At 42.0% G+C, this 72,089-nt stretch overlaps 1 protein-coding gene across 2 annotated transcripts; it reads right to left on the bottom strand.

Annotated features, from left to right (window-relative positions):
- Positions 1 to 13,134: 13,134 nt before the first annotated feature.
- Positions 13,135 to 53,062, bottom strand: LOC132829638 (uncharacterized). Of its 2 annotated transcripts, none has more exons than XM_060846957.1 (8): positions 52,873 to 53,062; positions 32,320 to 32,468; positions 28,874 to 29,072; positions 24,223 to 24,282; positions 23,922 to 23,984; positions 21,407 to 21,533; positions 18,867 to 18,918; positions 13,135 to 14,177 (listed from the first exon to the last, which is right to left on the bottom strand). In XM_060846957.1, exons 1-8 carry the CDS (start codon positions 52,922 to 52,924, stop codon positions 13,956 to 13,958), a joined length of 924 nt encoding a protein of 307 aa, XP_060702940.1. In that variant the 5' UTR covers positions 52,925 to 53,062; the 3' UTR covers positions 13,135 to 13,955. The 2 variants fall into 2 exon arrangements, with proteins under 2 accessions (XP_060702940.1, XP_060702941.1); XM_060846958.1 differs by having other exon boundaries at positions 28,913 to 29,072.
- Positions 53,063 to 72,089: the final 19,027 nt, after the last annotated feature.

Below are 72,089 nucleotides of genomic sequence, written 5' to 3'. Positions count from 1 at the left end.
TGTAGTACGGTGGAATTGACTGCTTTAAATGTCCATGAGTACTTTGGGGTCCTGATCTGTCATCACAACACCTTTGACAGCATTTCTGACTTCATGACCTCTGCCATCTAGAAAACCAAGGGCAGCTAATGCATGGAACAGAACCAACTGCATGTTCCCCATCCAAGGGGTAACCTTATAGAAGTTTATAAAATCATGAGAGGCATGAATAGGGTAAGTAAACAAGGTATTTTCCCTGGGGTGGGGAGGTCCAGATCTAAAGGTGAGAGGGGAAAGATTGAAAAGGGACCTAAGGGGCAACTTTTTCACGCTGAGGGTGGTGTGTGTATGGAATGAGCTGCCAGAGGAAGTGGTGGAGTTTGGTAAAATTACATTTAAAAGGCATCTGGGTGAGTATATGTATAGGAAGGGTTTAGAGGGATATGAGCCAAGTGCTGGCAAATAGGACTAGATTAATTTAGGATATCTGTTCAGCATGGATGAGTTGGACTGAAAGGTCTCATTCCATGCTGTGCATCTCTATGACTATGACTCTAAGTCACACAGCATGGTGTCTTGGAGCCAGTTTGCTATTCCTTCACTATTAGTGTTCAAAATCTTGGAATTTTCTTCCTCACAGTGCTGAGGTTATACTTGCATCCTAAAGACTACAGCAGTTCACAAGGTTGGCTCACTACCACATTCTGAAAGGTAACTAGTGGCAGGCAACAAATGTTTATCCAGCTAGCAATACCTACATCCCATAAAATAATTTTTAAAATACCATTTTTCAGATGATTTATTTAAAAAGTTGTGAGAACCTTTCAAAGAATCAATAATTTGTTGTGCACTGGTTGAGCTGTAAGTTCTCAGCTTTATTATCTTTTTATTATTTTTCTTTGGAATACTGTTTGGCCATTGATTAATATACATCACAAGTAATATAACTTGAGGAATTAATATTCCTCAGCCACAGATTAAAGAAATAATGCAAATCATGATCTTTATACCAAATGTTTCAAAAGAGATCTCTCTTGAAATACATCTTCTTGGTGATTCATAGATTTATACAGTGCAGAAAAGGCCTTTCAGCCATTGAATCTGCACCGACATATCTACCCAGTTAATCCCAGTTTCCTGCACATCCAATATCCTTGAACGTTAAGATATCTGAAGTGCTCATCTCAACATTTTTTAAAGGTTGTAAGGTTTTCGGTCTCCACCATCTTCCCAGGCAGTGTATTCCAGATTCTGGATTAGTGGTGCTGGAAGAGCACAGCAGTTCAGGCAGCATCCAAAGTGCAGCGAAATTGACGTTTTGGGCAAAAGCCCTTCATCAGGATGAAGGGCTTTTGCCCAAAATGTCGATATCGCTGCACTTTGGATGCTGCCTGAACTGCTGTGCTCTTCCAGCACCACTAATCCAGAATCTGGTTTCCAGCATCTGCAGTCATTGTTTTTACCTAGTGTATTCCGGATTCCCACCATCAGCTGAGTAAAAACATTTATTCCCCAAGTCCCCTCCGAATCTCCTGCCTTTAAGATTAAAACTATGCCCCTCGTGATTGACCCCTCAACCAAGGGGAACAGCTGCTCTCTACTCACCCTGTCCATGCCCCTCATCACTTTATACACCTCAATTATGTCCCCCCTCAGTCTTCTCTGCTCTAAAGAAAACAATCCAAGCCTATCTAGCCTCTTCTTCTAGCTCAGTTGATTTGATGTACAGTTTTCATAGAATCCATAGCATGTAAATCATGATCTTTATACCAAATGTTTCAAAAGAGATTTCTCTTGAAATACATAATCTTGGTGATACGTAGATTTATACTGTGCAGAAAAGGCCTTTTGGCCCAACAAGTCCACACTGACTCTCCGAAGAGTATCCCACCCAACCCCATATCCTATTACTCTATGTTTACCCCTGATTAATGCACCCAACCGACTCATCCCTGAACATTATGAGCAATTTAGCATGGTCAATTCACCTGGCCATGCTAAATTGCTCATAATGTTCAGGGATGTGTCGGTTGGGTGCACATCTTTGAATTGTGGGAGGGAACCCACATAAATATAGGGAGAATGTGCAAACTCCACACAGAGAGTTGCTCGAGACTGGAATCAAACCCAGGTCCTTAGCGCTGTGAGGCTTCAGTGTTAACCACTGAGCCACTGTGCCACCTTTTGTGCGTATATATTTTTAATCAACCTGTTCAGACATGTTATTACACATTCCATGGCATGTGGGACTTGGAACTTTGGCCTTCTTGGCTGGAGGCAGGAGTATACATTGCAGGTCAGAAATCCACAGTCATCTAGCCAATGATTGAACTGATTCATTATCCAAGTGAGGATAACAGAGAAACAAAGATGTGCACTGAATAGCATGAACTCACATTTTGGATGCAATTTTTTTTTTAAATTATGATTTATTTTGGGTCACAAAAGGCCCTTGCAACTTTGCATATGCAAGGTACACCACCATAGGTAAATGATCATTCTTAATCACTTGAACCAGCTTTCCATCTGCTGTCTCATTTACAGTTTCTGCTGTCTCGAGAAAGCAACCAACATAATCAAAGACCCTTCCCACCCCGGATATACTCTCTTCTGATTCAAAAACTGCTTCTTCCCTGCTGTTATCAGACTTTTGAACGGACCTCTCAAACATTTATTCTGATCTCTCTTTCTGCATCTTCTCAGTGGCTGTAACACTGTATTCTACATTCTGTTCTGCTGCCCTGATGCACTTTGAATGGTATGATTTACATTTCTAGCATGAAAAACAACAGTTGTCACTGTAACTTGGAGAAAGTGAGGACTGCAGATGCTGGAGATCTGAGCTGAAAAATGTGTTGCTGGAAAAGCGCAGGAGGTCAGGCAGCATCCAAGGAGCTGGAGAATCGACATTTCGGGCAAAAGCACTGTAACGTGGTACATGCGACAACAATAAATCAATCAACCACTCAATTAGCTGCAATCTTGATTCTTTTCTCTTTGTTGTTTCACGGGACGTGGGCATTGCTGGCATGGTCAATGCTCATTGTCTGTCCTTAATTGGTTATGAACTAAATAAGTTGCTCAGATCTTTCAGAAGGCAATTATTCATCAGGCACATTACTGTGTGTCTGGCCTCTCATGTAGGCCAGACTGTATAAAGGTCTTTAATTTCCTTCCCCAAACGTCAATAGAGAGGCTAATCACAGAAAAAGCATTTAAAGCATCCCTTTTCGTTAGTAACCTGTAATTTGTCTAAGCATTGATCAAAAATTTCTGGTATCTGGGGCAGACTTACCTTTTGGGGCATCCATCTTTGCTATTGTATTGTGAAAAAACATGCCTTGCATAGTTCAGGTTGAAAGCTGTCATTTGTTTATGACAACTTTTATTGTTGACCAAAACATTCTCCTTCTCTGTGAGTACTGCCTTAGGACCATGAACTTACACATAACCTGATAGATACGGCCTATTGTGATATGGGCAAGATGGTCTGGACGTCCTTCCAGTTTACAGCTAGGGTCATCAGTGAGCACACTAAGAGATCCAGTGGCACTATGTGAAGATAAGGAAGGGGAATTTTCTAGAATCTTACTGAACATGTATCTTTGACTAATATCAGTGAGACAGATTAAGTGTCCAATGTTCTCATTGGTCTTGGTAGCGTCTTGCAGTGTGTACTTTGGCTGCTCGACCTTCTTTCAGGATAACAATCACATGTAAAGATGTTAAAAGCACTTTCTCAGATCCTGAGGCTGTGGAAAGTGAAATGCATTTTTCAAAATGTTTCTTAATTAGACCATAAAACATAGGAGCAGAATAAGGCCATTCAGCCCATTGCGTCTGCTCCAGCCTTCGATCATGGTTAGTATGTTCCTCACTATTGCTTTCTCCACATAACCCTTGATCACCTTACCAATCAAGAACCTATCTTTCTCTGACTTAAATACACTCAATGACTTGGCTTCAACAGTCCTCTGTGGCAATGAGTTCCACAGTCACCACCCCCTGGCTGAAGAAATTCCCCCTCATCTCAGTTCTAAGGGTTGTCCCTTCACCCTGAGATTATACCCCAAGTCCTAGTCTCTCGTGGAAACATCTTCTCCACATCCCCTGTATCCAGGCCTCTCAGTATTCAATCAGATTCCTTCTCATCCTTCTAACCTGCATTATTACAGAGGTGTATAAATACATACTCTCTTTACATATTCATTGTCTAAGATTATTCTTATTAAATGAATATATTTGATGGTAAGATAGCAAGCTAATTAATGTTTAAAATAATATTTCAATGACTTTTCATTTAAAATTTGAAGGAAATCAAACAAGAGTTAAGAATATATTATAGGGAAGAAAACCTTTATGAATTTTAACTTAATTTTACATTTGCATCAATGTACATTTGTATGCTGATGGTTTTGAAGTGAATAAAATTTATATTATGTCATTTGCAAGAACATAAGAAAAAGCAGGTAGGAGCTGGCTGTTTGACCCCCATGAAATCTGCTTCAGATTTGACAAGATCAAAGTCTAACCTCAACCCTATGTCCCTTGACACCTTTAGTGTCTGAAGAAAGTTTGATCTTAATCTTGAAAGGATTTACACAACACCAGGTTATAGTCCAACAGGTTTATTTGAAATCACAAGCTTTCAGAGCAACGCTCCTTTGTCAGGTAAAATGCTGATATAGGGACTGTGCTCCGAAAGCTTGTGAATTCAAATAAACCAGTTGGACTATAACCTGCTCTCATGTGACTTCTGACCTTGCCCACCCCAGTTCAATACTGGCATCTTCACATCTTGAATGTATTTAAAAACTGAATGTCTGTGGGTATCTGAAATGTGGAATTCCAAAGTTTCACAACACCAAGAGTGAAGAAATTTTTCTTGTCCCAGCTCTACATGTCTGTGCCTTTATTTTGGGTCTGGGTGACATTACAATAAACATTTTCACACTCCACTAAAAGAACATGGTAATTTTGTACAAAATCGGTAATATGAATAAATATGTCTCTGCATTGTAGCTACACATAAAATATAACTGTTAGAACAATGCACTGAAGACAATTATTCTCCATTTCAACAGTAACATTCAACCAGGTTTAGGATGAGAGGGAAAAGATATAAAAGAGACCTAAGGGGCAACTTTTTCACACAGAGGGTGGTATGTGTATGGAATGAACTGCCAGAGACAGTGGTGGAGGCTGGTACAATTGCAACATTTAAAAGGCATCTGGATGGGTATATGAATAGGAAGGGTTTGGAGGGATATTGGCCGGGTGCTGGCAGGTGGGACTAGATTTGGTTGAGATATCTGGTCAGCATGGGCGGGTTGGACCAAAGGGTCTGTTTCCATGCTGTACATCTCTATGACTCTAAGTCAGTTCTGACAGCACAAGTTCTTTTATCTGTATAGGATTATAATTCACCTCAATGGTTGTGAACAACAAACAAGGAATAAGAACAGTCTACTCAATCCTTTTAACCCGCCCCGTCCTTCAATACGATCACGGCTGATCTGATTTTAACCTCAACTCCACATTGCTGAATGTCCCCCAATGTATGTTCATCCTCTTGATAATCAACAATCGATCTACATCAGCCTTAAAATTATAGAGGGTTTGTTATCCACTGGCTTTTGAGGAAAGGAATTCCAAAGCTCTGAGAGAAACTTAAAATTAAGTCTAGTCAGCATTGTGAAAAAAATGTGAAGATAGGATCGTGGCCCCAGATGAACATATAAAAACATGAAAGATGAGTTTAATCAGCAACCAGTTGACAATACGTGTTTTGTTTGTTCTGTTCGTGGTTTGGGTTTCACCTATTCTCAGTTTTGCACAATTCACATCAGGGCTCACAAAATGTTCATTGCCTACATGATTTAAATATTTTGTTAGCTGTGGAGAAAATGTACAATCAACATTGGGGTAAACGTGCCAGAATAGAAAAGTTTACCATCAATTCCTCCACCAAACTTCAAGTTGCAAGTGTGGAGTGCCATGTGATAACTGGTGCTATTTAAACAATCTATCAGACAACAATGTATTGATTTGAAGTATATTGAGAAAACTGACCCAAGTAAACAAAAACTGCACAAACTGTGGAATTGATATGGATAAATATATTTTCCTAATCACTGCTTTTAAGATGAGTGAACCAACTTCTTCTGTGCTTTTAGGCCAGCATTAACTCGGTAATTTTAAAACGAAGACACAGGTTGACTGTATAAATGTGTTGAGTGTCCACATGGGTTGACTGGTTGGAAGAATGCTTCTCCTCATATTCCCCCTGAAGACATTGAGGAAAAAGGTCTTGAGTCAATCTTCTTTCTCTCCAAACAGAATTTCAAATTATTTGAACTTTCCACAAGTGCATATCTCTTGGTCAATTGTTGGACAACGTGGGCTGGTATCCATTGGAGTTTAGAAGAATGAGAGGTGATCTTACTGAAGGGTAAACTGTCCTCAGAGTGTTAGCAGGATGGATACTGAAAAGATGTTTCTCCTTGTGGGACAGACTTGAACCAGAGCAGTTTTAAAACAAAGAATCTCCCATTTAGGATGAAAACTAGGAGAATTTCTTTACCTAAGAAGGTCGTGAGTCTTTGGAGTTCTCTTACCCAGAGAGCAGTGGATGCAGGGCCACTAAATATTTTTAAGGTGGAAGTAGTCTGGATTCTTAAATACCAACAGATTTAAAGGTTATCAGGAATAGGCCAAAAAATGGAGTTGAGACCGTAGTCAGATGAGTGTGATCCTATTGAACAGCAGAACCACGAATGGCCTACTCCTGCTACTAATTTCTATGTTAATAAATCATTGACTTGTTTAGTCATCATACTGTCAGAAATTAGCAAAAAAAAAGAATTACCATGATAAAAAAAAGTCCACTGTCCTTAATTTTAATAAAAACATTTGTCTAGAGATTTTGTAAATGGAGCCACCTTGGGCACAGTGCTAATACAGGCTATAAGCCCGACGTCAGAGTTCATTAGCGAGAGCCATGTGAAGGAGTTGGAATGGTGTCTAACTGATGAGGCAATAGTCTGTCATTATCTGCTCTTTCAGATGGATGTAAAAAAGAAACCAACAACATTAGCTAAAGAGTGAGGAAGTTATGGTGGGCACATCAACATTTCTCCCACAAACTGCATAAGTAAAACAGATAATGTCATTATCTTCAGCGGAAGATGATTGCTACATTTCTCTGTGTAGTAATATTGTTTCATTGTCCACAAAAGATGCTAATTACATGTAAACCCTCATCTTCCGAAAGCAGACCAGCAGGTTATGAAATTGATATTAATACCACACGTTAATCTCATTTTCTAACATATCCTTTAAAACAATTACAAATCTTAAATGACAAAAGAAGTAATAAAACAATGCAAAAGAATTTACCTGTTGTAAAAAACAAGAACATTAGCAGCAAAACAAATATCCTGAGCATCATGTAGCTTTAACTCCAAATTATTTCTCCAGATAAAAATCTTGGAATTGAATATTTTCACACATCATATGTTTCCTTGACATCTTCTTCAATGCAAAAAACTTATTGAAGCTGGTTAAAAAACAATATTGAGACGCGATTCGGTGCATCACACCCATCAACTGCTCATTGGACAGTTGTCATGACACATCTACTGCATCCTTATCAATTCTATAATTGGTTGCATGATCATTTATTCGCACAATTTGTACCTCACCTATACTCTTGTCATGAGGCCAATAATCTGGTGTTGGGACTGGCTCTAATGCAACGAGGGGTATGTCGACTTCCAAAAGATCAATTGTGTTAGGGGATTCTGTAGTCAGAGGTACAGACAGATGTTTCTGTGGCCAGCAGAGAAAAAGCAGAATGGTGTGTTGTTTCCCTGGTGCCAGGATTAAGGATGTCTCAGAGAGGGTGCAGAATGTTCTCATGGGGGAGGGGGGACAGCAGGAGGTCATTGTCCACATTGGAACCAACGACATTGGGAGGGAAAAGGTTGAGACTCTGAAGGGAGATTACTGAGAGTTAGGCAGAAATTTAAAAAGGAGGTCCTCAAGGGTGGTAATATCTGGATTACTCCCAGTGCTACGAGCTAGTGAGGGCAGGAATAGAAGGATAGAGCAGATGAATGCATGGCTGAGGAGCTGTTGTATGGGAGAAGGATTCACATTTTTGGATCATTGGAATCTCTTTTGAGGTAGAAGTGACCTGTACAAGAAGGATGGATTGCACCTAAATTGGAAGGGGACTAATATACTGGCAGGGAAATTTGCTAGAACTGCTTGGGAGGATTTAAACTAGTAAGGTGGGGGGGGATGTGACCCAGGGAGATAGTGAGGAAATAAATCGATCTGAGATGGGTACAGCTGAGAACACAACTGAGTCAAACAGTCAGGGCAGGCAGGGACAAGGTAGGACTAATAAATTAAACTGCATTTATTTCAATGCAAGGGGCCTAACAGGGAAGGCAGATGAACTCAGGGCATGGGTAGGAACACGAGACTGGGATATCATAGCAATTACAGAAACATGGCTCAGGGATGGGCAGGACTGGCAGCTTAATGTTCCAGGATACAAATGCTACAGGAAGGATAGAAAGGGAGGCAAGAGAGGAGGGGGAGTGGCATTTTTGATAAGCGATAGCATTACAGCTGTGCTGAGGGAGGATATTCCTGGAAATACATCCAGGGAGGTTATTTGGGTGGAACTGAGAAATAAGAATGGGATGATCACCTTATTGGGATTGTATTATAGTTCCCCCAATAGTCAGAGGGAAATTGAGAAACAAACTTGTAAGGAGATCTCAGCTATCTGTAAGAATAATAGGGTAGTTATGTTAGGGGATTTTAACTTTCCAAACATCGACTGGGACTGCCATAGTGTTAAAGGTTTAGATGGAGAGGAATTTCTTAAGTGTGTACAAGACAAATTTCTGACTCAGTACGTGGATGTACCTACTAGAGAAGGTGCAAAACTTGAAGGTGTCAGTGGGGGAGCACTTTGGGGCCAGCAACCATAATTCTATTCATTTTAAAATAGTGATGGAATGCTGGATGACTAAAGAAATTGAGGGTTTTGAGAAGAAAAAGAAGGAAGCATATGTCAGATACAGACAGGATAAATCGAGTGAATCCTTAGAAGAGTATAAAGAAAGTAGGAGTATACTTAAGAGGGAAATCAGGAGGGCAAAACGGGGACAGGAGATAGCATTGGCAAATAGAATTAAGGAGAATCCAAAGGGTTTTTACAAATATATTAAGGACAAAAGGGTAACTAGGGAGAGAATAGGGCCCCTCAAAGATCAGCAAGGCGGCCTTTGTGTGGAGCCACAGAAAATGAGGGAGATACTAAATGAATATTTTGCATCAGTATTTACTGTGTAAAAGGATACGGAAGATATAGACTGTAGGGATGGTGACATCTTGCAAAATGTCCAGATTACAGAGGAGGAAATGCTGGATGCCTTGAAATGGTTAAAGGTGGATAAATCCCCAGGGCTGAAAATGTGTTACTGGAAAAGCGCAGCAGGTCAGGCAGCATCCAAGGAACAGGAGATTCGACGTGTCGGGCATAAGCCCTTCTTCAGGAATCCTGAAGAAGGGCTTATGCCCGACACGTCAAATCTCCTGTTCCTTGGATGCTGCCTGACCTGCTGCGCTTTTCCAGCAACACATTTTCAGCTCTAATCTCCAGCATCTGCAGTCCTCATTTTCTCCTCTTATGCTCGAAACGTCGAATTCTCTATTCCTGAGATGCTGCCTAACCTGCTGTGCTTTGACCAGCAACACATTTGCAGCTGTGATCTCCAGCATCTGCAGACCTCATTTTTTACTCCTCGATAAATTCCCAGGGCCTGATCAGGTGTACCTGAGAACTCTGTGGGAAGCTAGAGAAGTGATTGCTGGGCCTCTTGCTGAGAAATTTGCATCATCGATAGTCACAGGTGAGGTGCCGGAAGACTGGAGGTTGGCAAACGTGGTGCCACTGTTTAAGAAGGGTGGTAAAGACAAGCCAGGGAACTATAGACCGGTGAGCCTGACCTCGGTGGTGGGCAAGTTGTTGGAGGGAATCCTGAGGGACAGGATGTACATGTATTTGGAAAGGCAAGGACTGATTCGGGATAGTCAACATGGCTTTGTGCGTGGGAAATCATGTTTTCCAAACTTGATTGAGTTTTTTGAAGAAGCAACAAAGAAGATTGATGCGGGCAGAGCAGTAGAAGTGATCTATATGGACTTCAGTAAGGCATTCGACATGGTTCCCCATGGGAGACTGATTAGCAAGGTTATATCTCATGTAATACAGGGAGAAATAGCCACTTGGATACAGAACTGGCTCAACGGTAGAAGACAGAGGGTGGTGGTGGAGGGTTGTTTTTCAGACTGGAGGCCTGTGACCAGTGGAGTGCCACAAGGATCGATGCTGGGCCCTCTACTTTTTGTCATTTACATAAATGATTTGGATGCAAGCATAAGAGGTACAGTTAGTAAGTTTGCAGATGACACCAAAATTGGAGGTGTAGTGGACAGCAAAGATGGTTACCTCAGATTACAACAGGATCTGAACCAGATGGGCCAATGGGCTGAGAAGTGGCAGATGAAGTTTAATTCAGATAAATGCGAGATGCTGCATTTGGGAAAGCAAATCTTAGCAGGACTTATACACTTAATGGTAAGGTCCTTGGGAGTGTTGCTGAACAAAGAGACCTTGGAGTGCAGGTTCATAGCTCCTTGAAAGTGGAGTTGCAGGTAGATAGGATAGTGAAGAAGGCATTTGGTATGCTCTCCTTTATTGGTCAGAGTATTGTGTACAGGAGTTGGGAGGTCATGTTGCGGCTGTACAGGACATTGGTTAGGCCACTGCTGGAATATTGCATGCAATTCTGGTCTCCTTCCTATCGGAAAAATGTTGTGAAACTTGAAAGGATTCAGAAAAGATTTACAAGGATGTTGCCAGGGTGGGAGGATCTGATCTACAGGGAGAGGCTGAACAGGCTGGGGCTGTTTTAAAAAATATAAAAGAAACCTAAGGGACAACGTTTTCATGCAGAGGGTGGTAGGTGTATGGAGTGAGCTGCCAGAGGATGTGGTGGAGGCTGGTACAATTGCAACATTTAAGAGGCATTTGGGTGGGTATATGAATAGGAAGGGTTTGGAGGGATATGGGCCGGGTGCTGGCAGGTGGGACTAGATTGGGTTGGGATGTCTGGTCGGCATGGACGGGTTGGACCAAAGGGTCTGTTTCCGTGCTGTACATCTCTATGACTCTATGATTCTAAACCAGCCACCCGTGTGAAGATTCATCAAGTAAATCTTTCTGTGCTTTTGCTTCATTGCCTTTAATCACTGCCCCATGGAGTTCTTACTTTTGAAACCAATTGTGAACTGAGACTTGGCTGTGATGATGCTAAAAAATGTTTATGTGGTCATACCCACCACTTTGGTGAAGCTGTCACACATTTAAGGCTTGAATCCTTGATACTTCAGTGTTAAGACGTTTATCACTAGCACTATTGTACTGTATTGGGCAACAAAAAACATATCTCAACACATGTGCTAAACAACTCACATACTACTATCTTGTTCTGTATTTCATTGTTGTTCCAAAATAGGCTGCTATGATTTCAGCAACAGTAACTGCACTCCAAAGTTATGGAGACAAGTTTTCATTTTTAAAATTTGTTTTCTAACACCTGAGTCCTTTGTAAGTGAATCATTGGGATTTGGAAAGAGGGTATTGAAGTGAGTGTGTTTCATGCCCTTATTAAATTTGCTTAACCTTACCTTGCTCAACTCCAGGGACTTCTTTCCCAACAGCATTGTGCCTCTTACAGCACGTGGACTGCAGCAGTTTAAGAGGTAGTTCTCCACAACAAATTGGGATGGTCAATAAATGTTGGCTTAGCCAGTGACATCTATATCCCATTAATAATACTTTTAACATGAGAGGACCATGTCTTGCCATTGCTCCTGTTATATTCTTGAAGCTGGGAAGCTGAGACAATGGTGGAATCAATCCAAACAGGTACCCTCCAGCAGTTCAAAACATACATTTATGGTGCTAGAGAAAGAAGAGGAAAATTTCTTGGGCCCTAAGAATTAAGGGTCGGCTTGTCTCCAACTGCTCCAAACTCGACACCTTTCCTGCTGGTGTTACTGCACCACAACTTTCCCCGAAACTCACCAGCACACCATCTCTTGATGTCTTCCGTTGCTGCCTAACTGTCTGGGCTGCCTGACATTTGCAGCAACTGTTAAGCCACATCTGAAGATTTATAAATCAGCTCTCAATGTTAAAAGGAACTGAGACTCCTTGATGTGTTTGAACTTACAGCTTAAGATTTCGATTGCCCCCATAGGTTCAAAGGTCTGAGGTTGGCAAATCTGGCATCTACTGAAAGTGCACTTCACTGTTGAACTGCCAATCGAAGACATTCAGAGCCAACAGAACTTAGAATGAAGAGTTGCATCAGAGAAAGGTTCAGTGGATTTATAGTTAGTGAGCAAGTGGTCAGTGTGATATTTTCAACTAGCTTTTAATTGAATGAGTGGGTGAGAGAGAATTGCCCAAACTCTTTTTCCCTCATCAGCTCTGTTTTGTTTGTCTCTCACAGGACATTTCATGATTAGGGAGGACAAGGAGGGTAAGATGTAATGTTTCAGTATATCATGGGGATGGGGCAAGTCCAAAGCCAGTCCAAGGCAGAAGTAGATATTGCAGATGCTGGAGATTAGAGCGGTACTGGAAAAGCACAGCAGGTCAGGCAGCATTCGAGGAGCAGGAAAGACGAAGGGCTTTTGCCCGAAATGTCAATGTTCTTGCTCCTCAGATGCTGCCTGACCTGCTGTGCTTTTCCAGCAACACTCTAATCTTGACCCAAAGCCAGTCCTGCCTGTCCACCAATTTCAGGTGCTTATGTGAAAAATGTCAAATGTTGTCCTATTATGTATTTTTCCTTTCTAAACTTAATAAGATGTAATATGTACTTTTACCACATTTAATAATATTTATTTGAAATTCCATGATTAATTAAGTCTACAATACAATTAACAGACAGTAATCTCTTGAACAAATCAGTGCAAAGTACTTTGTTTGTTATTTTAATAGATTATCAGGATATTTTACAAGATGATCCCAAATTCACATTAAATTTAAGATAGTAGAATTTAATTTTTATGGACTTTTTGACAGTATTTTCTTGGAGAAACTTTCAATCCATTAAGTTTATTTTGCACGCGTTATTGACTGAAAATGGTAAGAAATTCTTATATGTATACAGTATATGATAAAGGCTAATACACTCAAGTCAATCCCACTGCAACGATTCATCGAGGTGCCATAGTTCGATTAATGTAGTTTGAGGCATTATGTGTTCATTCAAACTTGCATTCAGTTGAGTAAATTTTGCAAATTTGTATTTTTAATGTGGCACCTCATTCAACTGAAGCACAAATCTATCCACAATGTCTGAATAACAATTTTCCAGCTGATGACAGCTCCTGACAGAGCACTGTATGGGCAGAATCAAATATTGGGAAACTTTATTCAGGCTCACCCAATGATTGCAAAACATGTTGTGAAAAACTCACACTCTGCCCTTCTGTGGGGCAATGTTTCTGCAAATCAGCTTTGGTCAACATGGAATGATATAACACAAAAGGAGGCCATTCGGCCCATTGTGGCAGTGTACGTCGTTTGAAAGAGCTATCCCACATTTCCCTCTGTTGCCTCGCAAATCTACACTTGGCTGTGAGTTCATAATTATGACTCTAATTACAAACGTCACCAAGTTAAATTATCTGCAGATCATTCTCATTTCGCAAATGGATGAATTTTATCATGAGACATTTTGTTGAAATTGGTTATTTTGCTCTGCAACAGTCAATCGTGTTGTTACGAAGTCTGGATTGTGCTTCCTTGCTGTGTCACACTGAAGCCACATTGGATTTTTTGAATTTGGCATAGACAGCGTCTGGATTCTGTTGCATTACTGTGTCAACCGAGATGCTGTTTCCTTATTCAGTACTGGAGCATAGATAATATTTTCATTACAGTTCTGTACTTCATTGAGTATCTGGATTTTGGAATGTACAATATCCTGATCTTGAGCATGTGCTGTAGACGTTGAATTGTTTTTTCTGGTTTGCTGTACAATGGAGTAAACAATATCTTCAACAGATACCCGGACAGTGCTGTTCTGCAGGTTTCCCTAGGGTATAGGTAAAGTAGAAATATTTGTGTTATCTCTTTTATTAAAGTACAATTAACTTATTAGAATGGTGTACACATTAAGTTTCCAATTCCTTTCCCCACAATCCCACTACCACCCACAATTCCACTACCACCCACAATTGTATCCTTCCTTGCCTGAATACATCCCTTCATACGGCACTATTACTCAATTAATACAGAACAAATCTGGGATAATCCATGACCCCTAAGGCTTAAAATCACATACAGTTGCCATCAAAACTACAATAGAATTAATAATAAATATTTATTATGATGGTAATATTGGACAAGTGTGGCTTGCTAGACCATTAGTTTTGCTTTCTGTAGGTCATAAGAATTATACTTCCTAAATAATACACAGCAATTATTTTACCAAGTAGCTTGCTAGTCATTTAACTTAGAGTTATAGAGATGTACAGCACAGTGACAGACTCGTCAGTCAAACTCACCCACGCCAATCAGATATCCCAATCTAATCTAGCCCCACTTGCCAGCACCCGACCTATGTCCATCCAAACCCTTTCCATTCATATACATATCCAGGTACCTTTTAAATGATGTAATTGTACTAGCCTCCACCACTTCCTCTCGCAGCTTATTCCACACATACACCACCCTCTGCGTGAAAAGTTGCCCCTTAGGTCTCTTTTATATCTTTCTTCTCTCACACTAAACCTACGCCCTCCAGCTCAAGACACCTCCACCCCGGGAACAGACCTTGTCTACTTATCCTATCCATGCCCTTCATGATTTTATAATCCTCTATAAGTTCTCCTGTAATAGAATCCCTACAGTGTGGAATCAAGCCCTTAGGCCCAGCATGTCCAGACCGACCCTTCAAAGAGTAACCCACCCAGACCCCTTCCCCTACCCTATATTGACCCCTGACTAATGCACCTACCCTACAATCTTTGAACACTATGGGCAATTTAGCATGGCCAATTCACCTAACCTGCACATCTTTGGACTGTGGGAGGAAACTGGAGCACCCGGAGGAACTGGACCACGCAGACACTGGGAGAATGTGCAAACTCCACACAGACAGTTGTCTGGGGCTGGAATCGAACCTGGTTTTGAACCCGGCATTGTGAGGCAGCAGTGCTAACCACTGAGCCACCGCGCCACAAAAAATAGGAGCAGACGGACATTCGGTCCCTCAAGCTTTTCCTGCCATTCAACAAGATCAGGGCTGATCTCCCTTTCAAGCCAGCTCAGCATAGCCACCAACTGCCCGATATTTCAAAACAGTGTCTGCTTTAAATATTTGTAATGATCAAGTCTCCACAACTCTCTGGGGTAGAGAATGCCAGACAACCATTACCCTCTGGAAGAAGACATTCCTTCTCATTTTCATCTCAGTTGTAAAAGATATATTCCCATAACCTGTGAATATATCCTGTAGTTTGAGATTTCCCCACCAGTGGAAACATCTTTTAAACATCTACCTGTCAAGCTCCATTGATGGGGCTAGATAGAACATAGAACATAGAAGGATACAGCGCAGTACAGGCCCTTCGGCCCTCGATGTTGCGCCGACCGAATCCTACTTAACCTATACTAGCCCAATAACTTCCAAATGCCTATCCAATGCCCGCTTAAATGACCATAAAGAAGGAGAGTTCACCACTGATACGGGCAGGGCATTCCATGAACTCACAACCCGCTGTGTGAAGAATCTACCCCTAACATCTGTCCTATACCTACCACCCCTTAATTTAAAGCTATGTCCCCTAGTAACACCTGACTCCATTAGCGGTAAAAGGTTCTTAGTATCTACCCTATCTAAACCCCTAATCATCTTATACACTTCTATCAGATCTCCCCTAAACCTTCTCTTCTCCAATGAGAACAGCCCCAAGTGCCTCAGCCTTTCCTCATAAGATTTTCCTACCATTCCAGGCAACATCCTGGTAAACCTCCTCTGCACTCGTTCTAATCGAAGATCTGATAAGCTTTTCCAGCAATTTCTGTTTTTGTATCCCATCAGAATCTTGTATTTTTCAATAAAATTGCCCCTCATTCTTTTAAATGCTAATGTATAAAGGCTTAACTTGTTTCGCTGTTCTTGATAATTTAATCCCTTCACCATAGAAGGCCACTAATGCCAGTACACCTTTTCTTAAATACAGGGATCAAAACTGTATGCAGTACTCTGGGTATGGCCTCACCATCACGTGTAGAGTTAAGTGACATGATTTCTTAGAAAGAATGGCTTTATCTCACTATTCCAAATTATTTTTGTACTTTTTTTAATAGAATAAATCAGGAATCCACAGCACTGAATCCAAAATCTTTTTTAACTCTGCTTCGGAACCTACTTCCCAAATAATATTAACAAATATAAACTTTCATGACCTGTTAAAGAGGTGACAAAGTTCAATTTTTAATTTTCCAAAGACCAATTTTGACTAAATCGATGGAAATTAGAGTCGAAGATATTGCCTGTCTGAATTGAGACCAAGGTGAGACACTGGCAGTACGACCCTCCTGTAGTTTATCAGTGAATCTTACCCCTACAATTACAAACTCACAAGATATTATACTGTTATTCTGGATGTAGGTTTGCTTGCTGAGCTGAGACACATCCAAGCTGAGACACTTTCGTCAGGATATTTTCTTAATGAGGGAAACGTTTGGTGAAAATCCAATGTATGACTCATTTATCAAGTGAAAATGAGCCTTTCAGCTCAGTGAGCAAACCTACATCCAGAACCTCAGCCAGAGCTACAAATCTTCGCAAAACTCGCTAATTATACAGTATTTTATCTGATAGCCAATATATTTTAGGTTCTTATTTTCTATGGAATTTTGTTGAATGGTCTGAGTTTAATCACACATGTGAAATGCTTTGTCATTCCTGAACAAAATCATAAGAAATGTACACAGGCTTGAGCTATGCGATCCCTTTAATTTGCTCTATTATTCAATACGTTTATTACAAATTCTACATTAATTTAATTTTCCCACCCATTACAGTACCATTCCATGAATACCCAATATGTCCACACTGACTAAACTTGACAATGTAGCACCCACAGTCCTCTAGGGTAAAAAATTCTAAAGATTCACAACCCCTTGTGAGAAGAATGACCATTTTGCAGTGACTCTGGACTGTGTACCAGTTGGATCTCTGTGCTCATACAAGCTAATGGAGTGGTGGCCTTAGAATCATAGAATCCCCATAGTGCTATCTGGCCTATTGAATCTGTACCGACCCTTTGGAAGCATCCCACCCAGACTCAGGCCCCAACCTATACTGTAACCCTGCATTCAGCATAGTTAACCCACCTAGCCTATACATCCTGAGATACTACAGAAAATTTAGCACCTAATCTGCACACCTTTGGAATCTGGGACAGATCCCAAGCAGACACAAGAAGAATATGCAAACTCCACACATCCCCCAAGGCTGGACTTGAAACCGGGTCCCTGCTGCTGTGAGGCAACAGTGCTAACCATTGAGCCACCATCCCACCTTTGTATCTAAACTGGACTAGATTCCAATGGATAGGAGTAATTCTTCAATGAAACAAATGGTTTAATCACAACTAGAGTGCAGAGTTCTGGGCATCACACCTCAGGAAGAATATATTCACCTTGGAGGAAACATTTACTGGAATGATACCTATTCTCCTAAATTAGTTTCAACTACAAGGAGAGATAATGTGAACTGGACTTTTACTGCCTGGAATTTAAATGGTTAAGGTATGCTTTGAATGAGATTTCCATGATATTAAAGTAAATAGATCATGAAGGGAAAGAAAAACTATTTTTGATGGGTGGGATCTTGGATGTTTGGCCATAGTGTAAAAATTAGAACTAGAACTTTCACAAGGGAACACTTCTCCACTCCTTGGAAGATAAGTATTGGGAAAGGTTTTCCACCAGTGCAACAAAAGAATAAATTTAAACATATCGGACTGTTGTTATCCAAAGGTATTGAGGAATGTGAGGAATTGGTAGGAATTTGGCATTATGTTACAGACCAGTCACTGTCTCATTGTATGGCTGACAAGACTCAAGGTTTAGAGCTGAAAATGTGTTGCTGGAAAAGTGCAGCAGGTCAGGCAGCATCCAAGGAACAGGAGATTCGACGTTTCGAGCATAAGCCCTTCTTCAGGAATGAGGGCTGAAGAAGGGCTTATGCCCGAAACGTTGAATCTCCTGTTGCTTGGATGCTGCCTGACCTGCTGCGCTTTTCCAGCAACACATTTTCAGCTCTGATCTCCAGCATCTGTAGACCTCACTTTCTCCTCGAAGACTCAAGGTTTAAACAGCTTTTGGTTCTGGTGGTGAGATTGGAGTGAAACATGAGATGGGAGATTTGGAAAAGGTGGTTTTTGTTTTTCAGCAGAGTTTGGCAGTCATAGCATGCATTTTGATTTCACAACATCTCCAAATTTCATGATGAATACTTGAAGCTTTAGATTTTTCAATTGCTCTGGCTTTGCAAGAAGCCAGTGGCCTACTGAGTTTGAAAGTCAAGTTTCAAAGATAAAAATGGGGACACATTTTAATCCATGCTCGTAATTCTTATCCCACCATTCAGTTAAAATCCCTTGTAAAAACAAGTCTCAGAACATATATGGAGAAAAACCTATTGAGTATGCAAGTAGGAATGTTTTATCATTTCATAAAAATGTATTAAAGGACTCTTTTTTTTTACCTGAAATGAGAATTCTTCTGATTGTTGTGCAGTATTCATCACTGCCCTAGATCTGCAGCAAAAAAATGTCAAAATGATAGGGTGAGAACTTTATCTTTTTTACCATACATTCTATATACTATCAAGAAATACTGGTGAGCAGGAGGAAGTTTTGAGAGATTATAAAATCAGCAAATTGTTCCCATATTTTCTCTCTCTGCAGAGTGCTGTAATATTTCACAGTGTGGGATGATTTGACTGTATGATTTTTCTTGGTACTTTTATCATTATAACTTATGACTTTAACTGTAATGAAACCAGCTGTACTGAATTTAACATTTATTTATACTCTTGTGACTTCTCAGAGAAAAGATAGTCATCTAATCTCAAATCTCAAACATTGCAGTTGAAGTCCAAAGCTAAAAAGGTAATTGAAGTTAAGACTGAGAAATGTTTAGGAGATCCAGTTTACATGAAATGAGCACTCTACATTAGTTCTGTATCTAATGTTTAGATTTGTAGAGTACAAAAAGAAAAAAAGTATTACAACTGGAAAAAGTAATAACAATATTTTCTACACCCACAATATGCATCTTTTAACACAGTAAAACATGTCATGCTGCTTCTCAAAAGTAGTAGCAAACAAAATTTGACACCAGTCAAAAGTGAGGTGCTGAAAAAGTACAGCAGGTCAGGCAGCATCCAAGGAGCAGGAATTTCTTTCCTGATTGAAGGCTTATGCCCGAAATGTCGATTCTCCTGCTCCTTGGTGCTGCCTGACCAGCTGTGCTTTTCCAACACCCCACTCTCGACTCTGATCTCCAGCATATGCAGTCCTCGCTTTTTCCCAAATTTGACATGGAGGTATATAATGAAAAAGGAGGTATGATATTTTTCCACATGACCACTACTGGCACCTCCTGTTTGCCACCTCAACCAGTTTGTGGCACTGGGTAAGGGCTGTTTGGAGCAATTCACTGCCACATTCCACCTTTGGCATTGGTCTGTCTTATGTCTCATCTATCCAGTGATCAGTGGTAGAGGATACTTCACTGTAGAGTATTTGCAGAAGAGGGACTATTCTTTGATAATAGAAGGACTATTGCCTGGTAGCAAGTACAACTACATTTGGTCAGGAATAATTATTAGGGAGCTGATACAAATACATCTGCTCCCTCTGAAAACTAGAGTAGGACTCTTTTCCTTTATTCATACACTGTATATGACTTCAATTGAATGGGTGAAGCCACCATAGCACAAACATTAATCCTCTCAAAACATTAATTTGTACAACAGTGGATTTCAAGGAATGTCTTGTGAAGAAAGAGAGGTAGGTAGAGAGATTGCTACACAAGGAGTGAACTGCAGAGCCTGTCCAGCTGAAGGTGATTGGTCGAGTGATTAAAATCAGGTTAGAATTGGACATCAGCTACTGAGATCCTGTTGGCCTAAAGAAGTTACAAAAATGAGGAGTAGTGAAGCCTTGGAGGGATTTGAAAATTTCAGAGTTTTGCGAACCCGTGTCGGTCAGCAAGCATATGGAACTTAGTGGGAGATGGGAGAGTACAATAAGGTTTTGGTATTGTTTCCAAGGTGAGACACTTTCATCAATGAGGGAAACGCTTGGTGAAAATCCAACATTTAACTCATTTACTGACTGAGTTAAAAATCACACAACATGGGTTTATAGTCCAACAGGTTTATTCAGAAGTACAAGGTTTTGAGGCGCTCCCTCTTCATCAGGTGGTTGCGGAGCAGGACCATAAAACACAGAATTTATAGCAAAAGGTTACAGTGTCATGTTGGCTGGAGTATATTAAACAAACTTAAATTAAATCTTTTTTCTTTTAGAATGGGTTTCCTAGTTTCGGTTCATTAATATGTAAATTCCAGAACTCCTTTTAAGTCACATTCTCAAGATAACTTCAGATTTTCTAACAAAAGGTGTCAACTCAGTTCAGACAATGCATTGTAGGTGTGAGGTTAAAGTCTATCTGTGTCCCCATCTTGAGTCAGACTGGTTCTATTTTTAAAGTGGGATTTACAGAATCTGTAAATTTGTTACAAAATCTGAAGTTATCTTGAGAATGTGATGTAAAAGCAATTCTGGGATTTACATATTGATGAACTGAAACTAGGAAAGCCATTCTAAAAGATGAAAGCTTAATTTAAGTTTGTTTCATATATTTCAGCCACATGACACTGTAACTCGTTTGCTATAAATTCTGTGTCTTACGGTCCTACTCCACAACCACCTGATGAAGAGTCAGGGCCTCAAAAGCCAGTGCTTCCAAAAACAACCCGTTGGACTATAACCTGGTGTTGTGTGATTTTTAACTTTGTCCACCCTAGTCCAACACTGGCTCCTCCAAATCATTTACTGAGGGCATCTTATTTGAGAAATATGCCGAATGAGCCCAGTGCATCACATTTGATAAGCAGTTGGACGAATGAATTTTCAAGTCAGAAAGAATATCGAGCCTCCTGTAGATATATTTTAATTAGAAAAAAAACATGAACAACAAAATATCATACATCATTAAATGCTATTTGAAGCTTACCTGTGTAGACATGCAGCACTTGGTTTGTGTTTTAAACATGTAATTATTACGATGAGCATAATGATGAATCCAGAAATGCCAAACCCAATTCCAACATATATTATGTGGAAGGATGTATTTGTGTCACCTGTGTACAGAGTGAGATGTTACTGCATGATGCACTGATGAATTCAGTTGTTTCAAGGTCTAATGAAAGAGATTGAAGGATGCCTTATATTTTTGTTCATGAAAATTGTATTAGTCTGAACAAGCCAAATTTTCTTCACCATTTTTCCATCTCTCTCATGCAACTTTAACAGCTTGTATTTATGGTCTTATCTTTAGTTTTCTAACAGGTCTTAAAGTCCTCCATAGCAACATTATCAGAGAAAATTTGGGACTGAGCATGGTCAGCAGACCAATAGCTTTGTAACACAAATTATTTTAACAAGCAGATTAATGGAGGTGTGTGTGTGTGTGTGTGTGTGTGTGTGTCTGTGTGTGTGTGTGAGAGAGAGAGAGACAGACAGACAGACAGACAGAGACAGAGACAGAGAGAGCTTTGGAAAATGAATTCAAGGACTTAGGATCTAGGCAGCTGAAAGCACACTTGCTGATGGTGCTGTGAAGGGGTCCAGCAGTTACCCATGAGATTGACAGATTCAGCCATTCATATTCATCCTGGTCTTTCTCAAATACCAGAATAAAAATGAGGACAAAACATTTAAAGAATAAAGATGAAAAGACCACGATTGGAGCATGAGGTGGGGGAAGAGAAAGTATTGAAGATAACTCATTGATGTCAGGTATGGAATAAAGCAAAAGAGATTTAACCAGATCTGGTTACCAGCTCTGGGAGGACATATTCCTTCATGAACTCCCAACTCCTATCAGCTCATTGCAGTCTTTGACTCATGTCTGATAGTTTTAAGTCTACTTAAATAAATAACAATGGAAGTGTAAAAATGTTGAAAATCTGTCTTTTGTATCTTCTTACTCCATAGCTGTTCTTGTGAAAGACACCACGAACTGTCGTGGTTGTGGGTGTGTTCATAATCTTCTGAAATTCCAGAAGACACAGTACAGCAGGAGGTTCCACAGCACTGAGGATGTCACCCAGACAGGGCATGAAACTTGTGCAAATCAATTTCCCAGCTCAGCGACCATACCCACAACCACAGCAACCAGTACTTGAGCTACAAGCCTTGACACAAACCTTGATACAGTGAACTGGTTTGCAAAGGTTCAACGTACATGCATTGTCTTGTGAAGCTGTGTTAAGTCTTTTTTAACCAATAGGTTTTATCTATGTGTGAAAAATGATCTGGTAACCAGTTCAGTAACATTTCACAGACCCTTTCATCACATCGAATGGTATGGTTTTAGCATATTGGTCCTTAAGTGTGATAATTCTCAAATGCTGTAAAGCTTAGAGCGTGCCCATGTTTTCTACAGAAGCAATTTACAAACCAAACAGATAACAACCAGATGAAAACCCTTTTGAAGGCCTTTTTGCAACTAGATGTTTCCATGGTTTTATTTAACTTTTTTTTAATGCTGCTGTAATATGGAAAATGAAAAAACTTAGATCTGTATTAACACTTTTCATAACCTTATGTAGTTGCTGTGGAAACACAGCAGATAATTTGCGCACATCAAGTTCCACAAACTGCAACACCAGATAGTTGGTGGTAATGAGGGATTGAGGGATAGATATTTCATCATGATACAAATATAAGAATTGAATTTCAGTTATCCCTAACTGTGTCTCTGTTTGCAGTTCTGTCATTGCAAAATCCACTTCTGTGCTGGCTATGTTTCAATTGCTGGTCCTCATGTTGCTGAGTGCCAGAACTCAGGGTTCAAGTCCCACTCCAGAACTCAGTGCAAAATTCCACGCCTATGTTTAGGGAATAGTGCACTGTCAGAGATACATCTTTCTGGATGCATTGTCAAAACTATGACTCAGTATAAGCTGCTGAGGTGAGTCTGATAGAACACACGATACTGCTTTAAAGAAGAGCAGGCAAATTATCTCCAGTTTCCTGACCAACATCTTCCTTGATCAATATCACAAGAACAGATTATCATGGTCACATTGTTTCTTCGTAGCAGCTTACTGTGCCCATGTCAGTGATTACATTTCCTACATTACTAATGACAATTTAGGGAGGGAGATTGGCCAACCTTACCCAGTCTGGCCCATGTATGACTTTATGACTCTATGTATGACTCCAGACCCATAGCAATGTAGTTAACTCTTAAATGCAAGCGATTTAGTTCAGGGGCAATTCAGGGGCAAATGTTGATCTTACCAGCAAGGCACATGTCCCACGAAATGAAGAAAAGTAATTATGACAGCGAAGATACTTCAAAAATATTTCATTCGTAGCTTAGTGCTTTGATGTGCTTTGAGTTATGAAGAAATCTGATATCCTCAGCTCTCACCAAAAGGTGCTATAGAAATGCAAATCTTTCTTTCTTCACCTTCTATGTCTTATTCTGTCAACATTTTGAAGCCAGGTATTGGATTTACCTTTTGTTGGTGAAGTTGAATTTTCGCCTGTATTTGTGTTGTTCTGTTGCACAGTCCATAGCTCTTCACCAAGAATTTAGAAATTTAAAAAAAAATTGTTAATAGCAGTGAATTAGTTAAAAACATTGGGGACAATGACAGGGCTTGAATATACATCTTTGGAAGAGAAATTACAAAAACTCAGTTAATTCAAGTTCCTAGCTGACACTTGGCTTAAGGAGATAGCGCTCTGAGATGATTAAGTGTGAAACAGCATGAGAGAATAATGAGAAATCAGAGGCCATCGCCTACTTATTATTACCATGTTGAGTTTCCTGGTTTGTTGAAGGGACAGATGTGACTTCTGTAGCATTCTGATTATCTAAAGAAAAACATTCATTAAAAATAATATTAATATTCTTCAGGATTTCAACAGATACTGTAGAACATAGCCCAAAGCCTTATAAGTTACAGATTGTGGACATTCTCAGCTTTCTTGGCCATTCCTTCCTGCTTTGAAACTCAAGCTGTTTGCTCAAGTCTGAAAACGTTAACTCTATTTTTTCCCTCTCCACAGAGGCTGCCCGATTTGTTGAGTATTTAATGTTTTCTGCTTTCACTGACATCATGTTGCGCCCATAACAGTGTGCAACGCTCTGAATTAATGAAGTACTTTTGAAATGTTGCTTCAGTAGCAATGCAGTAACGTGGTAGCTAATGTGCTGCAAGATCCAAGGTCAGGTGAATTGGCCATGCTGAAGTGCCCGTAGTGTTAGGTAAAGGGGTAAATGTAGGGGTATGGGTGGGTTGCGCTTCGGCGGGACGGTGTGGACTTGTTGGGCTGAAGGGCCTGTTTCCACACTGTAAGTAATCTAATCTAATCTAATCTAATCCCACAGACACCAGATAGTCTAGTATTTCATATCTAGATGACTCTTCTTCACCTCTGATGAAGAGCCATCTTGACTCGAAACGTTAGCTTGCTCTCTCTCCATGGATGCTGCCTGACCCGCTGTCATCTCCAGCATTTAGATTCCAGCATCTGCAGTAATTTGCTCCAAGATAATCTGTTTGAGGTGTTGGTCGGCCAGAAATCCGTTGCTTTTCTTTCAAATTGTGCATTGTGAGATTTTATTCTCTATTGACAAGGAAATTGAGACATTGCCTTAATATATCACCCAAAATGCTATTTAGGGCTATGCAACAAATGTTGGTTCAGCCAGTGAAACCCACATCCTCTGAACGAATAAAATGAAGTCTGTGGCTGAGGCACGGCTGGTCGCCCTCTGATGTCAGAACCAGAAGGCTATGGATTTAAGCCCCACTCCAGGCCCTGGGCACAAATATCCAAGGCTGACCCTCTCAGCAGGGAGCCCTGCACTCTTGGAGACTCTGTACTTCAGATAAGATGCTAAACTGAAACTATGCCACCTCTCTCAGATCAGCTTAATAATATTCTTAATATTATTTGCCCCTCAGTCAATACGAGCCAAAACAGATTATTGAATCATTATGACATTGCTGTTTGTGGGATCTCTCAGTGTGTCAAATGGGTGCAAGACTCCCTACATTACTCTAGCAATTGCTCTCTGAAAGTACTTCACTGGCTGTGGGGGGGACGAATGGTTGAAAGGCTCTACAGAAATGCTAATCTTTCTTTTCCTTTTCAAGGTCTTAACCTGGAGCTTTGTGGCATGGAATTTGACCAGCCTTACCCCAACACAAGGCCAGCTGCCTGACTCAGTGAGATTGGTGCTACCTGCCACACTGCTGCTGTATCGAGTGAGTGCTGCATGGGTAGAGTTTCTGACTTTCAGCTGAAATATTACATCGAAGGGAGGCTGTCAGAACATCTCCAATGTGAGGTTTTTGCATCTCAGTTCTTGTGTGTGATGGGCATGGGATGCCAACCTGTGTTTCTATTTTTGTTCAATCACAGAATGTGGATGTTACTGGTAAAGGCCAATTATTGTTGAGAAGATGGTGTTGAGAAACCAGAGTCCTTGTTGGTTATAGATCTTGAAACTACATTTCAAACATGACTGTGTGGTTATAGATCACATGAATAGATTTCAACCAAACTGTTTGTTGTTGTTGTGGGCATGTTTGCCGAGTTGGGACGTTGGTTTGCAGATGTTTTGTCCCCTTTCTAAGTGACATGCTCAGTGCTGCAGAGCCTCCTGTGAAGTACTGCTGTCCTGCGTTGGTTGGAATTTTTTTGGTTTTACTTCCGGTTGTCGGTTGCTCGTTGCAGTGTTGGTATATTGGGTCTAGGTCTGTGTGTTTAGTGGCAGAATCCTTGCATGAGTGCCATGCTTCTGGAAGTACTCTGGATGTCCTCTATTTGGCTTGTCCTATTATTATTGTGTTGGCCTTCATGTTTGATACTTTTGTAATCATTAAAAGAACAGAGTTCAAGAGCTCACACTGGATTATCAACACCTACTCACAGGGATCAAATTTACAAGAGAGGTGGAAATTAACGATCAACTCCTATTCCTGGAAGTGATGGTAGAAAGAACACAGAATGGGGAATGTACCACAAAAGTGTGCTGGAAAGCCACATACACAGCAACCAGGTCCTGAAGGCCAACACAACAATAATAGGACAAGCCAAATAAAGGACATCCAGAGTACTTCCAGAAGCACGGCACTCATGCACAGACTCTGCCAATAAACACACAGACCTAGACCCAATATACCAACACTGCAACGAGCAACCGGCAACCGCTTCACTGGAAGCTCTGCAGCACTGAGCATGTCACTTAGAAAGGGGACAAAACATCTACAAACCAACTTCCCAACTCGTCAAACCTCCCAATCTCAGCAACCACCTGAACACACACAAGTGAAGCTGTATTAGGACCCTGTTCAAAGGGGTTACAACACACTGCAGCATTTCCGATCTGCAACGGCAAGAAAAAGAACACCTCTACAGAGTCTTCGCCAAGAACGATATCCCCGCAACTTCATCTGCAAACATGGATATGCCATGAGTCAACACACCAGATATGATACCTTGTATAACAAACATCTTGGAACTGACAGCTAGACTTCTCCCACACTGGGATTCATGACAGCCCATAAACCAACAGCCTTGCTCAAACAACAACTCACCAGGACAACAGACCCTTACTCATCATATGCAAGACTAACGTGGTGTGCAGGATTCCATGCAGAGACTGCATGAAACACTACACAGGACAAACAGGTAAACAACTAACAATCCACATCCACAAACACCAACTGGCCACTAAATGCCATGACCAGCTGTCCCCAGTAGCTATGCACACAGATGACAAGGATCACAAATTCAGCTGGGCCAACACAACTATCATAGTACAAGCCAAACAGAGGACAGCCAGAGAATTTCTAGAAGCATGGCACTCATCTAGGGACTCCATCAACAAGCATATAATCCTAGACCCAATACACCGGCCACTACAACAATCAACATGAAGCGACAACTGGAAGCAGCAGGAACAAAACCAAATACATTCCAACCGACACAGGGCAGCAGTGCCTCACATGAGGCTCCACAGCACTGAGGCTGTCTCTAGAAAGGGGACAAAACATTTACAAACCAACTTCCCAGCTTGGCAAAACATACCCATAACCACGGCAACCATCACCCGAGCTACAAATCTTTATGCAAACCTTGATTGGTTTTCTAGACATTTTAAGAGGAAACAGGTGACAACCAAATGGCTATTGATCTGTGGTCACCAAAGGACCAGACCAGGCTGGAACAGCAGACTTGCTTCCCTAAAGAATGTGAGTGAGCCAGATGGACTTTTATGTGAATCCAGTAGCTTCATGGTAACTGTTTCTGAGGCTGGGTGGACCTGGGGTACAGTGGGTAGCTTTTCTGTCTCAAACTGTGTCTCCTGCTTTGAGACCCCTCCACCCAGGGTCACCTCATTGATGGGGAACTTAGAGTGCTCAAAATCATCTTGTAAAGGCCATGATGCTCACCTAATGTTTTCGTGTTAACATTGTGACTGAAACAGAACAGGAGAGTGAAGAGTACCCAGCGTATCACATCCCAGACATCTCTGAGCCTGATGGTCAAGGAAGGTATATTCATAATGAAGCCAAATGGTTGTGCCTCAACCTGCAAATCCTCCTGGTTAATGACAGGTGGTAGGCTTCTAAGAAATTCCTGGTCAGCCACACGATGGAAAGAATGTTGAAGCTCCGTGTTGCTAGAACGTATGTTGCCGCAGCCATTCAGACTTCTTGTTGGAGGTGGGACTTGAGGTTTGGTTGGTTCAGCTGGCAGGAGTGGAGATTGATGCCAACAACATGGGGATTAATCCCCATTTGAGTCTGGGGTAGATTGTATCTGCCTCCCAACTCGACCAGTGATGGACAGTGCAGCATTGTGGCAGATTTGGCTATTGGTAGGGAACTCTGGAAGAATTATTGATTGTACCTTCTTGTTCCAGATTTTATTTACCTGAAGTTGAGTTATCCAGCAACCATGGGGGATTTGAACACAAATTACTGAATTATTCATTGGGTCAAATTGATGTAACATCCATGCTACCTTACTGGGATAAGGTGCCTTGGGCCCAGAGGACCCATTCTCTCTGACAGTCACCTTATTTCAGGCGAGGGGTGAGGTTGAGAAAGTGGGACCTTCACAGAGGCCTCAGCTGGTGCAGGAATGAAGCCGGTACTATGCAATGCAAAGCAGTGATCCAAGGTAGTCAATCCCTAACTTACTGGGCTATATGGAGTCGACAAGCTTGCAAACACACCCAGAAAATGCCCTTAACAAAGAAACAAATGCACATGTGACAGGGCATAATCTTTAGAAAACATGTACTGGAAGGTCCTAATTCAGCAACGAGATTCCCAATCCAATCAGGAACTGAGAAGGAGAAAATGGATGCGTGTAACACTGAATTTATTGTATAAAGTGTGTACACAATCTTGACTTCAATAAAGATTGACATATGAAGACCTACCTTGTACAGTCAAATTACAAGCTGTTTGATAGATCTGACCTTTCGCCTTCACTTTACAGTTGTAGATTCCACTGTCATTCACAGCCAATGCCATAAAATGCAGTGAAGCATCTCCCTTGGTGCCATTGCTGGAAAGAAAGGTGATTCTCTGCTGCCAACCATCAGTCACGTAAACCCTTCCACCTGAGAGTGTTAAGATCTGCCACAAAGTTAAACAACAGTCACAACTGCATGAAGAATTGTGCTTGATCTTTAATCAGTCTCATTGTTCATGGTCAATTTCTTTTCACAACAATTGGCAAAGTTATGATTCTTGGAAGAATCAAGACACTTGGTGGTGGAATAAGTGCAATCAAACATTAAAACTTGAAATGAAGCTATTAATTCCTCACACGACATTTTAAAGCCAACCTGTTTACCCTGGAAAGCAAATTGCTTTCAGAAACGCAGGTTTGACAATCACCTCTTAACTCGATATATCATTCTCCAGGAATTCCATCAGTCATGCCCCCTGCATATGGCTTTAACTATATTTTGTTCGAATGTAACAAATCTATCTGATTCAATAAAGGATATTGACCTAACCCGACTTGTCCACAGTAACCAGACTGCTTTCTAACTTTGCAGATATCCATTTGTGGTGTAGACACTTGGGTCCTAACATTGTCGTGAACTCAGTAACTCACTTGTGATCAACCTGCTTAACTAGGCGCAGATGTGGCATTGTACCTGGGGCTCTCAGTTACCTGATCATAGCCAGGGATTCTCCGATAACATCTCTTGCTATTCTCATGCTATCACACCGTACTTCTGCAGGGATGGACCTTTATCATCTTTCCCTGTTCCCATGGACATGCTGACCACTCAGTACTATTTTAATCTCTTTCCAGCAAATGTCCCAAACTGTTTGCAAATTTAGGGTTTAACTAGAGTCGAGTTTCTGGGGAGATAATGGTGTCTTAATAATGTCACTGGACTAATAATCTAGCAGCTCGTACTCTGGTGATATTAGTTCAATTCCTTCTGCAGCTGGTGACATTTAAATTCAATTAATAACATTGACAAAATGAACTAAAGGCTAGTCTGAGAGTTGAAAGCGATCATCAATTTTAATAAAAATCCCATCTGATTCATCAATGTCTTTTAGGGAAGGAAATCTGTCATCCTTACCTGGTCTGGCCTACATGTCACTCCAGACCCAGTGCAACGTGATTAACTCTGAAATGACTGAACAAATCACTCAGCTCAAGGGCAGTTAGGGATGGATAATAAGTATTGGCTTTGCCAGTGACATTCACATGAACGAATTGATGCTTCTCACAATCCTGCCTTCAACCCCAGCCTTGCAGCTCGGTCCATCATTTCACCACCAGATGCGACCACTTCAATGCTCCCTTTCTCTATAAATTCATCATCTGCAAAGCTCTGTTGGGCCAATCCTGTCCCACACGGTTTCATCTAAGCACACACTGTACCCCATGCATTCCTTCAAACTTAGTATTCTTCCCTTTCCATGGCAAAATTCCACTTTATCTCCTCAGCCGCTGATTGATTGATTTGTTGTATCAAAGTATAGTGGAAAGCTTTGTATCCAAGCAGCGTAGGCAGATCATAGCATGCAGAGATTCACAGATCAAAAGTTGTAAAAAAAAACTTAGGTTACATTGCACAGGATGTGCATGAGGTAAGATCAGCATTAGTTGGATCAGCATTATTTGAGATTAGAGAGTGCATTCATCAGTCTAATAACATACAAGTTCCAATTGTTATGCTGTTTGAACTTAACACCCTTTTACACATTGTCTTCCAATTCATCTCAACTAGAGGCTATTAGTAGTCCTGGTGTCTGGAACTTCCACACCAGATCTCTCCACCTCACATTTTTTAATGTTTTTGACCAAATTTTCACTCCTGCCTACTCATTTCTTTTCCTTAGTCAATGCATGTTTTCTGTGCACCTGCCTGAGAAAAGGGATATTTTTGACATTACACATTCATTAAATGAAAGCTTTGTTGTGATTCTTTGGTCAGCTGGATCATTAATTTATAGTTAACCATCATTAAAATTTTAAATAATGAGTTTGACAAAGATGTTTTAATTCTCCTGCATTTTTGGTTTAAACTCACCTCTGACAGCCTTCACGTATGCGTTAGATAACCACAGAACTGTCTGTATTGTTTTGCAATGCTACCTAGCAGGTGCTATGTAACATTATCTCTGTCAGCAATTTACATTAACACCAAAACTGGCACCTTGGAGATAAGCACAGCAGGTCAGGCAGCATTCGAGAAGCAGGAGAATCTACGTTTCAGGCATAAGCCTGATGAAGGGCTTATGCCTGAAACGTCGATTCTCCTGCTCTTCAGATGCTGCCTGACCTGCTGTGCTTTTCCAGCGCCATACTCTCAACTCTGATCTCCAGCATCTGCAGTCCTCCCTTTCTCCTTATAAGATATCCCAACCCCAACTCCTGACATTTTCTCTCTGACTCTAAGAATGGGACTAAAGGAGGTAAAATGTGTCACTGCTATTTTTTGCCTTGCTACAACCAACATTATTTTATTGAGTTGGATATTCAGTGGAGGTCAGCAGCTCAACATTTGGATAAATTATGAGAACTGAGTCTGCGTTTAACCCTGTGTATCTTTCTCAGATATAGTGTTCAAATACCAATGTCCCCACTGGGCAGGAGGTGAGCTCAGTGACCAATGTAACTCACTGAATGCCTCCAGGAGGTACTGGTACCCAAAGTCAGGAATCACACGACAGCAGGGTATAATCCAACAGGTCTCTTTAAAATCGCAAGCTTTCAGAGAGCTGCTCCTTCAGCAGGTGAAGTCACTTCACATGACAAAGCGGCAGGGCTCAAAAAGCTTGTGAGTTCAACTAAACCTGTTGGACTACAACCTGGTGTTGTGTGACCTCTGATTTTGTCCACCCCAATCCAACACCGGCCCCTCCACATCATTTCTGGTACTCAGCAACAAAGGCAGATGGTGGCCATATTGGGGTTTGCTGCTGCTGCACTGTGCAGAACAGGAGCTCGTGAAAGCACTGTGAAGGTAAGGACAGATATGGATGGCATGACAAAGGCCAGTGCTGAGCCTCTCACATTTTGTTCTAACACCAAAGGAAACAAACGTCTTTTTGCTTCAATGTGATCCAGGCAATTGTTTACCAGATGGTTCAAGATTGCCAAAATCTGAATTCAAAATTACTTTCCCACATACCCCAGCCTTTTAACAAGCTCTTTAAGGGACAATGGCTATTGGCATTTGGGATCCATGTTCCCATGCCAAGCTGGTCGTTAAAAATTCATATCTGTTTCAGGATTTTGTGATGACTTAAGAGACTTGGATGTTCAAATTTGAAATTATACTGAACCCAACATCCTCCCTGTTTGAAAATTCAGCCCAGTCACCACTTTCAGTATGTTTTCATTTACCAACTTATCTGACTCATTCATGTTTGTGCTTCTGAGTGCCCACTCAATGTCCAAGAAGCCATTCTGGTATGATCTTGAGGTGTATTTGCATGGCAGGGTAACACTATCTCCAGCTCGCCTCTGAATGGGATTGCACAACCCTGTTTCAGCTGAGTAAAGAAAGAAAAAATAAATAAATATTACACTTATCAGAATAACCCCATCATGGGTAGTGTAGTGCATTATATCTCTCCTGCATAGTGCCAACACATGTAACTCAAACCACAATGTTTCACTTAGGTTTTGCTCCATCTTCCCAGCTTTGGTTTTGGTGGGAATGTACAGATCAAAGAAGAAAAGTGGAATTATGTTCATGTTATTCTGTTAAGATAATGCTCAAAGCTAGAGAAGTGGAAGTACGAGGCACAGAAACCAGAAGTCAAAAGAAAATTCTGAAAATACAAGTTTTCACTAGAGAAGTGGAAGTACGAGGCACAGAGACCAGAAGACAAAAGAAAATTCTGAAACTAGAAGTTTTCACGTGAGAGATAAAAAAAAGAGACTTCCATGCAGCAGAACTTGGATCACCAAATGGCTCAAACCACTTTACAGACAGGCAAGATCTTTTTATTAGTGGAAATCACCATAGTCTTACCAGAGCATAGGGCTGCTCACTCATTAGAGAGAGACGACTGGTGGTGAGTTTAACCTGAGGGTCACCAGGCCTCAGGCGAGGGGAAATGTTGAGAAGGGGAGTCCTTCATGGTAACCTCAGCTGTTGATGGGAATTGAACCCACACTGTCAGCATCACGCTGAGTCACAAACCAAATCACCGCTGGAGTGCATGAAGGCAGCTTGCACACAGCATGATCCCTCAATGTGAGAACAGTGATAAAGTGACATTGGTAGATAATCTGCTCTTGTGATATTGATTGAGGGATAGAATTTGACTACAATACTATGCCCAATAATCATCCTCTGCTCTTCATCACAATAGTACAATGGAATCCTTTATGCCTGAGAAGGTATAGAGGGCCTCAGTTTAACTTCAGTACAGGACCCCTGACCTTGTAGTGCTCTGTTGGTACTATGCTGGAGTATTATCCTTGATTTTTGTGCTCATTTCCTGAAGTGGTCTTTTACCTGGAAACTTTTCATGAGCAAGAAATACCAATAAGAAAATCGCAACAGGGAACACTAATAAATAAAGTACATTTCCAATTTTCAGATGATCACACTACTGATTGCGAGAATTCGCTGTGTACAAATTGCATCTTACATTGCATGACTACACTTCATTGGCTGAGAGGCACTTTAGGATGTTCTGCAATTGTGAAATGTGCTTTCCTAATATACACAAAGCTAATTCACTTCATTTATTCAAAATTTAATGCAGTGTAAAAAAGATATAGCTCATATTCTCTAGCCCTGCAAAGGCACAGAAAGATGTTCAGAATAACGAAAGGATCAAAGACTTTTCCTGACTTCTATTGTTGTACAAACACACTCATGCAAAGAGGATAAAGCAGTTGAGAAATATGCAAACATTTTAAAACAATTATTCAATTTAAAACAGAGATGAGGAGGAATTTGCTACAGAGAGCTGTGGGGCAAAATCCTTTATTATATTAAAGGCTGAGAAAGAGAAATATAATAGAATCATAGAACCCTACAGTGTGGAAACAGGCCATTTGGCCCAGCAAGTCCACACTGACCCTTCAAAGTGCATCCCACCCAGACCCAACCCCCTCACATCTCTGTAACCTGCATTTCCCGTGGCTAACCCACCTAGCCTGCATATCCCGGGACACTATGGGCAATTTATCATGGCCAACCCACCTAACCTGTGCATCCTTGGACTGTAGGAGGAAACCGGAGCACCCAGAGGAAACCCACACAGGTACAGAGAGAAAGTACAAAGGCAACACAGACCGTCGCCCGAGGGTGGAATCAAATCTGTGTCCTTGGCGCTGTGAGGCAGCAGTGCTGACCATGGAGCACTGTGCTGTGCTGATTCTTGATCAGTCAGAGAATCAAGGGTTACAGGGAAAATGCAGCAAAGTGGACATGAGGAATGTTGGAGCAGCTGCAACTGTAAACGATTAACTGACACCATCTAGGACAGAAACCAAATCCCTTTGCCCTTCTTATGTCTCATTAGCACACACTAGAGTCATGCAGGAATATGCTGTCCATTATTTATAAATTGTGTAATGCACCCATGCACAGAGGGTGGTGTTAGGTATTCTTTCCAGGTCCTTATCGAGGGAAGGTAAATGGAATATTAGCCTATATTCCAAAGGGAGTGGAATATAAAAATAGGGAGCATCTGTGGAGGGAAAAGGTCTAGTGACCCTTCTTTATTGAATAGTCAACGTGAAATTCCTAAAAGGCTGTCAAGGCTGAATTGTTCAGCATATTCAAGACTGAGGGAGACATTTTTAATGAATAAGGGAACATGGGATTTCCGTGATAAGACAGGAAAGTGGAGTTAAGAATTATTAGAGCAACTTTGATCTCACCAAATGATGAAGTGGACACCATCGGTCAAATGACCTACTTCTGCTTTTACATTTTGTGGTTTTATGGACTGAGGGTTAGGCCTAATAGGAAGGTGCAGAATGACGCGGTAACAACTTATCAACTCAAAGAATGAATCAGGATCGAATCACACTTCATCTACTCAAGACTGCCCATACGTAAATAGCTCTTTAAGATGCATTTCCAAAACTGTTCTTGTTTTATTCTTTTGAGCAGGTAAGTGAACACCCCAGCATTAGGAAGGTCATTTATACGCAATGGATAAAAATGTGCGCACCTACTTTGGAAAGTTATTTCTCTGTGAGATAAAGCAAATTTTTCAAAACGTATTTTCCAGAAAAAGTCCATCAACGATAATATAGTAAATGGAAATTCCTTTTCATTGCTAGAATATGACTCATATTTAGGAATATAAAATGAGACTAAAATTTCGATTCTATCTGAAAAATCGAGGTAATGACAGAAACCTAATAAGGATTTTCAATACAAAATGAACATTCACTGTCAAAGTTCACACATGAGAAATGAACAAAATACCAGAGCACAACCCAGGTTAACAAATGGGAAGAGAATATGTAACCCTTCTAGGATTGGAAAACAAATAAAAAAGAGGATAGAGATAGCAAGATAAAGACTGATGGAAGGTGAATCAGACAGTACTCCAAAATGAAAAGTTGAAGATGGACAAGAGATTGTGGCAGGAATATCAGGGAGAGAGTAGAAGTCGAGGCTTGTACAGTACTCAGGAGAACATTGCTCTCAAGACAGCCACCAGGAGGCAATGGGTGCTTGGTTTGGAGTGAGAATGGGAAGAGGAATTGATGAAGTTCAACACACAGGACTATGCACATAAAGTCATAGAGCCATAGAGATGTATAGCATGGAAATAGACCCTTCGGTCCAACCCGTCCATGCCAATCAGATATCCCAACCCAATCTAGTCCCACCTGCCAGCACCTGGCCCAGATCCCTCCAAATCCTTCCTATTCTTATACCCATCCAAATGCCTCTTAAATGTTGCAATTGTACCAGCCTCTACCACTTCCACTGGCAGCTCATTCCACATACATACCACCCTCTGCATGAAAATCTCACTCCTTAGGTCTCATTTATATCTTTCCCCTCTTAGCCTAAACCTATGGCCTCTAGTTCTGGACTCCCTGATCCCAGGGAAAAGATTTTGTCTATTTATCCTATCCATGCCCCTCATAATTTTATAAAAATTGATAAGGTCACCCCTCAGCCTCCGACGCTCCAGGGAAAACAGCCCCAGCCTGTTCAGCCTCTCCCTATAGCTCAAATCCTTCAACCTGGCAACATCCTTGTAAATCTTTTCTGAACCCTTTCATGTTTCACAACATCTTTCCGATAGGAAGGAGACCAGAATTGCATGCAATATTCCAATGTGGCCTAACCAATGTCCTGTACAGCCGCAACATGACCTCCCAACTCCTGTACTCAATATTCTGACCAATAAAGGAAAGCATACCAAACGCCTTCTTCACTATCCTATCTACCTGCGATTCCACTTTCAAGGAGGTATGAACCTACACACCAAGGTCTCTTTGTTCAGCAACACTCCTTTGGACCTTACCATTAAGTGTATAAGTTCTGCTAGATGCCCATCAGAGTCGTCATAGGATATATGATTACCAACCCAAATGCAAGAGACTCTGCACCAACAAATATTCCACCTAAGCAAACCAAATACACAGAATACTGGAGAAACTCAGCAGGTCTGGCAGTGTCTGTGGAGAGAAAACAGAGTTAATGCTTCGAGTTCAGTGATGCTTTTTCAGAACGGAATATTATCACCCAAACTGGACTCTTTCAAATTATGACAAGTTAGTTGCAGTGAAAGTGTTTCCACTTATGCAAGGAATCCAAAATGATTGAGCTAAAAAAAAATAAGATGGAAGACAACAAATGCATTCAGGTAAAATGTCTTTATCCCGGGAGTGGTTAGACTGTAAAACACACCATGGGATGGAATAGTTCAGGCAATAGCTTAGATGTATTTAAGGAAGTATTAGTATAATACAAGAGAGAAAGAGGCTGAAGATTGTACTGATAGAATTAGATTACGAAGTTCAGAGGAGGTTGATAAAGATCATACTCTGCTTTGGGAAGCAAGAAATGTAATTGCTTCGCCCATTGCGAAGATCTTTTCATCCTCTCTCTCCACTGGAGTCGTACTTGAGGACTGGAGGGAGGCAAATGTAATTCTCTCTTCAAGAAAGGAAATAGGGAAACCCCCAGCAATTATAGATCAGTCAGTCTCACGTCTGACATCTGCAAGGTGTTAGAAAGGATTCTGAGGGAGAGGATTTATGACCATCTGGAAGAGCATGGCTTGATTAAATGCAGTCAGCACGGCTCTGTGAGGGGCAGGTCATGCCTCACAAATCTTATTGAGTTCTTTGAGGACAGTACTAGACAGGTTGATGAGGGTCGAGCGGTGGATATGGTGTATATAGACTTCAGCAAGGCATTTAATAAGGTTGCCCATGATAGGCTCATTCAGAAGGTCAGGAGGAATGGGATGCAGGGAAATTTAGCTGTCTGGATACAGAATTGGCTGGTTGACAGAAGACAGCGAGCGGTAGTGGAAGGAAAGTATTCTGCCTGGAAGTCAGTGGTGAGTGGTGTTCCACAGGGCTCTGTTCTTGGGCCTCTATTCTTTGTAATTTTTATAAATGACTTGGATGAGGAGATTGAAGGATGGGTTAGCGAGTTTGCAGACTACCACAAAGGTTGTAGGTGTTGTTGACAGTATAGAGGACTGTTGTAGGCTGCAGCGTGACATTGACAGGATGCAGAGATGAGCTGAGAGGTGGCAGATGGAGTTCAACCTGGATAAATGCAACGTGATGCATTTTGGAAGATCGAACTTGAAAGTTGAGTACAGGATTAAAAACAGGATTCTTGGCAGTGTGGAGGAACAGAGGGATCTTGGTGTGCAGGTACATAGATCCCTTAAAATTGCCACCCAAGTGGACAGGGTTGTTAAGAATGCATATGGGTTATGGCTTTCATTAATAGGGGGATTGAGCTTAAGAGCCGTGAGATCTTGTTGCAGCTCTATAAAACTTTGGTTAGACCGCACTTGGAATACTGTGTCCAGTTCTGGTCGTCGTATTACAGGAAAGATGTGGATGCTTCAGAGAGGGTTCAGGGGAGGTTTACCAGGATGCTGCCTGGAATGGAGGGCTTATCTTACGAAGAGAGGTTGACTGAGCTCATTGGAAAAAAGAAGGAAGAGAGGGGACCTAATTGAGGTGTACAAGATAATGAGAGGCATAGATAGAGTTGATAGCCAGAGACTTTTCCCAGGGCAGAAATTGTTAACACGAGGGATCATAGTTTTAAGCTGTTTGGCGGAAGGTATAGAGGGGATGTCAGAGGCGGGTTCTTTACGCAGAGAGTTGTGAGAGCATGGAATGTGTTGCCAGCAGCAGTTGTGGAAGCGAGGTCATTGGGGATACTTAAGAGACTGCTGGACATGCATATGGTCACAGAAATTTGAGGGTTCATACACTAGGTTTACCTTACATAAGGATCAATGGTCGGCACAACATCGTGGGCTGAAGGGCCTGTTCTGTGCTGTACTGTTCTATGTTATATCTATAATGACTGGATGGGCAAGTGACCTATTTAGGTGATATTTATAGAGTCATAGAGTCATAGAGATGTACAGCATGGAAACAGACCCTTCAGTCCAACCTGTCCATGCTGACCAGATATCCCAACCCAATCTAGTCCCACCTGCCAGCACCCGGCCCATATCCCTCCAAACCCTTCCTATTCATATACCCATCCAAATGCCTTTTAAATATTGCAATTGTACCAGCCTCCACCACTTCCTCTGGCAGCTCATTATATTTATGGCATATAATTCAATAACTACTGCGTAGTAAATTGGAGAAGCTAGGCACAAAGCAATATAGGAGATGATAAGATTATTTGAAAACTCTGATCATCTTTTATGGGATTTTAATGATTTTTACAGTCTCTGTACTGTTGTGGGAGGTGCAGGTTTTGCTGGAACCATGGGGCTGTTCATCCCTTTAAACATTCGTGGTTAAACTGTGTCGTTTGCAGAAATAGGAAATGTCATCGGAGCTACATCTGGGTTGCACCTGTCAACGATATCCTGTTGTGTTTTGAAGATGGAAGTTATCTCCCGCTCTCATTGTACAAAATCCTAAATTTATTTTTATTAGTAGTTTAAAAAGAACCTTTATCAGTTTTACGTTGTTTCCTCTTTTCCTACTTCTGTTCTTTCGAATATGTCCTTCATAATTGAAACTGAATCTCTGACTCTTTTCAGTCTCAAATTATTTTCTAGGTCAGTGGCTGATAGTTAGACTGGTGGAGCTGAATTTTCAACTCATGTTCAGGACCCAATAACTGGTCTTGATCCTGACCCATAATGGGGTCTGCTGCTGTCTTGCTGAGGAGGGGCCTAATAAGCATAAAAATCATATATTCCTACAATTTGGGAGCAGGCCATTCAGCCCATACTGACCCTCTGAAGAACATCCCTCCCAGACCTACCCCATCCATGCATTTTCCATGGTTAATCCACCCAACTGCACATTCCCTTCACACCATGGACAATTCAGCATGGCCAATCTGTCTAATATGCACATCTTTGGATTGTGGAAGGAAACCAGAACACCAGGAAAAAACACACGCAGACACGGGGAGAATGTGAAAACTCCACACACACAGTCGCCTGAGGTTGGAATCAAACCCCGATCCCTGACGTTATGAGGCAGCAGTGCTAACCACTGAGTCACCACACTGCCCAGATGGTGATGATAAAGTGTGTGATCTGGCACAAGTTTTGCCCCATTCCAAGTCCTTTCAACATTGACAAAAACTTCTCCCCACTTTGTATGCTACCTCCCTGCTCCCTGAATTGACCTACCCAATAAAAACAAGTCACATTCCCCGGGATGATGGGATGCAGTACCATCTTCTGGGTTTGCCACTTGCAATTGCACTCACATGCCTTCCCAAACACGCCTGCAACTGAAAACTGTGCTTGTGAAACCTGAGTTGTTTGTCTCCTGATGCCCACTAAATTTTCAAAAAATAAAGAGAATTTTTTTAAAGCAGAGAAATGTTGAAGGTGGCACCCATCCTGAGGTTAAGTCTGATGAAAGCTGTTTAGTTGGTCTCCTAGCCTTCTGCATGATAGTTTGTGAACAATGATTGAATTAATGGGAGGAAAAGGTGTTAGAGTTGAACTGTACCCTCCCCTTCCTTGACACGAAAATAAATGCATACACGCAAAAATTCACCCCCAAAGACGCTTTGCAACAACAACAGATATTGCATTCGGTTGTACACTGAGATAATCTGATCCAATCAGAAAACAAGTCTGGGACTTTCCTGTTCATTGCTTGTTACTAACTGACCCAACCAGGAGACTCAGATTACCAATTTAAATTAATGCATTTGTTTTAATGTGGATTATATTCACACATTTCCCACACTAAATTTCTGATGAAACAACAAATCTGCATTATACATTGTTTGCATGCATACCACTTGCCCTGCACCAAGCATTAAATAGTTTTCACACCAATATGAGACAATTTTAGAATCAAGTTAGTTTTGTCTCGATAAGCAAACCCTTGATTGTTCACACAAAGCATACAAGGGAGGTCACATTGTGGCTGTACAAGGCAATGGTGTGCCATTTTTAGAATACTGCATTCAATTCTGGTCTCCGTCCAACAGGAAAGATGCTATTAAGCTTGAAAGGTTCTGAAAAGATTTACAACAATTTTACCGGGGTTTGAGCTATAGGGAGAGGCTGAATAGGCTGGGGCTATTTCCTCTGGAGTGTCAGAGGCTGAGGGATGGCCTTACAGAGGTTTATAAAAATCATGAGGGGCATGGATAGGGTGGATAGCCAAGGTCTTTTTCCAAGAATAGTGAAGTCCAAAACTCGAGGGCATAGGTTTAAGGTGAGAGAGAAAAGATTTAAAAGGGACCTAAGGGACAGTTTTTTCACATAGAGGGTGGTGTGTGTATGGAATAAGCTTGCAGAGGAAATAGTGGAGGCAGGTACAATTACAACATTTAAAAGGCATCTGGATGGATATATGAATATGAAGGGTTTAGAGGGATAAGGGCCAAGTGCTGGCATATAGGACTATATTAAGTTAGGATATCTGGTCAACATTCATGTGTCGGACCGAAGGGTCTGTTTCTGTGCTGTACAGCTTTATGAATCTTGACTCTAACATTCAAATTCTAAAAGTTCTCTGTAAAGCTTCTGCTATAATCACAATTTTCTATTTCGATTTCAGTTAACCAATGTGTACGGGCAATTAAAAGGTTCACTGCTGACATGTTTTAAGTACTTTTAAGAAAAGCACAACTCAAGAACGACAGTCCTGTTCAGTACAATGTTTTTTCTTTAATATCTCAGGGGATGAGCCCATCACTTTTAATCGTAGTATTTGTTGTCCATGCTAATTGCCCTGAACTGAATGATTTGTTTCAGAGTGCAGTTAAGAGTCAATCACGTTGCTATGGGTATGGAGTCACATGCAGGGCAGAACAGGTAAGGATGTCAAATTGCCTTCCCTGAAGGACATCAATGAATTAGTTGAGTTTTTGCAAATCAGTGACAGATTCATCAATAAAAAAAACAAGCACATTAATTGATGCAAGATTTCAGAGCTGTGAGATGCAGCAGGATCTAGGTAATGTAAAAAGGTTAGTATTCAGGTAATATTTAGGAAGGCTAATGAAATGTTATTGTTTATTGGGAGGAGAATTAAATGCTAAAGTAAGGAGATTATGCTGCAATGATACAGTGTGAGACCACATTCAGAGTATTATGTACAGTATTGGCTTCCTTGTGTAAGGAAGGATGTGAACGTGTGGAAATGGTTCACAGAAGGTTTGCCAGATCAATACCTGCAATTTGTGGATTGGTTTATGCAGAATGTTTTGAATGGCTAGCCTTGGTTTATCTGGATAATAGAGGACCAAGTGGTGACTTGAATAGATTTGATTAAAACTGAACTGCACAAAGTTTGGTATCCTATCACCAAGTCCCCCTCTATTTACATGTGCACAGTATAGGTGCTCTCACCAGCCAGCTCTGAGCCTGTCCCTAGAATGAGGAGACTCTCTGAATCCTCTGTTTATTTTTTGTGTTTTTTTTTGTTTTTTCTTTTATTTTCCAGTGACAAGCAGTGCCCTACACTCCTGTTTTTCTGTTTTTTTGTTTTTTTCCCACACTACCGCCTAACTGGGGTATCCTTTGTTTATATCTGTCAGCCTGGGCTCCCTGATTGGCCCAGGTTAACAATCTCAAACAGGGATCTCGTAGTCATTGCAATCTGCCTGGCCCTGGTTCCAAACACTGCAGAAACATATAGGTTCCTGAGAGGTCTTGATAGAATGCGTGTGGAACAGACGTTTCATTCTGTGAGAGAAGTTTGAACTGGGATCATTGTTTAAAACAAAAGAGTCACCCATTTAAGACAGAAATGAAGAGCATTTTTTGTTTCTCAGAGGGTCATAAGCCTTTGGAAGTCTATTCCTCAAAAAGGCAATGGAAGCAGGAACCCTGAATATTTTTTAAAGGTGAGGTAGATAGATTCTTGATAAGCAAAGGGGTGAAATATTATTGGGGGTAGATGGGAACGTGGAGTAACCATTATCAACTTGAACGGCAAAGCAGAAGTAACAGGTTTATTCAATATACCAGACTTTTATTGAATTTAACTTACTTGTACTCACTGTTGTTGTATTTGAGCCCATGCTGCCAAAGCATTGGCCCCTTGGGTTACTAACCTAGAGACAATACTTTTACATCACTGTCTCCCGGAGGTAGGTTCAAATGAGGCACTCAAGAGGACATTAGATGGTTATTTGGATAGAGGTAATGTGCAGGGCTGAGGGGAAAGCCAGGCGATTAGCATTGGGTGATGAAACTCATTTAAAGAGCCAGTCCATGCCTGATGGACCAAATGGTCTCTTTCTGCACAGTAACAATTCTGTGATTCTAACCTAGCAAGTTGCTGCCTAATGCTGATTATGCATTTAGGTGCTAATGAAAAGTTTGCAATAAAGTCAATGGTGAACAAATGTTGGCATACTGAGTTAGTAGATTTTCGCTACCAGTAATCTAAAGATCGGTTTAATTTTTTTTTAGATTAGATTAGATAACCTACAGTGTGGAAACAGGCCCTTCGGCCCAACAAGTCCACACCGACCTGCCGAAGCGCAATCCACCCATACCCCTACACTTACCCCTTCACCTAACACTACAGGCAACTTAGCCTGGCCGATTCACCTAACCTTCACATCTTTGGACTGTGGGAGGAAACTCATGCAGACACGGGGAGAATGTACAAACTCCACACAGTCAGTCACCTGAGGTGGGAATTGAACCTGGGTCTCTGGCACTGTGAGGCAGCAGTGCTAACCGCTGTGCTAGAAAGTGGTGAGCAAATAATACATCTGGAATTGAATATTTGTCTCTCAATATCATTTTTTAAAAATCTTAAGTCTCTTTGGATCACAAAAGTCCTTTAGGGAAGGAAATTTGCATTTTGTACATCTGGTCTACATATGATTCCAGACCCACAGCAATGTGGTTGACTCTGAGTTGTACTCTGGCCTGCAAAGTTGCATCGTAGTACCAAACCACATCAAAAACCTCCTGACAGCGCAGTGTGCAGATCACATTGGTTGCAGAGGTTCAAGAAGGCACTCACTGGCAATGTCCATATCCCATGAAATAATTTTTAAAAATTTCCTACAGAGAATCATATTGCACTTACTGTACAGAAATACTCAATTCATTGAATGCCGCACAAAAGTCTCACTAATCTCACCTTACAAATATTCCTTCTCCTATCCCTCTGAAAATAGATGATCACCAAAATGTTTGTAACTTTAATTTTACAAAGAATCCTTTGTGGGTTGAGGGTGTTGCTAGCTAGGCCAGCATTTATTGCTCATCCTTTATTGTTCCAGAGGGGAGTCAAGAGTCAATCATATTGCTGTCAGCTTGGCCAGACATGTAGGCCAGACCAGGTGAGGATGGCTGATTTCCTACACTAAAGAACATTAGAGAACCAGATGGGTTTTTGGCAATGGTTTTGTTGTCATCAGTAGATTCTTAATTCCAGATTTTTAATCCCACTCATTCCTTTTCTCAATCAAGTTTAGTGAAATATGGGATACGTTTTGTTTAATGCGGAGCCTGTAACATTGAACTAGGTACAAAATTGATTACATTTTGGACACATTGATCTCTGTTGTTTGGATAATGCCAGTCCCTGATATAGCTGTAGGAAAGTGAAAAAGCAAGTTCTTTCAATGCACATCATGAATTGCCTCAAAAGTTTAAGGCAATGGGTTCAAGCTCCTTTAAGGACTTATCCCTTAGTCTAAGTTGACACTTCACAGTTGATCTGCTGACAGTCTCATTACCTTAATCAAGAGTACAACTTGCCTCTTCAATCAAATTAGTAGACAGCTCACTCAGCCCCAGGTGAAACCAGAAGTGGGTTTGTATTGGGAAACAAAATTTTCTGAAGATGATTCCACCCTGTCTGACTGAAACCTACTATTTACAGAGGAACCTCGATTAGCTGGCATTCAATTATTTGAATATTGGATTATCTGGCAAAATCTCAAGGGCTCTGCTTGGCTAAACAATGTTATCCAGTATTCATTTATCTGGAATTCGATTAACCAAATGAAACACTCCCCGCCCGAGTCTTTCGGATAATCAAGGTTCCTCTGTATATGATCATGGAGTCATGGAGGTTTCAAAACACAGAAATGAGCCCTTCGGCTCATCATGTCAACATCGCAGTCATTAAACAACTATCTATTCTAATCCCATTTTCTAATGATTGATCTGTAGCCTTGTATGCTATGCCCTTTCAATGTTCTTACCTAAATATCTCTTAAAAGTCTTGTGGGTTTCTCCCTGCACCATTCATTTAAGCAGCGAGTTTCAAATATTCACCATCCTCTGAGTGGGAATAATTTTTCCAAAATCCCCTTGAATCCCTCTATTCCTTACTTTAAAACTCTGTCCTTAGGTATTGACCCCTCTATTAAAGGGAAAGCTTTCACCCTATCTACCCTGTCTATGTGTTTCAGAGGAGAAAGTGAGATCTGCAGATGCTGGAGATCAGAGCTGAAAATGTGTTGCTGGAAAAGCGCAGCAGGTCAGGCAGCATCCAAGGAACAGGAGATTCGACGTTTCGGGCATAAGCCTGATCTGCTGTGCTTTTCCAGCAATACATTTTCAGCTATGTGTCTCAGAGCTTTGTCCACTTCGGATATATCCCCCTGGGCCTTCTGGGTCCTGAGGAACATATCACCAGGCCATGTTACCTTAAATTAAGCTTCATCTGGTTAACCTTGTTTCTCATTCCACAAGTGCCTGTCAGTTGAATACTTCCAACATTTCCTTTCTTTATTTTGGATTTTCAACTTCCACAGTATTTCACATTGGTTAAAAAAAATGGCTCCATTGTTTTTATAGACTTCGTAGGAATCAAGAATAAAAATTATAATTGACAACTTGCATTAATGTAATATGGTTGAAGGTAAAATGCTAGGAGAAAATGAGGACTGCAGGTGCTGGGGATCAGAGCTTAAAAATGTGTTGCTGGAAAAGCGCAGCAGGTCAGGCAGCATCAAAGGAGCAGGAGAAAGGCCTTATGCCTGAAACGTTGATTCTCCTGCTCCTTTGATGCTGCCTGACCTGCTGCGCTTTTCCAGCATCACATTTTTAAGCTCTGAAGGTTAAATGCCACAGGGTAGTATATCGGTGCATTACTGGATAAACTTGAGCAAGTTAGGGAGATTTCACTTGGTCCAAAAGGAACATCTTAAAGTGGGAAAGGGATAAAGGAGGGAATACCAAAGATTATCATCAGGCAACATGACTAAAACTTGACCACTTACTTAATAGTGGAGTGAGAAAAATTAAGGATGTGCAAGAGAATTGGGGAGTGCAGAGATTTAAAGGGTTATAGGGCTGGAGGAAGGAACACAAAACAGGGAGAGCCAAAGCCATGGATAGATATAAAAAGAAGAACGGGGAATTTAAAATCAAGGTATCTGCTAGTTTAAATGCCAGTGTAAATTAGTCCAACTCGGTTAAGACCAATGATTTCAAACTCCATTCATGTTAACTGTCTCTTAAAATTTCTGATCTTAACTGGATACTCGCAGAATTAATTCTTTGTAAAATGGCATAAAAGTCATACACAACTGGTTCCAGATCTTTTCTAGAGATGATAAGAAAATCTCAGGTTGAATTTGTTTAGTTCCATGGCGTCAAACCAGTTGTAAATCCACAGGCATGGCAATTGAACAGAAATTGATGCAGATTAGAATAAGGACAGAGTTTGCCAATCAGTTAATTGATTAGAAAAAAACTGTTTTCTCATCAAACATTTCCCATCAAGTCTACCTCAACATGCAGTCTAATTGCATTTTGAATAACACCAATGTTTTTGCCTTCATAAGTGAGCAGGCAAAATCTTTTGAGTTGAAATATCTTGCTGGCTAAATTTCCTGCACACCTGTTTCCATGTTCTCTCGATTGTTTTATATTGATTTATTTTTAAAGGAATAATCTGCACAGTTTAATATTGATTGCAATGGCGTTGCTGCTAGGTGGATCATCATAATCCTGACGCAAAGCATTTTCAAAGCATATTGATGCAAAGATGACAGCATAGCTTAGGATTCAGGTTAATGATCAGACTCCTCACATTATTAGCACCTAGTGTTACGAAGCCAATTCCTTGAGATATCTTCATGTCATTTGAGCATATCATGAATATAACTATAGTTAGAGTATTTAAATTGTCATGTACAGTTTGTTAAATATGAAAATGTCTAACTCGCTTTTTGTGCTTCTTTGTAATGGTTACATTTGTCTCACTATTTTTGCAGAAGACAGTGGTGAAACCAACGACTGATCTGGACCTGGTATTTATGACTGAATCATAGAATGGTTATGCACAAAAATACATTTGGCCCGTCGGGTTTGTGCTGACTCTGTTCAAGAGCAGCCAAGCCAATCTCAGATCTCCAACGTTTCTCCATAACCCTGAAAAGCTGCTCTTTTTAGATAATTATTCATTTCCCTTGTGAAAGCCCTGATTGAATCTTCCTCCAACTCTACATCTCAGTGTATGCTTTCCCGATCTGAGCTGTTTTGAACCTGAATCTGTCTGTTTTGAAAAGATTTCATTGAGTTATAGAGCCGTACAGCACGGAAACAGACTCTTCAGTACAACCAGTTCATGCTGACTATAATCCAAACTCAGCTAGTCCCATCTGCCTGCATTTGGCCCATATCCCTCCAAATATTTCTTATTCATGTACTTATCTAACTGTCTTTTAAATATTGTAATTGTACCCACATCCACTACTTCCTCTGGCTGTTCATTCCACACACAAAACAACTCTCTGTGTAAAACAATTTGCCCCCATGTATTTTAAAATCTTAAATATATGCCCCTTTGTCTTGAAATCCTCCAGCCGAGGGAAAAGGCACTTAGTATTCACCTCATCCAGATGCCTTATGATCTTATAAACCTCTATAAAGTCACCTTTCAAGCTCCTGTGCTCCAGTGAAAAAAGTCCCAGCCTATCCAGCTTATAACTCAAACCCTCCATTCCCAGCAACATCTTGGTAAATCTTTCTGAACCCTTTCCAACTTAATAATATCCTTCCTATAACCGGCCAAATAGAACTGCACACAGTACTCCAGAAGAGGCCTCAGCAATGTCTCGTACAATCTCAACATGACTTCTCAATTCCTATAAACAATGATCTGAGCAATGAAGGTAATTTCCTTCACGTGCAAACAGTTTCTCCCTTTCTCTCCTCCTGGAGCCCGCCCCTGTTAGTTTGTGCATTATCAAATTTCCTCTAAGCCTCCTCTTCCCAAATGAGGACAGCTTCAGCTTATGCTGTACATCTCGATGATTCTATGACCATCATAATCAAAATCCTTCATCTCCAGAGCCACTCATGTAAATGTTGGCTGCATGCACTTTAAATATCTCACATACAACCCTAAGAGTGGAGCCAAGAATTAGATATAACAGTCAATTGAGGTTGAACCAATGTTTCACAAATGTGTACCATAACCTTCTTTATGTATTAGTTCCCTCCATTTATGAAGCCCAGGAACCCACATATTTTCTTGTTTAATTTCTCATCCTGTCCTGGCACTGTCAGCAATCTGTGCCTTTAATTCACCAGGCCTCTGTGCATCACTTTAGAAATTTATCTCATTTTGCAAATCTTCATTCTTACTAAATTGTATCGCTCACAACAGGGAATTAAATCACACACTTTTAGGCTCATACTGTGGTGCAATATAGAAGGAAGCTCATAATGAGTGTGCCAATGATTGCTCAGTGGTTAGCACTGCTGCCTCACAGCGCCAGGGACATGGGTTCGACCCCGTCCTTGGGTGACTGTCTGTGTGGAGTTTGCACATTCTCCCCGTGTCTGCGTGGGTTTTTTCTGGGTGCTTGGGTTTTCTCCCGCAGTCCAAAGATGTGCAGATCAGGTTAATTGGCCGTGCTAAATTGCCCATAGTATCCAAGGATGTGTAGATCAGGTGCATTAGTCAGGGGTAAATGTAGAGTGCTAGGTGAAGGGGTCTGGGTGGGTTACTCTTTGGAGGGTCGGTGTAGACTCGTTGAGCCGAATGGCCTGTTTCCATACTGTAGGGATTCTATGATTCTATGAACTCTTCCAAAACAATATCCAATTACCCCTCCTCCCCTGCTTTTTCTCCAAATCCTTGCAATTTTCTGCTTCAAGTATACATCCAATTCCTTTTTAAAAATTATTATTGGATCTGCTTTCACTGTCTTTTTACCCGGCACGTTTCAGATCATTTTAACAACTCACTGCTTTCCCTCCTCTATTAGAGTCATAGAGTTATACAGCATGGAAATAGAACCGACCATCCAACTTGTCCATGCTGAACAGATATCTTAAATTAATCTCGTCCCATTCGCCAGCATTTGGCCCATATTCCTCCAAACCCTTCGTATTCAAATACACATCCAGCTGCCTTTTAAATGCTGCAATTGTACCATTTCCTCTGGCAGCCCATTCCATACCTTCACCACTCGCTGCATGATAAGTTTCTCCTTAGGTTCCTTTTATATCTTTCCCTTGTCACTTAAAACTATGCTCTCTAGTTTTGGACACCTTGACCTGGGAAAAAAAGACCTTGGCTATTTGCCCGAATGATTTTATAAACCTCTATAAGGTCAACCATCAGCTTCCAACACTCAAGGGAAAACAGTCCCAGCCAATCCAACCTCCCGCTACAGCTCAAAGCCCTACCACCCTGGCAGCATGCTTCTAAATCTTTTCTGTGACCTTTCAAGTTTAACACTTCAAAATCTCTTTCTATCTGAAGTGTGAGTCAAAGAGAAACTGGTCAAATGCTACAGCATTCTGGCTGAATCCCACCTTAAAGAATTGGGTCATTTCTGCCAAATGAGAAATAAAATTATATATTTGAACACTGATGACAATGTGGGAAGCTGATGGATTCAGGTATGTTGTCCATTGGCATGATCCCATTAACCCTCCATTGAAGAAAATTATTAGTGTGAGGTTGTAACTACGAGGGAAGGATACCTGGTGTTGTGTGACTTTTAATATAACATATCTCATGGCATTAATTTGGAGAAATGTGGGGTGGTCATCCTCATTGTCCTGACCAACATTTATCCTTCAATTAATATGATAATAAGAATTATCTACGTGATTACCACACAGCTGTCTGTAGGAGCTGGCTGTGTGCAAATTGGCTGTTTGCTAAACTGCAACAGTGGCTACACTTCGTTTGAAAAGAGAAGTCTGTGGGGCAACACATAGACGTCTTAAAAATGATGGAAGGTTTTGATGGAGTTGATAAAACAAGGAAGTTTTCACTTGCAGCAAGTGCAAAAGAGCATGGTCAATCTAATACAGTTACTGAAATATTAAATAGGAATCTCTTTGTTCAGAAAAAAATGAGAATGTGGAACTCGCTAATAGAGAAATAGTATTGAGGCAAGACAAAGGGGATAGTAGATAAGCACATAAAGGCAAATGGGATGATTCTTGTCAAGATCAAATTTGGCATGGACTGATTGGGATGAAATATGCCAGCCATGGCTGAGTTGGCAGCTCTGCTTCTCAATCACGAATGTCTTGAGTTCAAGTTCCACTTAAGCTCAAAGGTCCAGATCAACATTCAATCCAGTGCTAAGTGAGAGCTGCATTCCTGGTGGAGATAGCTTTCAGATGTAACATTAAAGCGAGGATCTCTCCTGCTAATTGTAATTAATATAACCAATAATATATAATGTAGAGGAACCAGTGTTGGACTGGGGTAGACAAGGTCAAAAGTCACATGACACCAGGTTATAGTACAACAGGTTTAGCTGAAATCATAAGCTTTTAGAGCGCTGTCTCTTTGTCAGGTGAAGTCAGAGGCAGCACTATGAAAGCTTGTGGTTTCAAGTAAACCTGTTGGGCTATAACCTGGTGTTGTGTGACTTTTAATATAACATATCTCATGGCATTAATTTGGAGAAATGTGGAGTGGTCATCCTCATTGTCCTGACCAATATTTATCCTTCAATTAATATGATAATAAGAATTATCTACGTAATTACCACACAGCTGTTTGTTGGAGCTGGCTGTGTGCAAATTGGCTGTTTGCTAAACTGCAACAATGGCTACACTTCAGAAGTATGGGTGGCACGGTGGCACAGTGATTAGCACCATGCCTCACAGCAACAGAGACCCAGGTTCAATTCCTGCCTCAGGTGACTGTCTGTGTGGAATTTGCACATTCTCCCCGTGTCTGCGTGGGTTTCCTCTGAGTGCTCTGGTTTCCTCCCACAATCCAAAAATGTGCAGGTCAGGTGAATTGGCCATGCTAAATTGGTCGTAGTGTTAGGTGTAGGGGTAAATGTGGGGGAATGGGTCTGGGTGGGTTGCATTTCGGCGGGTCGGCGTGGACTTGTTGGGCCGAAGGGCCTGTTTCCACACTGTAAGTAATCTAATCTAAAGTACTTAATTAACTGTCAGGCGCTTTGAGACATCCAGTGGTTGGCAATCAAAATAAATGTCTTTTTTCTTTTTTCCTTAAACACCCTGTTTATGCTCCACATATTCTATGTAATTCTAAAAAAAATCAAAATGCTCTCCTGAATTAGGATCTGAATTGTGAAGAAAATGTGGACACATTTGCACTTAGAAAGAAGGTATTTGAAAGGTATTGCTGCAGATGTAGATGATATTACAAGAGAAAGAGTGAAGGTGTGCTGAATTACCTTCACATTTCTGATCACCTAGTGATCCTGACCAGTCAACAACCTCTATGTCTTTAGTGCAAATCAATGGTAGAAATGGAAATGGAAAAAAACATCATTTGCTCTACTGAAGAAGACTACCCCCAACATCTTATGAGAGATTCTCTAACCTAATCCCACATTCTAACTCTTAGTCCCTAGCCTCATTGGTTATAATGCTTCACATACCCAAGGGTTTTTTGAGTACACTGAAGGTTTTTTGCTTTATTGTTATTTATGCAGTGAGTTTTAGACCCCGTCACACTGAGTACCAATGTCGCTGTAATCCATTATTTCAAACCTATACACCCTAGATATCAAATTTTCTGCTGACGATAATAAACCTCTCCTCTCCCTCTTTTCTAACATGATTTTATCCACCTCCATTTAATCGCCCCCTCATCCTACTCCATGCCAATAAACCCTCACCTATCCCTCAAACCTGATTATCTCCATGTCTTTTCCTCATAAATCTTCTTGGTAACTCTCTAATGTGATCACATTCTTCCCTTAAAACAGTGACCAAAATTGTTTGCAGTACTTTAGCTGAGTGTTCTAGCACAACCTCCTTACATTCATACTTCTAACTTTGCCCATTAAATTGAAGAACCCCATATGTCCTTCTAAGTAGCTCAGAACAAGCGCCATTCAGATTTGAAATGTTAACTCTGTTCCTCTCTCCACAGATGATGCCAGACCTGCTGAGATTCTCTGGCACTTTATGTTTATTTCGTTATAAATCAGCCAACTTTCCTGCAATCTTCCGGGATATGTGGCCACGCTCTACAAAGAAGCTTTATTCTTTTATTCTTCTTTTAACCATTTATTGTGTGTTCCCTAGCCATGTAAACCATTGACCCTTACACTTCTCTGGTTTGAATTCTACTTGCCATTTTTGTGGCCAGCTACCTGGTCCATTTAGATTTTCCTGCAGTCCACAGTTTTCTTCCTCTTCATGGCTGATTTTAATATCTGTAAATTTCTTAATTATAGCCCCTCCATTCTTTCTAAGTTTCTAAATATACTATGAAAAGCAAAAGGCTAACACTGACCTCTAAGGAACCCAACGACAAATACCTGGCCAGTCACAAAGACAAACGCCTGTAAAAGTTTCCCAAATTGCATACTTACTGTTCGAATCACGAACAACATGCATGCTATTTAAAATTAATCCAGATGATAAATAATGTCAGGTTCAAGATCTTAAACGTTCAAACCAAATGTCTGTTAGAATTTGAAATCAATATAAAGTATTCTGAGTTTTTCCACTGTGGATCTGTGATGAGCCAGTAACATCCTCTGACAACTCACTGATCGCATATTGCATTGTGATTTCATCATGTAATCCTATTTTAGGAAAATGTTAGAAGTCACATGACGCCAGCTTACAGTCCAACAGGTTTATTTAAAATAACAAGCTTTCGGGGCTGTTGGACTATAAGCTGGTGTGATTTCTGACCTTGTCCAACACTGGCACCTTCACATCATAGTTTAAGTAAGTTATTGAAAGAATTGAATGTTATTGAAAGTCATGTTCTGATACAACTCATGTTTAATGTAGAAAATAGAAGCCAATATTTTAAAATTTAAAAGAACAAATCTATCAAGAAGGAGATTAATTAAAATAAACTTACCTGCTGTAAGACAGGAGAAGAAGCTAATGATCCAAAAATACTTTTTGTACATCACGCCCAGTTCAACTTACTCAGATAAGAATCTGACTTTATAATGTGTGTCACTAGTTTTGATTAGAAATAACACTGGAAACATTTGCACATCATTTTTTGAGTTGGTGTTTGGTATTTGCAAACTTGTGTCAAACATTTCAAGTGATACATTGGGATATGGCAGCTAACATTCTGATAACCAGAGATACGGAGTAACTGATTGCTGGTAACTCAGAGACGCTTTTTCATGAGTAACCACATCCCACTATCTGTACAACTCTCACTGCTCAAAGGGATGATTCAGAAATTGTTACGTCAGATCCTGTGATTAGATTGCATAATTATAGAATGGTAAAACTACAACTGCCCTTCAATGAAACTATTTAATTAAGCTCACTACAACCTGGGCATATTTTTTCCCTTCCAAGTGTTTCTCTGTTGTGTGATGGGTCTGCCCTATGCACCCCCAGCTCAGTTGGTTGGATGCCCACTGTTTGTGGGTTCAATTCCTGGACTGGTTGAGATCACTATGAAGGACACTCGCTCTCAATCTCTCCCTTACCTAAGGTGTGATGACCCTCAGTTTAAACCACCACCAGTCATATCTCACTCTCTCTCTCTCTCTCTCCCCAATGAGAGAGGAGTCCTATGTCTGGTAAGACAATGCAGATTTTATCTTTCCAGGATCTAGTGTGATCAACAAAAAACAGTTATGTCTAACTAGGAGAGATTTTTGTCTTAAGTAAAACAAAGTTTCATGATAGTAACCATGTACAAGTTTCATGGGTATGCCAGACATTCCTTCAAAGACTATGAAGAAAACTGCAATGGTATATTGATCTCTTTCACCATGCAGGTCTTTCACCACCAGGCAACGACCACCTCCAATAAGACACAAGCTGACCATCACTCCTTGACATTCAATGGTGTTAGGATCACTGAATCCCCCACTACCAACATCCTGAGGGTTATCATTGAACAGAAACAGAACTGGATGCGTGATAAATGGTGACACGGTTGCTCAGTGATTAGCACTGCTGCCTCATGGTGCCAGAGACCCGGGTTCGATTCCAGCCTCGGGTGACTATCTGTGTGGAGTTTGTACATTCTTCCTATGACTGCATGGGTTTCCTTTGGATGCTCCAGTGTCCTTCCACAGTCCAAAGATGTATAAATTAGGTAAATTAGCCAGGGGAAATGCAGGGTTACAGGGAAAGGGTAGGGTGTGTGACTGAGTGAGGTGTTCTTCTCAGAGTTGGTGTGGACTCAATTGGCGAAAGGCCTGCTTCCAAACTGTAGGGATTCTATGAATAATATAAATGTAGTGGCTACAAGAGCAGGTCAGAGGCTGGGAATATGGCAGCGAGCACTTCGTGCCTCCCAAAGCCTTGCACCATTTACAAGGCACAAGTCAGGAGGGTGATGGAATACTCCCCACTTGTCTGGCTGGCTGCAGCTCCAATAACACTCAAGAAGCTTGACACCATCCAGGACAAAGCAGTCCGCTTGACTGGTACCACATCCAATCCCTCCGCCACTTTTGCTCAGCAGCAGCAGTATGTACCATCTACAAGATACATTGCAGAAATTCACCAAGGTTCCTGAGACAGCTCCATCCAAACTTATGACATCTTCAATCTAGAAGGACAAGGGAAGTACGTACATGGGACCACCACCTGTAAGTTCCCTTCTAAGCCATTATCTAAGCTGGTGATGCCCAATGTTTGTGGGCTCAATTCCTGGATTGATGTATATTGATGTTCCTACACTATCACTGGGTCAAACTCCTAGATCCTACCTCCTTCAGGGCATTGTTGGTCAATCTCCAGCACATGGACTGCAGCAGTTTAAGAAGGCAGCTCAGCACCACCTTCTTGAGGGCAACTAGGGACGGGCAATAAATGTTGATCCAACCAGTGATGCTCACATCCTGTGAGGGAACTTTTAAAAAGTCCATATGATTTTTTTTTAGATTACTTACAGTGTGGAAACAGGCCCTTCGGCCCAACAAGTCCACACCGACCCGCCGAAGCGCAACCCACCCATACCCCTACATTTACCCCTTACCTAACACTACGGGCAATTAAGCAAGGCCAATTCACCTGACCAGCACATCTTTGGACTGTGGGAGGAAACCAGAGCATCCAGAGGAAACCCAAGCAGACACGGGGAGAACGTGCAAACTCCACACAGTCAGTCGCCTGAGTGGGGAATTGAACCCGGGTCTCAGGCGCTGTGAGGCAGCAGTGCTAGCCACTGTGCCACCGTGCCGCCCACGGTGAAGAAGTTAATTCACTCCTCAGATTAAACCATTTCAGAGATTAAAACTTTTACACAAAACAATTCTCTTTCCAGTGTCTTTTCCAACAGGGTGTTCAAAGTCAAAGACCTTGCTGTGTAAAAGATGTTTCCTTTGTTTAAAATCAGATACGACGTGGAGGTGCCGGTGTTGGACTGGGGTGGACAAAGTTAAAAATCACACAACTCCAGGTTACAGTCCAACAGGTTTATTTGGAAATATTAGTTTTCAGAGTCTGCTTCTTCATCAGGTAAGTACTGGGGCAGGATCATAAGACACACAATTTATAACAAAAGATCACAGTGTCATGCAATTAAAATGATATATTTAACAACCCTAAATTGCTGTTAAGTCTTTCATCTTTTAGAATGGGTTGCAGGTTTCGGTTCATTAAAATGTAAATCCCATATTCTCATTAAAAAACATGACATCTCAGATCAGACAGTGTATTGAAGGTGTGAGGTTAAAGTCTGTCTATAGCTGAAAATGTGTTGCTGGTTAAAGCACAGCAGGTCAGGCAGCATTCAAGGAACAGGAAATTCGACGTTTCGGGCCAGAGCCCTTCATCAGGAATCAGTCTGTCTGTATCCCAAACTTGAGTCAGGCTGGTTCTATTTCCAAAGTAGGAATTTATAAAATGTTATATGGATTGACTGCCTGCAGGTTGTGTGCTTTTTGATTAAAAATAGAATGCATCTGCAAATACAAAGCTGCAAATGCAAATTCACCCCATACACTTATATGTATGTGTGCGCATGTGAGGGAGGGAGGGAGAGTGAGTGAGTGAGTGAGTGTGTGTGTGTGTGTCTCTAGTGGGGTCACTTGCAGTGTGACATGAACGCAAGGTCCCGGTTGAGGCCATCCTAACAGGTACCGAACCTGGCTATCAGCCTCTGCTAGGCCACTCTGTGTTGTTGCCTCTCCTGACGTCCACCTTGGAGGATGATCACCCGAAGATCCGAAGCTAAATATCCCTGACCGCTGAAATGTTCCCCGACTGGGAGGGAACATCCCTGTCTGGCGATCATCGCATGGTGTCCATTCATCTGTTGACACCGTTCACCCCTGCCATGGCAACCACTGCAAGACATGTCAGTGTTGACATGGATATCACAATTACACATGGGACACCACCCACTATGTACCCGGCAGATACCCATGTGACCTGGCCAACATCTGTCTCATAGGCTGCAGCCATGGATGTCTCGAGGCATGGTACATTGGCGAGACCAAGCAAACACTATGACAACGGATGAATGGAACTGCGCAATGATCGCCAGACAGGGAAATGGAACTTGTGTCGATCCAAGAGAAGCTTTTGCTTTGTTGATGCAGGCTTGATGGACTAAAGCCCCTCTTCCAACTGAAAGATGCTGCGCTTCTATGACACCAAAACAGAGTCATAGAGATATACAGCACATAAACAGACCCTTCAGTTCAACTCAGCCACATCGACTATGGATCCTAACCTAATTCAGTTCCATTTGCTAGCATTTGGCCCATATCCCTCCAAACCCTTCCTATTCATGTACTCATCCAGATGCCTTTTCAATGTTGCAGTTGTACCAGCCTACGCTACTTCGTCTGGCATCTCATTCCATACACACGCTGCCCTCTGTGTGAAAAAGTTGCCCCTTTGGTCTCTTTTATATCTTACCCTTCTCAAGCTAAATCTATGCCCTCTAGTTCTGAACTCCCCCATCCCATGGAAAAGGTCTTCTCCACTTACTCTATCCACACCCCTCATGATTTTATTAGTGTGGATATGATCACCCCCTCAGCCTCCAAAATGCTATTTCTGAAAGAAATCTACCAAATTCTCAGTTAACAAGATTTGTAAAGTAGACAACTAGGGCAATGCATTAATATTGTGTGAGATCAGAAGAGGGGTAGAATTTAAGGAAAAGGAGGGTGACATATTTGCAAATTTTTAACATACTGATTTAAATTTCCCCACTGCCTACCAGAAAATCTATGTGAGATTGTGGAGGCTGGGATTGTGTGAAGATAGTGTTAACAGGGGCAGTGGGTGTAGATCTGAGACAGGGCGGATGAATCAGTTAACAGACAATTAGATGGCATTGCAACTGTTTTGTCTGACAGCCACACAGCTTTTGATGGTTTTCCCTCCAGCTCCTGTACCCAACAAGATGTAACAGATACCTCACTGCACTGTAGTTAAGTGCATCATACTGTCACCCACTTAAAATAGAATCAGATGAAAGGGGTTAAGCCTATTATGTTTGTACTGGCTCTTTCATAGAGGAATACAATTAGTTGCACACATTCTGCTTTTTTCTCCATAGTCCTTAAAAATCTTTCCTTTCCATGCTCACTGCCTGAAAGTTATGACTGAATCTGCTTCCTCCACCCAACAGTCTCCTAATGTCATAGAGTTGTAGAGATGTACAGCATAGAAACAGACCCTTCGGTCCAACCCGCCCATGCCAACCAGATATCCCAACACAGTCTAGTCCCACCTGCCAGCACCTGACCCATATTCCTCCAAATCTTTCCTATTCATATACCCATCCAAATGCCTCTTAAATGTTGCAATTGTACTGCTTCCACCACTTCCTCTGGCAGCTCATTCCATACAAGTACCATTCTCTGCATGAAAAACTCACCCCTTAGGTCTCTTTTATATCTTTCCCCTCTCAGCCTAAACCTATGGCCTCTAGTTCTGGACTCCCCGATCCCAGGGAAGAGATTTTGTCTATTCATCCTATCCATGTCCCTTATGATTTTATAAACCTCAATAAGGTCACCCCTCAGCCTCCGATGCTCCAGGGAAAACAGCCCCAGCCTATTCAACGTCTCCCTATAGCTCAAATCCTTCAATCCTGGCAACATCCTTGTAAATCTTTCCTGAACACTTTCAAGTTTCATCCTTCTGATAGGAAGGAGACCAGAATTGCACGCAATATTCCAACAGTGGCCTAGCTAATGTCCCGTACAGTGCCCAACATGACCTCCCAACTCCTGCACTCAATACTCTGACCAATAAAGGAAAGCATACCAAACCCGTCTTCACTATCCTATCTACCTGCAACTCCACTTTTTCACCCATATTGATGTTTTACAATTTCTTCCCTTGCAATGTTGGGTTTTCCTTTGATAACACTTAATAGCCAAAATTCAATGATGACCCATACTCAACTTTATTCAGTGTATGTAGGATGTGATGCAAATAACTGCTCGATAGTACAGAACTAAAATACTGCTAAAAAAAGTCAAAGATTTTCATCTTGTGCTCATCAGGACTGAAATGCTAGAAAATCAAATTTAGAAAGGGAACAACAATTTATACAACAGAAAAGAAATAGGAGTCAGTTAACAGTTCCTGCTCCAACTCCATGCTAACCACAGTCCGAGCAGTTGACACCCTGTTCTCATGCTGTATATAGAGGAATTTCGATTATGTGAACATCAATTATCCGATTATCGGATTATCTGAAGAAGATCTCAAGGTCCCGCAGAAATGTAACACCAAAGAGGTAAGTGTATTCAATTTACCTGTACTGAAGAACATGTGGAAACGCTGGCAAAAACAAAGGAACACAAGCACCTCAAGCATTAGAGACTGGATATTTTTTAACATAAGGGTTAGTTACACAGCCCTTTGCAAAAATAAGTGCACCATTCCAGTTACTTTACCAGGCCGCTCATGGCAAAAATGGTAGAGAAAGTAAAGACATGTGCGAGGCAGAGGCTCTGCCTTTCTATTGTGACACTGAGTTCAGCAGAAACTGACAAATGCTCTTGTGATTGTAGAAGGTGTTCAGGACCTTGCTTAATGCTGGGATTTCATATACAGTCCTTATGTGATGGTAAGGGTTTAGTCCTTCTCAGTCTAACCTGCAATTTGCAGAACGTGAAGATTAAATTGTTTAAATAGTGGACTCATCAAAATTATAGATTTGAACAAAATCTCTGGTAGAGCACAACATTAGATCAGTATGGCTTTCCCTTGTTTAAGGTCTAACCGGTTATCCGAATAATCAATTATCCGAATGAAATAGTGCCCACCCATCTTGTTCAGATAATCAAGGTTCCTCTGTAAATTGTTGTTCCATTTCTTAAATTGTTTTTCTTGCATTGGGGTTTAATCAGTGCAAGTTGAAACGTTTCAACTTTATGTCTCTTTTCAGAAGGGTTAAGGTTTGATGGATTATCGCTGGAATACTACATCCCCTATCTGAGAAAAACTATACCAATATTGGAAGGAATCCAGACAAGGTATACTAGGCTGATCGCAGGAATGGAGGAACTGTTTAATGAGGAAACGTTGAATTGGTTGGGCTTGTATTTGATGGAATGTAGACAATTGAGAGGTGACATCATTGAGCCATACAAGATTCTTCAGGGGTGTCACAGAGTAGATGTGGAGAGATTGCTTCCTCTTGTGGATGAGTCAAGGAGCAGAGGGGATAATCTCAGTTCCACATTTAAGACACAGATGACAAGAAATTTCTTCTCTCAAAGGGAAGGCAATCTGTGGAATTTTTTAATGCAGAGGGCTAATGCTGGGGTCGTTAAATATACTCAAGGCTGAGATGGACAGACTTATAATTGATAAAGGAATTAAGGGTCACGGGGTGAAAGCAGGGAAATTAACTGTTTCCATTGAATAGAGTGCGATATGCAACAGTACAGAAATGGGGAGGAGAGTTCTCCATTGCACCCTGGTCAATATACATCCTCTTTGTTTCTTCAAAAGTAAAGCTTGATATTTATTTTGGCTTCTCCATAATGAAATTCAACTTATTAAAGATGTGGATGTTAATTTTAAATTGAAGGTTACAACAACCATATGTCGTTGGGTGCAATCTGCTTTCTCCAGCCTCCCAGTGTGGGACTTTGCATCCAAAGTGTGTCTTACCAGAAAGGGTAAAGGAGGGCGAGTGCTATAGAGCACAGAAGAGGCCTTTCGGCCCATCAAATCTGCAGTTGGCTCATAGGCTTGAAATTCATGATATTTCAAGTGCACATCCAGGTCCTTTTTGAGGGTTGTGAGATTTCTCACCTCTACCAGGCTCCCAGGCTGTTCATTCCAGAACCCTCCCTCCTCCCACCCTCTCGGTAAGAGATGGTGTGAAAGGGACAGAATGGGCAAAGTATGTTTTGTTTTCAAAAACCAGGAGTCAATAGTTATAATGACCATCAGTGTTAAGATTAGCTTTCAATTCCACTTTTACTCATTGAATTTAAATATCATCTGCCACAGGTTTGAACTCAGAATTACTAATTCATAGAACATAGAACATTACAGCGCAGTACAGGCCCTTCAGCCCTCAATGTTGCGCCAAACTATGGAACCAAACTAGACGAGTCTACTACTGTCACATGACCATTCAGTGGCATGACCATTACACCTCATCCCTAATAACATTTTTATTCCCTAATAGCTCTTTCAATGGGCCATCATCATAGGCACGATGGACCAAGAGGCCTCATTCTGCACTGTAAGAGCCTATGATTGTTATATCCAATGTGCTGAAAGAGACTTTTCATTAGCAGATAGGTAGAATGCTGAATATGCGGGTTTTCTGAAATATAAACAAGAAGAATTGGTACTGCTCAGGGTGTCAGACTGATGAGCAAGTGTTAAATTTCAGATCTGGAAAACATTACGGATGTAAAATATTTGCAAACCTCAAATGTCATCCATTATGTTGTCAAGTTCTATGAAAGGTCACGGATTTGTAACGAAAGGGAAGTTTGATCTGCATAAATAATAATCACTTAGGCCTGATTTTCACCCTGTGAAAATCTATTCACTGACAGAATTAAAATTAGGATCATGTTCGCATTGAAGTAGTGCCTTTAAAATAGTAAAACTTCTCAAGATGGTTTGTATTGCTATCTGAAACAGAATTTGACACAAACCACATGCAACAGTGGGTTTTTAATGGCACGTGCAGTAGTCAGTAGAGTGGATTCTTTCTTGATTATATGTTTTTGGAGATATGTCTCTTGATTAAACTTAAAATATAAGCCGTAGCTATTAACTTAATAGTGTTTGTAGAGGGATAAGACGGTGTTATTTTCTGAGTCTGTAGATTGTGAAGGAGCAAAAATGGCCTTTAGTACAGTGATATGTACGTCTTGTCAGATGTGGAAGTTTAAAGAGAGTTTGAGGGTTACTGCGGATTATATCTGCCATAAATGCTGTTGGATGCGAATCTTATCAGATCAAATGGATCAGTTAGAAAGACAGTAAGAAGCAATAAGCAACAGCGACAGTATGTGATGGATGGCAGTTATGCAAAGGGGGGAAAGTCTCAGATACAGTCACATAGATGGGTTAACTCCAGGAAGGGTAAGAGAGGTGAGCAGCTAGCACGGGAGTCTTTTGTGGATATACCCATTTCCAACAGGTATGCTGTTTTGGAAAATGTAGGGGGTGATGGATTCTCAGGGGAACTTAGCACAAACAGCCAAGTTTCTGATATTGAGACTGGCTCCAATGCAACGAAAGGTATGTCAGGTTCCAAGAGATCAATTGTGTTAGGGGATTCTCTAGTCCAAGGTACAGACGGACGTTTCTGTGGCCAGCAGCAAAAAAGCAGAATGGTGTGTGGCTTCCCTGGTGCCAGGATCAAGGATGTCTCAGAGAGGGTGCAGAATGTTCTCACGGGGGAGAGGGACCAGCAAGAGGTCATTGTCCACATTGAAACCAACGACATAGGAAGGGAAAAGGTTGAGATTCTGAAGGGAGATTACAGAGAGTTAGGCAGAAATTGAAAAAGGGGGTCCTCGAGATTAGTAATATCTGGATTACTCCCAGTGCTACGAGCTAGTGAGGGCAGGAATAGGAGAATAGAGCAGATGAATGCATGGCTGAGGAGCTGGTGTACGGGAGAAGGATTCACATTTTTAGATTATTGGAATCTCTTTTGGGGTAGAAGTGACCTGTACAAGAAGGACAGATTGCACCTAAATTGGAAGGGGACTAATATACTGGCAGGGAAATTTGCTAGAGCTGCTCAGGAGGATTTAAACTAGTAAGGTGGGGGGGAACCCAGGAAGAGAGTGAGGAAAAAGATCAATCTGAGACTGGTACAGTTGAGAACAGAAGTAAGTCAAACAGTCAGGGCAGGTAAGGACAAGGTAGGACTAATAAATTAAACTGCATTTATTTCAATGCAAGGGGCCTAACAGGGAAGGCAGGTGAACTCAGGGCACGGTTAGGAACATGGGACTGGGATATCATCGCAATTACAGAAACATGGCTCAGGGATGGGCAGGATTGCCAGCTTAATGTTTCAGGATACAAATGCTGCTGGAAGGATAGAAAGGGAGGCAAGAGAGGAGGGGGCGTGGCATTTTTGATAAGGGATAGCATTACAGCTGTGCTGAGGGAGGATATTCCCAGAAATACATCCAGGGAAGTTATTTGGGTGGATTTGAGAAATAGGAAAGTGATGATCACCTTATTGGGATTATATTATAGATCCCCTAATAGTCAGAGGGAAATTGGATGAGTATATGAATAGGAAGGGTTTGGAGGGATATGGGCCAGGTGCTGGCAGGTGGGACTAGATTGGGTTGGGATATAGAACAGTACAGCACAGAACAGGCCCTTCAGCCCACGATATCTGGTTGGCATGGATGGATTGGACGGAAGGGTCTTTTTCCATGCTGCATATCTCTATGACTCTATGTTACAGGAGAAAGGAGAATTCACAAGGGTTAGGAAGAGAATTCCAGAACTGAGGAACTTGGCAGTTGAAGCCATCAATGGTGGAGTGATCAGGGAGAAGCCAAGATTTATGGAGCAGAGAGATGTTGGAAGGTTATGGTGCTGGAGAGGATTCAGAGATAGGAAAGGCAGAGGCCATGGAATAATTCAGAAATAGCAGGGTCATTGTGATGTGGAAGTTTTAAAAATCAGAGGAAAAGCAACCCATGTGAAAGCTACTAATTTTCAGTTTTAGTGGAGCCAGGGACAAGAGAATGGGAAACCAATCCGCTTGCAGGAATAGGAAACTCATTCAAATATTTTCATGAGGCTGGTTACTTCCAAGTACATCTTCCATTTTATCTCTGCAAGCACTTGGGAAATTAGACAGCTGCAAAGGAAAGACAGGACTCTTTTATGGAAAAGATAAATGTCTTTAAATCACGGCTTGTGGGCCAGCAGGTTCTGGAGGGTATTCCCCGGGTCTTCAAACTAATCTGTCAACCCTCTGTAGATCAGACCACAACCAAGAATGGGACCTGTCCCTTGCTTTGCTATTAGATCTTCCAGCAAAGAGACTTCCATACAGTATCCCCTGAATCTCATGGAGTTGTAGAGTATGGAAACATACTCTTCAGTCCAACCAGTCCAGGACGGAACATAATCCCAAACTAAACTGGTTCCACCTGCCTGCTCCTGGTCCATATCCCTCCAAACCTTTCCCATTCACATACTTATTCAAATGCCTTTTTAACGTTGTAACTATAACATCTACCACTTTCTCAGAAAGTTCATTCCACATGCAAAATATCCTTTGAGTACAAAAATTGTCAATTTTAAATAGGCAAAGTCCCTGGGATGGGGGAGTCCAGAACTAGAGGACACAGGTTTAGGGTGAGAGGGGAAAAATATAAAAGAGACCAATGGGGCAACGTTTTCATGCACAGGGTGGTGTGTGTATGGAATGAGCTGCCAGAGGATGTGGTGGAGGCTGGTACAATTGCAACATTTAAAAGGCATTTGGATGGGCATATGAATAGGAAGGGTTTGGAGGAATATGGGCCGGGTGCTGGCAGGTGGGACTAGATTGGGTTGGGATACCTGGTTGGCATGGACAGGTTGGACTGAAGGGTCTGTTCTCATGCTGTACATCTCTATGACTCTACGACCTTAAAAATGTGACTATTAATCTTTAAATCCCCAAGCCTAGGTAAAAAACAACTACCATTAACTTTACCTCTAGCCTTCATGATTTTATAAACTTTTATAAGGTTGCTTTGAACCTCCTACGCTCTAGTGAAAAAAGTCTCAGCCTCGCCAGCCTCTCCTCATAACTCATTCCTTCCATACACGGCAACATCCTGGTAAATCTCTTTTAATTTTAGTTGATTTATTGTTGTCACATGTACCTAAGTACAGTTTTGTGTGCAGTATGGACAGATCATAACATACAGGGACACACAGATCACAAGGTGTTTAGACTGAGCAAGGCATACAAAGCTACAGCTGCACATGATGTGCACAAAACAAGTTCAACATTAGATTTGAAGTTAGAGAGGTCCATTCAACAGTCCAGTAACAGCAGGGAAGAAGCTGCTCTTGAATCTTGATTTCTGTTGACACTGGGTGATTTGTTACAAGCTTTCTACTGCAGATCTTATTCTCACATTCCTTACAACCGTTCCACACTTTTATATCTCTTCTGAATCTTCTCCAGCTTAGTAATATCCTTCCTCTAACAGTATTCCAGAAGAGGTCTCATTAATATCCTGTGCAACCTTAAAATGACACTCCTACTCCTACGCTCAAGGCAAGGGTGTTAAATGTCTTTTTAACTTCAAACTTCAAAGAATTGTGTACCTGAATTTCTATGTCTCTGTTCTACAACACTACTCAAGGCCCTACCATGATTGTTGATGTCTTCCTACTCTCCAGTCTCTCATTTCATATGTTCAGACCCAATTCTAATAGTCACATTTTAAACAACAGCCTGCCCAACTGCCCCATCCCCACCTTTCCCAGTCTCTAACTCCCCGTGAGAAATGACTCACTTCCTGGGCATTGCTTTCTGACAGTTACCCACACGTTGCAGTGACTTGCTCTCACCTTATCTGGGGGAATTAGAGATGGGTAATAAATCCAGCCCCAGCCAGTGATCCACCTAATTAACAGAAGGTTGAGAAAATGAGGTTTGGATGTCAGCAAGATGTTGTGTTAGACAAGCAGACATCCACAGTCAAGTCAAAACCCCTCTCTAATTCTTGGAAATTCCACCCCAGTGAGATTGAACAGTTTATTCTAGTTCCTCTTCCTGCAGCTGTTCTCTGATCTCCTGAGTATTTCCATTGTTTTCTATTTATATTTCTGCCTGTACACTGTTAAGTGAGAGTGGGGTCAGTTTTGCAAAAACATTGACATCCTTTCTCCTCACATTTGCAGTTCTCATGTGTCTTATATTGGCATTGAGCTCTTGAAAGTAAATTCATCATTTCCTACAATGGGAGGGCTGTACAATGTGTTTGTGGTTTGACACAAATTGACATGGGTTCCAGGCAAATATGAGTTATTTCTGATCACACTTTCAGCTGCATTGACTGTTCTTTTGTGTCTTATTATGCAATGCAAAATGTTGGTGATTTGAATTGGTGTACAGTGCAGGAGGTGTGAAGAACATGCATAACAGAACTCAGAAGATTATTTCTTTAGCAGCTTCCCTCATATATAACCTGCAACATCACGGTAGGCAGCAGTTGGTTCAGGGATGATTTGTGTCTCTAGTCCTACTACTGGAGAGAGACCTGCCTGACTACTCTGGAGGCAGTGTGGCAGTTGGGAGAATTCAAAATCAGCTACTTAAACAAACTGGGGAGAAAGAGTAACAGTGACCTTAGAATTAGTGGACAGTTATAAAAACTGATCTGGTTGTTTAATGCCCTTTAAGGAGGGAAATGTGCCATCTCTACATTGCTTGCCTACTTGTGACTCCAGGCCCACATCACAATGAGGATAAGGACAAGTTGAGTGAGTGGATAAATGCATAGAGATGAAGTACAATGTAGATGATGTTGGGTTATCCACTTTAGAGGCAGGAACAGCAAGACGGATTATTATCTGAATGGGAAAGATGGAGGTGCAGTGGGACTTGGGTGTCCTTGTGTACCAGTCACTAAATGTAAGTATGCAGGAGCAGCAAGTGGTGAAACAGGCAAAGGTATGCCGTCTTTCATAGTGAGAGGCTTTGAATACAGGAGCAGGGATGTCTTGCTGCAGTTGTACAGGACTTCAGTGAGACGACACTTGGAGTATTGTGTGCAGTTTTGATCTCCTTATCTGAGGAAGGATGTTTTGGCGATGACGGGAGGTTTACCAGACTCATCCCTGGGACGGCTGGACTGACTCATGAAGAGAGATTGGATCAACTAAAACTAGATACCCTTTCGAAGAATGAGGGAGGATCTCATACAAACCTACAAAATTCTAACAGGACTAGACAGGCTAAACATAGGAGGGATGTTCCTAATGACTGGGCAATCCAGACTTAGGGGTCACAGTATGAGGAATGGTGCCAGTGTAGCTGCTACACTGGCACCACCCCCCACCTTTTCCTCCGCTACATCGATCACTGTATCGGCACTATCTCATGCTCCCACAAGGAGATTGAACAGTTAATCCACTTTACTAACATCTTCCACCCCAACCTCAAATTTACCTGGACCGTCTCAGACTCCTCCCTCCCCTTCCTTGACCTCTCCATTTCTATCTCGGGCGACCGAGTCAACATGGACGTTCATATAAACCAACCGACTCCCACAGCTACCGAGATTACACCTCCTCCCACCCTGCCCCCGGTACAAATGCCATCCCAGATTCCTAAATCCTTCGCCTCCATTGCATCTGCTCCCAGGAGGACCAATTCCAATACCGAACAACCCAGATGCCCTCTTTCTTCAAAGACCGCAATTTCCCCTCAGACGTGGTTGACTATGCTCTCCACCGCATCTCCTCCACTTCCTGCTTCTCTGCCCTGGAATCCCGCCCCTCCAATCGACACCAGGACAGAACCCCACTGGTCCTCACCTACCACCCCACCAACCTCCAGATACATCGTATCATCCTTCGTCATTTCTGCCACCTCCAAACAGACCCCACCACCAGGGACATATTTCCCTCCTCTCCCCTATCAGCGTTGCGGAATGACCACTCTCTCCGTGACTCCCTCGTCAGGTCCACACCCCCCACCAACCCAACTTCCACTCCCGGCACCTTCCCCTGCAACCACAAGAAATGCAAAACTTGCGCCCACACCTCCCCCCTTACTTCCCTCCAAGGCCCCAAAGGATCCTTCCATATCCATCACAAATTCACCTGCACCTCCACACACATCATTTATTGCATCCGCTGTACCCGATGTGGCCTCCTCTACATTGGGGAGACAGGCCGCCTACTTGTGGAACATTTCAGAGAACACCTCTGGGACACCCGCACCAACCAACCCAACCACCCCGTGGCTGAACATTTTAACTCCCCCTCCCACTCTGCCAAGGACATGCAGGTCCTTGGCCTCCTCCATCGCCAGACCATAACAACATAACACCTGGATGAAGAGCGCCTCATCTTCTGCCTAGGAACCCTCCAACCATGAGTGATGAATGCAAATTTCTCCAGCTTCCTCATTTCCCCTCCCCCCACCTTATCTCAGTCACAACCCTCGGACTCAGCACCGCCTTCTTGACCTGCAATCTTCTTCCTGACCTCTCCGCCCCCTCTCCGGCCTATCACCCTCACCTTAACCTCCTTCCACCTATCGCATTCCCAACGCCCCTCCCCCAAGTCCCTCCTCCCTACCTTTTATCTTAGCCTGCTAGGCACACCCTCCTCATTCCTGAAGAAGGGCTTATGCCCAAAATGTCGATCTCCTGCTCCTTGGATGAAGCCTGACCTGCTGGGCTTTAACCAGCAACACATTTTTCAGCTCTGATCTCCAGCATCTGCAGTCCTCACTTTCTCTTAGTCACAGTTTGGAGGAAATGGGTGAGACCATTTAGGGGTGAGATGAGGAGAAATGTCTTCACCCAGAGAGTGGGGAGTCCATGGAATTCTCTGCCACAGAAAGCAGTTGAGGCCAAAACATTGAATGTTTTCAAGAAGGAGTTAGATCTCGTTTTTATGGTTAAAAGGATCAAAAAGTCTGGGGAGAAATCTGGAGCAAGACACTGAGTAGGATGACCATATTGAATCCTGGAGCTGACCTGAAAATGGAATGGCCTACTCCAGCTCTTATAGTTTACATTTCAATATAAGATCAGTGAATGTAACTCCCTGACATTATAATGATTTATCTCTCTCTCAGGGAGATATCTGTACACTGACTAGTGTCTATCAGTCCTCTCTCTCTGCACACTGACTAGTGTGTCTCAGTCCCTCCGCACTCTCTCTCTCTCTCTCTCTCTCAGGGAGATATCTGTACACTGCCTGGTGTCTCTTAGTCCCTCCGCTCTCTCTCTCTCTCTCTCTCTCTCTCAGGGAGATATCTGTACACTGACTGGTGTCTCTCAGTCCCTCCTCTCTCTCTCTCTCTCTCTCTCTCAGGGAGATATCTGTACACTGCCTGGTGTCTCTTAGTCCCTCCGCTCTCTCTCTCTCAGGGAGATATCTGCACACTGACTAGTGTCTCTCAGTCCCTCCTCTCTCTCTCTCTCTCTCTCAGGGAGATATCTGCACACTGACTGGTGTCTCTCAGTCCCTCCTCTCTCTCTCTCTCTCTCTCTCTCTCTCAGGGAGATATCTGCACACTGACTGGTGTCTCTCAGTCCCTCCTCTCTCTCTCTCTCTCTCTCTCTCTCTCAGGGAGATATCTGCACACTGACTGGTGTCTCTCAGTCCCTCCTCTCTCTCTCTCTCTCTCAGGGAGATATCTGCACACTGACTGGTGTCTATCAGCCCCCCATCCCCCCACCCCCCCTCTCTCTCTCTCTCTCAGGGAGATATCTGCATACTGACTGGTGTCTCTCAGTCCCTCCTCTCTCTCTCTCTCTCTCTCTCTCTCTCTCAGGGAGATATCTGTACACTGACTGGTGTCTCTCAGTCCCTCCTCTCTCTCTCTCTCTCTCTCTCTCTCTCTCAGGGAGATATCTGTACACTGCCTGGTGTCTCTTAGTCCCTCCGCTCTCTCTCTCTCAGGGAGATATCTGCACACTGACTAGTGTCTCTCAGTCCCTCCTCTCTCTCTCTCTCTCTCAGGGAGATATCTGCACACTGACTGGTGTCTCTCAGTCCCTCCTCTCTCTCTCTCTCTCTCTCTCTCAGGGAGATATCTGCACACTGACTGGTGTCTCTCAGTCCCTCCTCTCTCTCTCTCTCTCTCTCTCTCTCAGGGAGATATCTGCACACTGACTGGTGTCTCTCAGTCCCTCCTCTCTCTCTCTCTCTCTCAGGGAGATATCTGCACACTGACTGGTGTCTATCAGCCCCCCATCCCCCCACCCCCCCTCTCTCTCTCTCTCTCAGGGAGATATCTGCATACTGACTGGTGTCTCTCAGTCCCTCCTCTCTCTCTCTCTCTCTCTCTCTCTCTCTCAGGGAGATATCTGCACACTGACTGGTGTCTATCAGCCCCCCCTCTCTCAGTTCCCCCCCACCTCTCTCTCAGGGAGATATCTGCACACTGACTGGTGTCTCTCAGTCCCTCCTCTCTCTCTCTCTCTCTCTCTCAGGGAGATATCTGAACGCTGACTGGTGTCTCTCAGTCCCTCCTCTCTCTCTCAGGGAGATATCTGCACACTGACTGGTGTCTATCAGCCCCCCCTCTCTCAGTTCCCCCCCACCTCTCTCTCAGGGAGATATCTGCACACTGACTGGTGTCTCTCAGTCCCTCCTCTCTCTCTCTCTCTCTCTCAGGGAGATATCTGCACGCTGACTGGTGTCTCTCAGTCCCTCCTCTCTCTCTCTCTCTCTCTCAGGGAGATATCTGCACGCTGACTGGTGTCTCTCAGTCCCTCCTCTCTCTCTCTCTCTCTCTCTCTCTCAGGGAGATATCTGCACGCTGACTGGTGTCTCTCAGTCCCTCCTCTCTCTCTCTCTCTCTCTCTCAGGGAGATATCTGCACACTGACTGGTGTCTATCAGCCCCCCCTCTCTCAGTTCCCCCCCACCTCTCTCTCAGGGAGATATCTGCACACTGACTGGTGTCTCTCAGTCCCTCCTCTCTCTCTCTCTCTCTCTCAGGGAGATATCTGCACGCTGACTGGTGTCTCTCAGTCCCTCCTCTCTCTCTCTCTCTCTCAGGGAGATATCTGCACGCTGACTGGTGTCTCTCAGTCCCTCCTCTCTCTCTCTCTCAGGGAGATATCTGCACACTGACTGGTGTCTCTCAGTCCCTCCTCTCTCTCTCTCTCTCTCTCTCTCTCAGGGAGATATCTGCACACTGACTGGTGTCTCTCAGTCCCTCCTCTCTCTCTCTCTCTCTCTCTCTCAGGGAGATATCTGCACGCTGACTGGTGTCTCTCAGTCCCTCCTCTCTCTCTCTCTCTCTCTCTCTCAGGGAGATATCTGCACACTGACTGGTGTCTCTCAGTCCCTCCTCTCTCTCTCTCTCTCTCTCAGGGAGATATCTGCACGCTGACTGGTGTCTCTCAGTCCCTCCTCTCTCTCTCTCTCTCTCTCAGGGAGATATCTGCACGCTGACTGGTGTCTCAGAAGCAGCTGGTTTATTTCCCACTGATTGTAGTGAACAGTTTGGGCCCAAGCTTGATGGGGCAGACTTGGTTGAGGAAAATTCAACTTGATTGGCTCAACCTTTTCCAATTAGAAAATGGCTGCCAGAGTGAAGTCCGAATTAAATATCCGAAAGTTTTTCAGGAAGGGCTGTCAAAAGAGTCAACGCCACCTTGCATGGTGACCAGGAAGCAATTCCATGATTCTGTAAGGCCCACCCATTGCCATTTGCCTTATAGGAAAAAGTAGATGCAGAAATCAGGAGACTGGAAAAGGAAGGAATCATCAAACTGGTCCAGTTTGCGGAGTGGGCAGTATGGCTGTATTGATTGTGAAGTCCGATGGGTTGGTTTACCTTTGTGGGGATTTTGAACATACGGTAGACCGCTTTTTGAAGTGGATAAATACCCAATCCTTCATGCCGAGGAGGTATACACAAAACTGGTGATCCCTCACAAAGCTGGACATGAGCAATACACACCTGCAATTGTGGTTAGATGAGGATTCCCAGAGGTATGCTACAATTAATACCCACAAGGTTTTGTACCAATATACAAGACTGCCTTTTGGGAAATCAGCAGCCTGTGCCAATTTTTCAGAGAACGATGGAGAACATTTTACAAGGTCTACCCCAGGTCACCATTTACCTACATGAAGTGCTAAGAACCAGGAAGACCAATAAGGAGTATTTAGAGAATTTAGACCAGTGCTTAAATGTTTCTTCAAGGCAGGGGTAGCCTTAGGAGGGACAAATGTGACCTACTTGGACAACAGAGTCGACAAAACGGGGTTACACCCATTGGAAGATAAAGTGAGGGCAATCAAAGGAGCCCCGGCTCCCATTTCTGTACTGGAGCTTAGGTCTTTCCTAGGATTGGTGAATTATTACGGAAACTTCATACATAACCTGGCCTCCATTAAACCTTCTATTGAAAAGGGTTGACCTTGGAAATGGTCACGTGGCCAAGAAGTGAAGGGAAGTGAAGAAGCAGCTTTCGTTGTCTAAGGTGTTGGTCCATTACCATCCGAAGTGAGAGGTGATGCTGACATGTGATACAGTATTGGGGTGGTATTGGCTCAGAGCTGGCCCAACGGAGAGGACCACTCAATAGCATTTGCTTCCTGGACTTTGGCCGATGCTGAACGAAGACACATCCAGACAGAGAAGGAACATGTGGCTTTGGTGTGAGAAAGTTCCACCAAAACCTTTATGGATGTGTATTTGTAAATCTCAAGGGCTACTCAAAGAGGACAGGGCTGTGCCACCCATCACTTCAGGTCAAATTCAGCAGTGGACTCTTACCTCTGATTACTTACAGTTACAGGTTAGAACACTGTCTGGGAGGTCAATTGGCAAATGCAGAGGCCTTGAGGCACCTCCCACTGGTGGATACACCACCGCTGGAAGAGTCCATTCTGATTTTAAGCTTTCTGGACACCCTTCTGGTACAGCTGACAATATCAGACTTTGGACACAAAAAGGTCCGAT

This window comes from Hemiscyllium ocellatum, chromosome 29 (genome assembly GCF_020745735.1).
Source record: "Hemiscyllium ocellatum isolate sHemOce1 chromosome 29, sHemOce1.pat.X.cur, whole genome shotgun sequence".
Lineage (NCBI taxonomy): Eukaryota > Metazoa > Chordata > Chondrichthyes > Orectolobiformes > Hemiscylliidae > Hemiscyllium > Hemiscyllium ocellatum.
The sequence above is the reverse complement of the archived record's forward strand: the minus strand, read 5'-3'. Positions and strand labels throughout refer to the sequence as shown.

Bases quoted from the DNA above. Each gene is read 5' to 3' on its own strand.
- LOC132829638 (XM_060846957.1), bottom strand. From the start codon at position 52,924: ATGTACAAAAAGTATTTTTGGATCATTAGCTTCTTCTCCTGTCTTACA. The intron at 24,283-28,873 runs GTAGGTCTTCAT...GTTTTTCTTTAG, and splicing joins TTGTAATTTGACTGTACAAG to ATAATCAGAATGCTACAGAA. The intron at 21,534-23,921 runs GTAAATCCAATA...CTCTGTACACAG, and splicing joins TTCAACTTCACCAACAAAAG to GTGACACAAATACATCCTTC.